Source organism: Haliotis rubra, unplaced genomic scaffold (genome assembly GCF_003918875.1).
Source record: "Haliotis rubra isolate DU_JTF1 unplaced genomic scaffold, ASM391887v1 Scf8, whole genome shotgun sequence".
NCBI lineage: Eukaryota > Metazoa > Mollusca > Gastropoda > Lepetellida > Haliotidae > Haliotis > Haliotis rubra.
The window spans coordinates 2698902-2770990 of NW_025767523.1; the positions used below are offsets into that span (position 1 = coordinate 2698902).

Here is a 72089-nt window from a genome sequence, read left to right on the forward strand (position 1 = left end):
ATAAAACACAAGGGATGGGTATAAAAGGGATATTCTCTATTCTATAAATAATATACAAGCAGAACTTGATAAAACACAAGGGATGGGTATAAAAGGGATATTCTCTATTCTATAAATAATATACAAGCAGAACTTGATAACACCCAAGGGATGGGTATAAAAAGGGATATTCTCTATTCTATAAATAATATAGAAACAGAACTTGATAAAACACAAGGGATGGGTATAAAAGGGATATTCTCTATTCTATAAATAATATACAAGCAGAACTTGATAACACCCAAGGGATGGGTATAAAAAGGGATATTCTCTATTCTATAAATAATATACAAGCAGAACTTGATAACACACAAGGGATGGGTATAAAAAGGGATATTCTCTATTCTATAAATAATATAGAAACAGAACTTGATAAAACACACGGGATGGGTATAAAAGGGATATTCTCTATTCTATAAATAATATACAAAGCAGAACTTGATAACACCCAAAGGGATGGGTATAAAAGGGATATTCTCTATTCTATAAATAATATAATAGCAGAACTCGATAAAACACAAGGGATGGGTATCAAAGGGATATTCTCTATTCTATAAATAATATACAAGCAGAACTTGATAAAACTTGGGTATAAAAGGGATATTCTCTATTCTAAAATAATATACATGGGGATGGGTATAAAAAGGATATTCTCTATTCTATAAATAATATACAAGCAGAACTTGATAAAACACAAGGGATGGGTATAAAAAGGGATATTCTCTATTCTATAAATAATATAGAAACAGAACTTGATAAAACACAAGGGATGGGTATAAAAAGGGATATTCTCTATTCTATAAATAATATACAAGCAGAACTTGATAAAACACAAGGGATGGGTATAAAAAGGGATATTCTCTATTCTATAAATAATATACAAGCAGAACTTGATAACACCCAAGGGATGGGTATAAAAAGGGATATTCTCTATTCTATAAATAATATAGAAACAGAACTTGATAAAACACAAGGGATGGGTATAAAAAGGGATATTCTCTATTCTATAAATAATATACAAGCAGAACTTGATAACACCCAAGGGATGGGTATAAAAAGGGATATTCTCTATTCTATAAATAATATAGAAACAGAACTTGATAAAACACAAGGGATGGGTATAAAAAGGGATATTCTCTATTCTATAAATAATATAATAGCAGAACTTGATAAAACACAAGGGATGGGTATCAAAGGGATATTCTCTATTCTATAAATAATATACAAGCAGAACTTGATAAAACACAAGGGATGGGTATAAAAAGGGATATTCTCTATTCTATAAATAATATACATAAACTTGGGATGGGTATACAAGGGATATTCAGAACTTGATAAAACACAAGGGATGGGTATAAAAGGGATATTCTCTATTCTATAAATAATATACAAGCAGAACTTGATAACACCCAAGGGATGGGTATAAAAGGGATATTCTCTATTCTATAAATAATATACAAGCAGAACTTGATAAAACACAAGGGATGGGTATAAAAGGGATATTCTCTATTCTATAAATAATATACAAGCAGAACTTGATAAAACACAAGGGATGGGTATAAAAGGATATTCTCTATTCTATAAATAATATACAAGCAGAACTTGATAACACCCAAGGGATGGGTATAAAAGGGATATTCTCTATTCTATAAATAATATAGAAACAGAACTTGATAAAACACAAGGGATGGGTATAAAAGGATATTCTCTATTCTATAAATAATATAATAGCAGAACTTGATAATACCCAAAGGGATGGGTATCAAAAGGATATTCTCTATTCTATAAATAATATACAAGCAGAACTTGATAACACCCAAGGGATGGGTATAAAAGGATATTCTCTATTCTATAAATAATATAATAGCAGAACTCGATAAAACACACGGGATGGGTATAAAAGGGATATTCTCTATTCTATAAATAATATACAAAGCAGAACTTGATAACACCCAAGGGATGGGTATAAAAAGGGATATTCTCTATTCTATAAATAATATAATAGCAGAACTCGATAAAACACACAAGGGATGGGTATCAAAGGGATATTCTCTATTCTATAAATAATATACAAGCAGAACTCTGATAAAACACAAAGGGATGGGTATAAAAGGGATATTCTCTTATTCATAAATAATATACAAGAACTTGGGATGGGTATAAAAAGGGATATTCTCTATTCTATAAATAATATACAAGCAGAACTTGATAAAACACAAGGGATGGGTATAAAAGGGATATTCTCTATTCTATAAATAATATAGAAACAGAACTTGATAAAACACAAGGGATGGGTATAAAAGGGATATTCTCTATTCTATAAATAATATAATAGCAGAACTTGATAACACCCAAGGGATGGGTATAAAAGGATATTCTCTATTCTATAAATAATATACAAGCAGAACTTGATAACACCCAAGGGATGGGTATAAAAGGGATATTCTCTATTCTATAAATAATATAGAAACAGAACTTAATAAAACACACGGGATGGGTATAAAAGGGATATTCTCTATTCTATAAATAATATACAAGCAGAACTTGATAACACCCAAAGGGATGGGTATAAAAGGGATATTCTCTATTCTATAAATAATATAGAAACAGAACTTGATAAAACACAAGGGATGGGTATAAAAGGGATATTCTCTATTCTATAAATAATATAATAGCAGAACTTGATAAAACACAAGGGATGGGTATAAAAGGGATATTCTCTATTCTATAAATAATATACAAGCAGAACTTGATAAAACACAAGATGGGTATAAAAGGGATATTCTCTATTCTATAAATAATATACAAGCAGAACTTGAAACTTGGGATGGGTATAAAAGGGATATTCTCTATTCTATAAATAATATAGAAAGCAGAACTTGATAAAACACAAGGGATGGGTATAAAAAGGGATATTCTCTATTCTATAAATAATATACAAGCAGAACTTGATAACACCCAAGGGATGGGTATAAAAAGGGATATTCTCTATTCTATAAATAATATACAAGCAGAACTTGATAAAACACAAGGGATGGGTATAAAAACCCAAGGGATAAAAAGGGATATTCTCTATTCTATAAATAATATACAAGCAGAACTTGATAAAACACAAGGGATGGGTATAAAAGGGATATTCTCTATTCTATAAATAATATAGAAACAGGACCTGAAGACTTGAAAATCAGAAAACCAAAGGTTCTCTTATAAGATCAAAAGCAAAGTGGATTGAACAAGGCGAGAAGCCAAGTAGATACTTCTTACATTTGGCATTTAAAACTTTTCTGACATTCACGGACATTTTTAATGTTGTTATTTTTGGAGTGAGTTAAAATAGATTTGTATTGTTGTTCCTTCAGGGGCTCGTCTCACTCGCCTCTCTTATTTCAACTGAGTAAATATGTGGAAGGGAATTGGCTACATGTATTTGATGACTATTGCACCATCTTGCTAACCGTCACTGCACAATGTTTTCCAAGATCTTTGTACATGTGCCTATGGCCCTCCTCCTTAATAAACCAGTTGAAACCCTCGACATGGTTTGCAGCAGGCAGACTAACGGTGTTTTAGTGCTTCCAAGAGCTACACCAATGGCGGTTACCTTCCGTACAAAGGATAGTGATGTAAACTGTAAATAGTTAGTGAGTGAGTTTAGTTCTATGCCGCTTTAAGCGACATCACGGCGGGGGAGACCAGAAATGGTAAATGTTAATAGGGACGTCTTGTCGAACACTCCTTTTCTTGATTAAAATTAACTCTTTAGGCTTTTAGAACTGTTTGTAGGTCACAGGCTCAAAGAAGACGACGTTGAATTATTTCTGTTCTACAAACGTATTAATAATTTAACTCAGAATTATTTAACAGATCATATTTCTTGTGATAAGAAATATTGTTAATTTGTTTGTTGTTAACGCTGCATTCAGCAATATTCCAGCTATGTGAAGGAGATGTGTAACTAAATGGGTCTGGACCAGACAATTGTCATTATGCGCATTGATCTTCGCTATTGGGATACGATGATATGTCTCAACCAAATCAGCAAACATGACCAACAGATCTGAAGACCAATTCTAACCCGGGTCGTCACGGGTAATAACATTACTGAGATTCTGAGATGGCATCATAAAAAGTTACCCAAAATCGTTCACACCCGTGAGCATGATTTAATGGAATTTGCTGGCGTAAGATATTAAGCTTTATACAGACCAGGCCAACTTTGAATTAAATTCCTTTTTTAAAATTCTCTCAGAAAATGCATTCCCGCCTACGCCTTTGTTGCAGTAAGGAAAACACACCTGAATATGAACAACGTATTTCAGTTAACCTTACCAGTTCCTGTGGGAAGATCTATGGGAAGATCAGCTATACTATTTCTCCACAATGTCCAAAACATAATAATTCTTTATTGACACTTTGCACACAAAAAGACCTGGTTGTGTGAACTTGTGCCCTTAGCTGTTTAGGGATGTTTAGAATTTCTTTTTCCAGCCAATATACGTTTGGTTATATCTCTGAAACTCTGAAGCATTTTATAAAACATTTCACACACACGGCGAAGTTTGGTTGGTTGGTTGGTTGGTTGGTTGTTGTTTAACGCCGCACTCAGCAATATTCCAGCTATATGGCGGCGGTCTGTAAATAATCGAGTCTGGACCAGACAATCCAGTGATCAACAGCAAGAGCATCGATATGCGCAATTGGGAACCGATGACATGTGTCAACCAAGTCAGCGAGCCTGACCACCCGATCCCCTTAGTCGCCTTTTACGACAAGCATGGGTTACTGAAGATCGATATTCTAACCCGGACCTTCACGGGTATATTAATTTAGAGCACTGTGTAAATTTCGAAAATCACTTCACAACTTTCGAGTCAACATTATCCGTAAAAGGTCATCGTTAAATGTACCTCTTACATAATCTGTATGTAAAAACTGTGACCTTTATATGTACGAAATATACACACTTGAGAAATAATTTTATTATCTTGTTACAGAAATATTATAATGGTAGAATTATGTTCGAAAAACTCCTGTGATATTAATGCACTAAACACAATTGCTTGATATCTATGCTTATTATTAAAAATGAGATAGGAATGTATTTATGAATGTACTAAAAGAAAAAGCTATTTTAAAAGGTGGTATCATTTGCACTTACTATAGCTATTTTCAGAAAAGAAAGAACACGTTCATAAACAAACAAGAAACAGGTTCATAAAACACTACATGCTTTAACTGTATTTGAGATACAGGACCAGGTGTGTCATATTGATGTGTGGCAGGAGAGAATACAGGCAGGTTGATGAATGGTGCGCTAACTATGGTTACAATAATACACTTGAAAATAGATCCAACAGATGAGGCTGGTATTAAAATCCAGTAGCAATGTTTAAGTATGGTGGCAAATTTAGAATCAACGTTTCTAATGAATAAAGCCTAACTACTACAGAAATCGTTTTATTCTCTCAGGGTACAGTTTTAGCCAGATGAAATCGGGTGCATTTTGCAACGTGACGCTTTAGGCTGCATCCTTTGTAAAGCGAAAATATTGGGTACTGTAAGAGCTGGTGATTACTACTAATGTTTCCCCTTAAGACTTTAGGACCGCCTCCGTGGTGTAGTGGTTAGAGCGTCCGCCCGGAGAGCGGAAGGTCGCGGGTCCGCGTCATACCAAAAGACGTTAAAATATGGTACTTGTTGGTCCCTGCCTGGCGCTCGGCATTAATGGGTACAACAAGAACTGGTCGGCTCGGAGTCAGTATAATGTGTCTGAGTGGGGTATTCATGCTTCACTGCGGCATGGTATCTCAGTGGGCTAGCACTATAAAACCAGCTTCAGTCTGGGCTAGTACAAGCAGCCGCACCTACACATACACACGCATGCACGTCGTCATATGAGCGAAATATTCTCAAGCACGACGTTAAACCCAATTTCACCTCACCTCACCGTTAAGAGTTTGGTACAGTGAATGTTACTCTGTGCCCCCTGGAAGCAACATATTTGTTTTTCCTGATTACAGGCTACATATTTCTGCGTCGCTAAACATGCACGCAATTTCAGTTGGCTTGCACGTCAACTAAATCAAGCAAGGAAATTATTAACAGTAACAAAGTTTCCTTCAAACTTTCTTCAAACGTTACAAAACGTGACAAAATATGACAATATTACTTACCATAATTAGTTACAGCAATCAAGCTGGGCAGTGTGAAGTGGGAATGGGACACAACTATTATACCATCTTGCTTATGTGTGATTCGTCGATACTTCAAATAGCATTCAACCACCATTTCAGTAAGATGTGTTCTCTCGAACATCTCGATTCCAGCATGCCGAGAAACAGTAGCATCGTCATTGTTGCGCTTATGAAATAGAAGAAACTTAGCTTAACATACGGGAAGTACGCTTAGGACCATAGTGATTGGCGCCATCTTCTTGGCGAGTGAGTGAGTGAGTTTAGTTTTACACCGCACGCAGCAATCTTCCAGCTATAAGGCGGCGGTCTGTAAATAATTGAGTCTGGACCAGACAATCCAGGGATCAACAGCATGAGCATTGATCTACGTAATTGGGATACGATGACATGTGTCAACCAAGTCAGCGAGCCTCACCACCCGATCCCGTTAGTCGCCTCTTACGACAAGCATGGGTTACTGAAGACCAATTCTAACCCGGATCTTCACGAGGGATCTTATTGGCAAGGTGTTAAAGATGATAAAGGAGGGATGTTGATCATCTGATGACAATTCAGATTATTTTAAGAAAACATATTGTTAATGCTGAATCAAAGAAGAGTCTCTGCTGTGGTAAACAACACGAGATATTATCAAGGATCAAACATGTGCTTCACGTTACCATAGATATTGTCCAAACTGATACCAACAGTTTATATAACTGTGCTCCGAGACCAACCATTGGTTAGAGCGAAGTGTAAATTTAGAATATTATCCGTAAAAGGTCATTGTTCTGTATGCCTCATACAGAATCTGTATGTAACCACTGTGACCTTTATATTCGAGTTGCAACAATTCAGTTCGATTCATCGAAAATCGAATCTGACACCTTAGTTTCGATTTTCGATAACCATCTATCACTATTGCGATTCGATATTTGAATATCTATTGAAATTATTTCCACACAGCGAGAACGTAGGTTTGACTCCATCTCGAACAGTTTCGAGCGCTGGAATAAAGCGAAACGTGATTGGCTGACGCCGGGCTAATTATCCGATGAGAGTTTTGTTAGCAGACATCGCCAAGTTGACGATGGATTTCACGCTTAAAAAGCTGACTCACTTGTAGTCGAAAGTTTGAGAGCATTTCGGGTTCAGGGGCATGTCCCGGCGACGTGGAGACAAGCCTAATCTTACCAATATACAAAGGTGGAAACAAAAAACAGAAAAGAACCAGGATCACACAGAGGTATCTCACTTCTGCCAGTGGTTGAAAAACTGTTTGAAATGGCCATACCACCATTCTTATCTGCTTTGGAATTTCCAAAATCCTTCCCACACCGCCAACAGGTACCTAACCAACCCAGTCTGTCTGCACTCCGGCTTCATTCAACCTCCAGAAAGCTATGCACAGCTGTCACAATCATTCTATTTTTATCAAGGAATCCGCCAAGGAGGGGTTCTATCTGCAAGTCTATACATGTATCTCTTACACATTGATCAGTTACTGACAGAACTAACAGCTGCAACGTAGGTACATGCATTCTGGATAGTAACACCTGCTGCCCAACCCAGGCTGAGGACATCGCACTTGCTAGTCCTTCTATGAGTGGTTGCCTTAGAGTCCTAGGAGCCATTGCTGAAAACTACAGCAAAAACTGGAGGTTCACATTCTCATCCTAAAATAGTCAAGTTGTCACATTTAGACACAGAGGCAACACATCTACGAAGCTTGAACCCCCTTGTCTCTATGGAAACAGGTTACATACAGTGCAAACTATAAAACATGTTGGTGTTATCCTCACATACACCATGCATTCAATGGAAAAACCTGTTAAGGCCTGTACTCTTTACGAGCAAGTGCACACATCTTATCTGCAAGTGGTTTTAATATCAAGTTTGCGAGTCCCCTCACATGTTTGAAATTGATGAAGTCTGTGTCGATCCCAAATACATTGCATGGATATGAGTTGTGGTGTTCACTAACTGATACGGAGTATAAGCTTCTTGAAAGAGCCTTTAGACACATTGTTAAGCGCATCCAGGATCTCCCCGGACGAACCAGAACTGATGTATGCCTTGGTTTGCTCTGTCTCCTACCATTGGAAGCTGACATAGACACCAGGAAACTGATATTCTTTGGGAAACTGATAACAATGGACAAACAACTCCTCCCACATAAGATACTTACCTCCAGGGTGCTCCAATACCACCATAGAGTCACCACAAACAACTCCTCCCACATAAGATACTTACCTCCAGGGTGCTCCAATACCACCATAGAGTCACTACAAACAACTCCTCCCACATAAGATACTTACCTCCAGGGTGCTCCAATACCACCATAGAGTCACTACAAACAACTCCTCCCACATAAGATACTTACCTCCAGGGTGCACCAATACCACCATAGAGTCACTACAAACAACTCCTCCCACATAAGATACTTACCTCCAGGGTGCTCCAATACCACCATAGAGTCACTACAAACAACTCCTCCCACATAAGATACTTACCTCCAGGGTGCTCCAATACCACCATAGAGTCACTGCAAACAACTCCTCCCACATAAGATACTTACCTCCAGGGTGCTCCAATACCACCATAGAGTCACTACAAACAACTCCTCCCACATAAGATACTTACCTCCAGGGTGCTCCAATACCACCATAGAGTCACTACAAACAACTCCTCCCACATAAGATACTTACCTCCAGGGTGCTCCAATACCACCATAGAGTCACTACAAACAACTCCTCCAACATAAGATACTTACCTCCAGGGTGCTCCAATACCACCATAGAGTCACTACAAACAACTCCTCCCACATAAGATACTTACCTCCAGGGTGCTCCAATACCACCATAGAGTCACTACAAACAACTCCTCCCACATAAGATACTTACCTCCAGGGTGCTCCAATACCACCATAGAGTCACTACAAACAACTCCTCCAACATAAGATACTTACCTCCAGGGTGCTCCAATACTCCCATAACCATAGAGTCACTACAAACAACTCCTCCCACATAAGATACTTACCTCCAGGGTGCTCCAATACCACCATAGAGTCACTACAAACAACTCCTCCCACATAAGATACTTACCCCCAGGGTGCTCCAATACCACCATAGAGTCACTACAAACAACTCCTCCCACATAAGATACTTACCTCCAGGGTGCTCCAATACCACCATAGAGTCACTACAAACAACTCCTCCCACATAAGATACTTACCTCCAGGGTGCTCCAATACCACCATAGAGTCACTACAAACAACTCCTCCCACATAAGATACTTTACCTCCAGGGTGCTCCAATACCACCATAGAGTCACTACAAACAACTCCTCCCACATAAGATACTTACCTCCAGGGTGCTCCAATACCACCATAGAGTCACTACAAACAACTCCTCCCACATAAGATACTTACCTCCAGGGTGCTCCAATACCACCATAGAGTCACTACAAACAACTCCTCCCACATAAGATACTTACCTCCAGGGTGCTCCAATACCACCATAGAGTCACTACAAACAACTCCTCCCACATAAGATACTTACCTCCAGGGTGCTCCAATACCACCATAGAGTCACTACAAACAACTCCTCCCACATAAGATACTTACCTCCAGGGTGCTCCAATACCACCATAGAGTCACTACAAACAACTCCTCCCACATAAGATACTTACCTCCAGGGTGCTCCAATACCACCATAGAGTCACTACAAACAACTCCTCCCACATAAGATACTTACCTCCAGGGTGCTCCAATACCACCATAGAGTCACTACAAACAACTCCTCCCACATAAGATACTTACCCCCAGGGTGCTCCAATACCACCATAGAGTCACTACAAACAACTCCTCCCACATAAGATACTTACCTCCAGGGTGCTCCAATACCACCATAGAGTCACTACAAACAACTCCTCCCACATAAGATACTTACCTCCAGGGTGCTCCAATACCACCATAGAGTCACTACAAACAACTCCTCCCACATAAGATACTTACCTCCAGGGGTGCTCCAATACCACCATAGAGTCACTACAAACAACTCCTCCCACATAAGATACTTACCTCCAGGGTGCTCCAATACCACCATAGAGTCACTACAAACAACTCCTCCCACATAAGATACTTACCTCCAGGGTGCTCCAATACCACCATAGAGTCACTACAAACAACTCCTCCCACATAAGATACTTACCTCCAGGGTGCTCCAATACCACCATAGAGTCACTACAAACAACTCCTCCCACATAAGATACTTACCTCCAGGGTGCTCCAATACCACCATAGAGTCACTACAAACAACTCCTCCCACATAAGATACTTACCTCCAGGGTGCTCCAATACCACCATAGAGTCACTACAAACAACTCCTCCCACATAAGATACTTACCTCCAGGGTGCTCCAATACCACCATAGAGTCACTACAAACAACTCCTCCCACATAAGATACTTACCTCCAGGGTGCTCCAATACCACCATAGAGTCACTACAAACAACTCCTCCCACATAAGATACTTACCTCCAGGGTGCTCCAATACCACCATAGAGTCACTACAAACAACTCCTCCCACATAAGATACTTACCTCCAGGGTGCTCCAATACCACCATAGAGTCACTACAAACAACTCCTCCCACATAAGATACTTACCTCCAGGGTGCTCCAATACCACCATAGAGTCACTACAAACAACTCCTCCAACATAAGATACTTACCTCCAGGGTGCTCCAATACCACCATAGAGTCACTACAAACAACTCCTCCCACATAAGATACTTACCTCCAGGGTGCTCCAATACCACCATAGAGTCACTACAAACAACTCCTCCCACATAAGATACTTACCTCCCAGGGTGCTCCAATACCACCATAGAGTCACTACAAACAACTCCTCCCACATAAGATACTTACCCCCAGGGTGCTCCAATACCACCATAGAGTCACTACAAACAACTCCTCCCACATAAGATACTTACCTCCAGGTGCTCCAATACCACCATAGAGTCACTACAAACAACTCCTCCCACATAAGATACTTTACACCTCCCAGGGTGCTCCAATACCACCACATAGAGTCACCATAGAGTCACTACAAACAACTCCTCCCACATAAGATACTTACCTCCAGGGTGCTCCAATACCACCATAGAGTCACTACAAACAACTCCTCCCACATAAGATACTTACCTCCAGGGTGCTCCAATACCACCATAGAGTCACTACAAACAACTCCTCCCACATAAGATACTTACCTCCAGGGTGCTCCAATACCACCATAGAGTCACTGCAAACAACTCCTCCCACATAAGATACTTACCTCCAGGGTGCTCCAATACCACCATAGAGTCACTACAAACAACTCCTCCCACATAAGATACTTACCTCCAGGGTGCTCCAATACCACCATAGAGTCACTACAAACAACTCCTCCCACATAAGATACTTACCTCCCAGGGTGCTCCAATACCACCATAGAGTCACTACAAACAACTCCTCCCACATAAGATACTTACCTCCAGGGTGCTCCAATACCACCATAGAGTCACTACAAACAACTCCTCCCACATAAGATACTTACCTCCAGGGTGCTCCAATACCACCATAGAGTCACTACAAACAACTCCTCCCACATAAGATACTTACCTCCAGGGTGCTCCAATACCACCATAGAGTCACTACAAACAACTCCTCCCACATAAGATACTTACCTCCAGGGTGCTCCAATACCACCATAGAGTCACTACAAACAACTCCTCCAACATAAGATACTTTCACCTCCAGGGTGCTCCAATACCACCATAGAGTCACTACAAACAACTCCTCCCACATAAGATACTTACCTCCAGGGTGCTCCAATACCACCATAGAGTCACTACAAACAACTCCTCCCACATAAGATACTTACCCCCAGGGTGCTCCAATACCACCATAGAGTCACTACAAACAACTCCTCCCACATAAGATACTTACCTCCAGGGTGCTCCAATACCACCATAGAGTCACTACAAACAACTCCTCCCACATAAGATACTTACCTCCAGGGTGCTCCAATACCACCATAGAGTCACTACAAACAACTCCTCCCACATAAGATACTTACCTCCAGGGTGCTCCAATACCACCATAGAGTCACTACAAACAACTCCTCCCACATAAGATACTTACCTCCAGGGTGCTCCAATACCACCATAGAGTCACTACAAACAACTCCTCCCACATAAGATACTTACCTCCAGGGTGCTCCAATACCACCATAGAGTCACTACAAACAACTCCTCCCACATAAGATACTTACCTCCAGGGTGCTCCAATACCACCATAGAGTCACTACAAACAACTCCTCCCACATAAGATACTTACCTCCAGGGTGCTCCAATACCACCATAGAGTCACTACAAACAACTCCTCCCACATAAGATACTTACCTCCAGGGTGCTCCAATACCACCATAGAGTCACTACAAACAACTCCTCCCACATAAGATACTTACCTCCAGGGTGCTCCAATACCACCATAGAGTCACTACAAACAACTCCTCCCACATAAGATACTTACCTCCAGGGTGCTCCAATACCACCATAGAGTCACTGCAAACAACTCCTCCCACATAAGATACTTACCTCCAGGGTGCTCCAATACCACCATAGAGTCACTACAAACAACTCCTCCCACATAAGATACTTACCTCCAGGGTGCTCCAATACCACCATAGAGTCACTACAAACAACTCCTCCCACATAAGATACTTACCTCCAGGGTGCTCCAATACCACCATAGAGTCACTACAAACAACTCCTCCCACATAAGATACTTACCTCCAGGGTGCTCCAATACCACCATAGAGTCACTACAAACAACTCCTCCCACATAAGATACTTACCTCCAGGGTGCTCCAATACCACCATAGAGTCACTACAAACAACTCCTCCCACATAAGATACTTACCTCCAGGGTGCTCCAATACCACCATAGAGTCACTACAAACAACTCCTCCCACATAAGATACTTACCTCCAGGGTGCTCCAATACCACCATAGAGTCACTACAAACAACTCCTCCCACATAAGATACAACTTACCTTACCCCAGGGTGCTCCAATACCACCATAGAGTCACTACAAACAACTCCTCCCACATAAGATACTTACCTCCAGGGTGCTCCAATACCACCATAGAGTCACTACAAACAACTCCTCCCACATAAGATACTTACCTCCAGGGTGCTCCAATACCACCATAGAGTCACTACAAACAACTCCTCCCACATAAGATACTTACCTCCAGGGTGCTCCAATACCACCATAGAGTCACTGCAAACAACTCCTCCCACATAAGATACTTACCTCCAGGGTGCTCCAATACCACCATAGAGTCACTACAAACAACTCCTCCCACATAAGATACTTACCTCCAGGGTGCTCCAATACCACCATAGAGTCACTACAAACAACTCCTCCCACATAAGATACTTACCTCCAGGGTGCTCCAATACCACCATAGAGTCACTACAAACAACTCCTCCCACATAAGATACTTACCTCCAGGGTGCTCCAATACCACCATAGAGTCACTACAAACAACTCCTCCCACATAAGATACTTACCTCCAGGGTGCTCCAATACCACCATAGAGTCACTACAAACAACTCCTCCCACATAAGATACTTACCTCCAGGGTGCTCCAATACCACCATAGAGTCACTGCAAACAACTCCTCCCCACATAAGATACTTACCTCCAGGGTGCTCCAATACCACCATAGAGTCACTACAAACAACTCCTCCCACATAAGATACTTACCTCCAGGGTGCTCCAATACCACCATAGAGTCACTGCAAACAACTCCTCCCACATAAGATACTTACCTCCAGGGTGCTCCAATACCACCATAGAGTCACTACAAACAACTCCTCCCACATAAGATACTTACCTCCAGGGTGCTCCAATACCACCATAGAGTCACTACAAACAACTCCTCCCACATAAGATACTTACCTCCAGGGTGCTCCAATACCACCATAGAGTCACTACAAACAACTCCTCCCACATAAGATACTTACCTCCAGGGTGCTCCAATACCACCATAGAGTCACTACAAACAACTCCTCCCACATAAGATACTTTACCTCCAGGGTGCTCCAATACCACCATAGAGTCACTACAAACAACTCCTCCCACATAAGATACTTACCTCCAGGGTGCTCCAATACCACCATAGAGTCACTACAAACAACTCCTCCCACATAAGATACTTACCTCCAGGGTGCTCCAATACCACCATAGAGTCACTACAAACAACTCCTCCCACATAAGATACTTACCTCCAGGGTGCTCCAATACCACCATAGAGTCACTACAAACAACTCCTCCCACATAAGATACTTACCTCCAGGGTGCTCCAATACCACCATAGAGTCACTACAAACAACTCCTCCCACATAAGATACTTACCTCCAGGGTGCTCCAATACCACCATAGAGTCACTACAAACAACTCCTCCCACATAAGATACTTACCTCCAGGGTGCTCCAATACCACCATAGAGTCACTACAAACAACTCCTCCCACATAAGATACTTACCTCCAGGGTGCTCCAATACCACCATAGAGTCACTACAAACAACTCCTCCCACATAAGATACTTACCTCCAGGGTGCTCCAATACCACCATAGAGTCACTACAAACAACTCCTCCCACATAAGATACTTTACCTCCAGGGTGCTCCAATACCACCATAGAGTCACTACAAACAACTCCTCCCACATAAGATACTTACCTCCAGGGTGCTCCAATACCACCATAGAGTCACTACAAACAACTCCTCCCACATAAGATACTTACCTCCAGGGTGCTCCAATACCACCATAGAGTCACTACAAACAACTCCTCCACATAAGATACTTACCTCCAGGGTGCTCCAATACCACCATAGAGTCACTACAAACAACTCCTCCCCACATAAGATACTTACCTCCAGGGTGCTCCAATACCACCATAGAGTCACTACAAACAACTCCTCCCACATAAGATACTTACCTCCAGGGTGCTCCAATACCACCATAGAGTCACTACAAACAACTCCTCCCACATAAGATACTTACCTCCAGGGTGCTCCAATACCACCATAGAGTCACTACAAACAACTCCTCCCACATAAGATACTTCCAGGGTGCTCCAATACCTCCAGGGTGCTCCAATACCACCATATAGAGTCACTACAAACAACTCCTCCCACATAAGATACTTACCTCCAGGGTGCTCCAATACCACCATAGAGTCACTACAAACAACTCCTCCCAACATAAGATACTTACCTCCAGGGTGCTCCAATACCACCATAGAGTCACTACAAACAACTCCTCCCACATAAGATACTTACCTCCAGGGTGCTCCAGGGTGCAATACCACCATAGAGTCACTACAAACAACTCCTCCCACATAAGATACTTACCTCCAGGGTGCTCCAATACCACCATAGAGTCACTACAAACAACTCCTCCCACATAAGATACTTACCTCCAGGGTGCTCCAATACCACCATAGAGTCACTACAAACAACTCCTCCCACATAAGATACTTACCTCCAGGGTGCTCCAATACCACCATAGAGTCACTACAAACAACTCCTCCCACATAAGATACTTACCTCCAGGGTGCTCCAATACCACCATAGAGTCACTACAAACAACTCCTCCCACATAAGATACTTACCTCCAGGGTGCTCCAATACCACCATAGAGTCACTACAAACAACTCCTCCAACATAAGATACTTACCTCCAGGGTGCTCCAATACCACCATAGAGTCACTACAAACAACTCCTCCCACATAAGATACTTACCTCCAGGGTGCTCCAATACCACCATAGAGTCACTACAAACAACTCCTCCCACATAAGATACTTACCTCCAGGGTGCTCCAATACCACCATAGAGTCACTACAAACAACTCCTCCCACATAAGATACTTACCTCCAGGGTGCTCCAATACCACCATAGAGTCACTACAAACAACTCCTCCCACATAAGATACTTACCTCCAGGGTGCTCCAATACCACCATAGAGTCACTACAAACAACTCCTCCCACATAAGATACTTACCTCCAGGGTGCTCCAATACCACCATAGAGTCACTACAAACAACTCCTCCCACATAAGATACTTACCTCCAGGGTGCTCCAATACCACCATAGAGTCACTGTAAACAACTCCTCCCACATAAGATACTTACCTCCAGGGTGCTCCAATACCACCATAGAGTCACTACAAACAACTCCTCCCACATAAGATACTTACCTCCAGGGTGCTCCAATACCACCATAGAGTCACTACAAACAACTCCTCCCACATAAGATACTTACCTCCAGGGTGCTCCAATACCACCATAGAGTCACTACAAACAACTCCTCCCACATAAGATACTTACCTCCAGGGTGCTCCAATACCACCATAGAGTCACTGCAAACAACTCCTCCCACATAAGATACTTACCTCCAGGGTGCTCCAATACCACCATAGACTCACTACAAACAACTCCTCCCACATAAGATACTTACCTCCAGGGTGCTCCAATACCACCATAGAGTCACTACAAACAACTCCTCCCACATAAGATACTTACCTCCAGGGTGCTCCAATACCACCATAGAGTCACTACAAACAACTCCTCCCACATAAGATACTTACCTCCAGGGTGCTCCAATACCACCATAGAGTCACTACAAACAACTCCTCCCACATAAGATACTTACCTCCAGGGTGCTCCAATACCACCATAGAGTCACTACAAACAACTCCTCCCACATAAGATACTTACCTCCAGGGTGCTCCAATACCACCATAGAGTCACTACAAACAACTCCTCCCACATAAGATACTTACCTCCAGGGTGCTCCAATACCACCATAGAGTCACTACAAACAACTCCTCCCACATAAGATACTTACCTCCAGGGTGCTCCAATACCACCATAGACTCACTACAAACAACTCCTCCCACATAAGATACTTACCTCCAGGGTGCTCCAATACCACCATAGAGTCACTGTAAACAACTCCTCCCATATAAGATACTTACCTCCAGGGTGCTCCAATACCACCATAGAGTCACTACAAACAACTCCTCCCACATAAGATACTTACCTCCAGGGTGCTCCAATACCACCATAGAGTCACTACAAACAACTCCTCCCACATAAGATACTTACCTCCAGGGTGCTCCAATATCATCATAGAGTCACTACAAACAACTCCTCCCACATAAGATACTTACCTCCAGGGTGCTCCAATACCACCATAGAGTCACTACAAACAACTCCTCCCACATAAGATACTTACCTCCAGGGTGCTCCAATACCACCATAGAGTCACTACAAACAACTCCTCCCACATAAGATACTTACCTCCAGGGTGCTCCAATACCACCATAGAGTCACTACAAACAACTCCTCCCACATAAGATACTTACCTCCAGGGTGCTCCAATACCACCATAGAGTCACTACAAACAACTCCTCCCACATAAGATACTTACCTCCAGGGTGCTCCAATACCATCATAGAGTCACTGCAAACAACTCCTCCCACATAAGATACTTACCTCCAGGGTGCTCCAATACCACCATAGAGTCACTACAAACAACTCCTCCCACATAAGATACTTACCTCCAGGGTGCTCCAATACCACCATAGAGTCACTACAAACAACTCCTCCAACATAAGATACTTACCTCCAGGGTGCTCCAATACCACCATAGACTCACTACAAACAACTCCTCCCACATAAGATACTTACCTCCAGGGTGCTCCAATACCACCATAGAGTCACTACAAACAACTCCTCCCACATAAGATACTTACCTCCAGGGTGCTCCAATACCACCATAGAGTCACTACAAACAGCTCCTCCCACATAAGATACTTACCTCCAGGGTGCACCAATACCACCATAGAGTCACTACAAACAACTCCTCCCACATAAGATACTTACCTCCAGGGTGCTCCAATACCACCATAGACTCACTACAAACAACTCCTCCCACATAAGATACTTACCTCGAGGGTGCTCCAATACCACCAAAGAGTCACTACAAACAACTCCTCCCACATAAGATACTTACCTCCAGGGTGCTCCAATACCACCATAGAGTCACTACAAACAACTCCTCCCACATAAGATACTTACCACCAGGGTGCTCCAATACCACCATAGAGTCACTACAAACAACTCCTCCCACATAAGATACTTACCTCCAGGGTGCTCCAATACCACCAAAGAGTCACTACAAATGCAAAACGATTTGTACCAGACGTTTACAGATTACTTCAGGAGTATTCACTCCAACAATCTGCTGATAATTACGTCAGTACTGGACAATTTCCAACCTATGATTCCTGGAAGAGGGTCTTCAAGAAAGAAGTACGTTCTTACCATACTGCAGCATGGACACACAGGATATCCAGTTATGGTGAACTTTCACTCTTTGCCAAAATCCACCCGAGCCTAACTGTGCATCCAGCCTGGATAAAAAAATCAACGTCATCTTCAAGGACAGCTGCTTCTGTCCTCATCAAGATGTGTTCAGTCTACAAATATGCACACATTGATGTGACACTGTGTGACAGGTGCGGCCTCTTCTACGTGGATCCACTTATCCACTTCGTGACTGCCCGTGACTACCTCATCGACATCAGAAACAATCTGTGGTGCGCCTTGGCAAACATTGGTCCCATAGACTTCAGCGTCTATCTGCACAATCAGTCAGAACAGGACCTTGTGTTGTGTTTGCTGTCCTGCAGACCAAACTGCAAACTGAACTGCATTCTCTTCCCACAGAGGTTACTCCTGTCATATCTTCCTACGTAACCTCTGTACTAATACGGCCCTTTCATGGTGTGAGCGTTCAAGACTCGTGATTGGAGGCAATCAGATTTAGTTGTGCAATCAGCGACGTTGTTTCAAAAGTGATCATTCGCAAGGCCTCGGTAATTTCCGTATGCTTCGAGAAAACTAAACTTCTTCCCCTGCGCGATGCGCAAAGGTTTCTTCTAGACAGAACTCAGTCATGTTATGGCGGATCAGTGGCGTCTCCATCGCCCTCGTTGACAACGGACAAGCTAGCCATTAAACGTCTTGTGTGTAACATCAACACAAGTACCCGGCAGATGGGGGATATTTGTGGCCCCACATTTGCTTGTGTTAGTCAAGTTGAATCTAAGTCGATGTAACACGTGTTCTGATTGGATAGAAAGAAGGGAGATAATTCGTGTTGCGATCTTTTGCCGCTAGGGGATTTTACGTGAACCGGGAAATATGGCCGTATTAGAACAGAGGCTCGTAGGAAGATATGACAAGTAACCTCTGTGGGAAGAGAATGACTGAACTGCAGAGAGAGGGAGTCCTTTGTTGAAGGGACTGTGACATAAACCCATTCAATGTGTAGACACTTCTACCTCCCCATCTGCGATCAAGCACCGCTGTCAAAAGCCTTGACGTGAAGTATGTACACATGACATTGATATGAATTCCTGCCAAGTTGTAAATAACATCAATGTTGCAATCTTACTACATATTCATTATTTAAGGTATGCAATATATGTCTTTGTTTTTATTGTTTCTCAACTCTCCTGCCTCTGGAGGATAAATAAACAATATAATGTGAGAGATCCGAGTGCCGCAGCATGCTGTATTTGTTTTGTGGACGTGAAATATAAAACAGGATCGACAACACACTTGGCGAAGAAAAATAAAACATAATGTGGACGTCACTGACAGCTCGGTGTCCAAATCTGAAACGGATGCGCTAGTGGACAGCTGAAACTTACCGATGTTGTAAACTAATCTAAACTGAATGACACTCGGAAAATGGTGATAACCAGGGGCGTAGCTACCATTATGATAAAAAGCCCGGTCTTACACGTGATTGTTGCTGAAAAGGTTGGGCAAGCCCTCAATATTATCTAAATAAAAAGCTTTGCAACCTATCGGGCTTACAAAAAAGATGGCTTGCTACGCGCCTGATAACCAAGGCTATTAGTGGTTACCTGGCTCACGATAAGCGCCTATATTCAAGTGTTCAAGATGATGGTTTCAAATTATGATCAGGGTTCTGGAGTGAGTGATAGAGTTAGTTTTACACAGCGGTCAGCAGTATTCCAGCTATATTGCGGCGGTATGTAAATAATTGAGTCTTGACCACACAATCCAGTGATCAACAGCATGAGCATCGATCTGCGGAATTGAGAACCGATGACATGTGTCAACCAAGTCAGCGAGCCTGACCACCCGATCCCGTTAGTCAACTCTTACAACAAGCATGAGTTACTGAAGGTCAGTTCTAACCCGGATCTTCACGGGTAGTGTTCTACCGAGATATAGTGCGAGAGAGTCACTACCCAAAGGGCATGCCTCACAAGTGACCATGTGGATATGCTTGTGTTTCTTTCCAAAAATATGATCATTCCCAATGATCTGACTGACTGAGATTGGTTTTTACGCCGCTTTTAGCAATATTCCAGCAACATCTGATGTTTTTACTTGTATGAAGAATCGAATCGAAAATGATCGAATCGAGGGTCCAATATCGAAAATCGGATCGAATCGAGGTCTGGGTGAATCGTTGCAGCCCTACTTTAAATGGACGAAATATACACACTTGAGAAATAGTTTTCTCACCTCGTAACAGATATATTATAATGATAAAATTATGTTCGAAAATGTAATATTAATCTATCAATATTAATGCACTACGCACAATAGCTTTATATTTATGGGGGCGGTGGGGTAGCCTGGAGGTTAAAGCGTTCGCTCGTCACGCCGAAGACCCAGGTTCGATTCCCCACATGGGTAAAATGTGTGAAGCCTATTTCAGGTGTCCCCCGCCGTGGTATTGCTGGAATATTGCTAAAAGCAGCGTAAAACTAAACTCACTCATATTTATGCAAGTTATTCAAAATGAGATTGACAGAGATGTAACACTCTGGATAAGTTACCTAAATATACTTTATCTTAAACTGTACTATGGGCCATGGGTCCTGAATTACGAGGTGAGGTGAAATTGGGTTTAACGTCGTACTTGAGAATATTTCGCTTATATGACGACGTGAATGCGTGTGTATGTGCGGCTGCTTGTACTAGCCCAGACTGAAGCTGGTTTTATAGTGCTAGCCCACTGAGATACCATGCCGCAGCGAAGCATGAATACCTCACTCAGACACATTATACTGACTCCAAGCCGACCAGTCCTTGTTGTACACATTAATGCCGAGCGCCAGGCAGAGACCAACAAGTACCATATTTTAACGTCTTTTGGTATGACGCGGTCGGGGATCGAACCCGCGACCTTCCGCTCTCCGGGCGGACGCTCTAACCACTACACCACGGAGGCGGTCTCCTGAATTACGAAATAAACTTGATTGATATGTTTTTAAAATAAATATTAAAGTATAGCCGCACGTGACTATTAATTCAGGCTGTTCATAATTGTTCTCGAGTTAACCGTTCCAGTTTTGCTGCTTTGAATTTCTTTCCGATATCATCTTAGTGAACTTACTGTCGGCTTGTGTCAGCTTGTGTCAGCTTGTGTCAACTGTGTCCACTGTTTATCCGGTGTTCCTTGTCAGTTGTCTATCATCTACATCTCAGAAACGACGGTACGAAAGAAAATTAAACGTTACATCTTTTCACAATTATGTTCAGTAACTTCGAATCCGAATTTCAATATTGGCGTCACTGCATTGAATAAAACATTTTTTGCCACTAATCAGCTAAAATATTAGTTACAAATATATTCTTAGTCAGTAGAGATACATCACGGTTGTCCTATTGTTATCAATTTTAACCTTGTTTCGAACTTTATGTAACCATCATGTCGCCCAGCAACCACTAGACCAGTGAAGCTGAAAACAACAGTGATCCACAACTTGTAACGTGGCAGTGTCTACTGACACTGCAGGACAGTGTTGCAAGTAGTAATGGTAGGATTCACCCCTGCACCGGTGCATCGCTGGCAAGTTTTGTACGATACGATACACGATTCATTTGTTTTATTATCCATTCATATTTTGACATATATCCATCATAATTTTGATGTTTCATTAATGTATCATGTAAAAACGTTTACTAAAATCGTTTATAATCTAGTCGGGGGTATGACGAATCCGGGCCATCCTGATATCAATTCTTCCTAGCTTTAAAGGCACTATATCACACCACACTTCAATAAAATAAAAAAAATAATGCGTTTCTCTCAAAAATACTAACTTTCAGCCCTCAGGAAGCTACCAAATAGTTTATTCCAAAAGCAAATACGTATTTAGATTACAACATTAAATTATAAAGTTCGAATGAATTAATGCAACGTTGCATTAAATCGACTCGCGCGTCCTCTACCGGCCGAACATTATTTCAAGAGAACCCCATAGACTTATGCCCCTTGGAGCTGACTTTCCGAATATCCTACGCACAACTTGTGCTTAAAACCACTTCAGCAAACACCGACAATATCGACAGTTTTCGATGTTTTCAATTGTTTACATCACATATATGGCAAGTGTTCTCTGTTTGGAAGCGACCGCCTCCGTGGTGTAGTGGTTAGAGCGTCCGCCCGGGTTCGATCCCCGACTGCGTCATATCAAAAGACGTGAAAATATGGTACTTGTTGGTCCCTGCCTGGCGCTCGGCATTAATGTGTACATCAAGGACTGGTCGGCTTGGAGTCAGTATAATGTGTCTGAGTGGGGCATTCATGCTTCACTGCGGCATGGTATCACAGTGAGCTAGCACTATAAAACCAGCTTCAGTCTGGGCTAGTACAAGCATCCGCACATACACATACACACGCATGCACGTCGTCATATGAGCGAAATATTCTCAAGCACGACGTTAAACCCAATTCCACCACCACCACCACCACCACCACTGTTTGGAAGCTGAGGCAAATCGTAACGGAAAATAAGCTATGGTATTAACATTCCATCCATGTAATGGCTGCTTGTTACGGGCAGGATATCGGAAATGCAGTAACGCGATACGCATCGTATCGTGACCTCACTATCGAGATACGCATCGTAACGTGACCTCAGTATCGAGATACGCATCTTATCGTGATCTCAGTATCGAGATACGTATCGTATCGTGACGTCAGTATCGAAATACGCATCGTATCTTGAGGCGCCTGTATCGTGATATTCCAAGTTCCCTAGTTGGGGCGGTGGGGTAGTCTAGTGGTTAAAGCTTTGGCTCGTCACGCCGAAGACCCGGGTTCGAATCCCCACATGGGTAAAATGTGTGAAGCCCATTTCTGGTGTCCCCCGCCGTGATGTTGCTGGAATATTGCTAAAAGCGGCGTAAAACCAAACTCAGTCAGTCAGTTAGTAGTTCCCTAGTTGCAAGTTTATTACATTGTTAACATGTAATAGAGGGGTTTAACCTCAACTCACTAAATCAACAGGCAGATGCTGATGAATATTGTGGATTGTATTTTGAAAAAAAAGAAAGAAAGAATTTTTACAGTAATAGAAAAAGCTACTGTAAAAGGTTATATCATTTGTACTTTCCATTTTCTTAAACAAACAAGAAACAGGTTTATTCATAGGTCTTTGACGTCAGCTGAGTTATTCTTGTAAATTAATTCTCGCCGGTGTATATAAAAGGTGAAAACAAAAACACGATTGAGTCGAATTCGTCCATAGGCCTGAAGAGTGGTTTTCACAGCCATATCCCAGCGTTCACAGTTTCTCCCCGCATCAACATGTCTTTGCCGACACCTTCATTCAACTCCTCAACTTCTGGATCTGAGAGCTCGTTCAGAATTGCTGTAATGGGTGCATCAGCTGTAGGTAAGAGCGCCATCGTAAGCCAGTTCGTCCTTGGAAAGTTCCCCCGGGGCTACGCGGCCACGATCCAGGAACGTTACATCAGAGACATAGACGTGAACGGATCCCACGTTGTGCTCGACATCTTCGACACCCCCGGGGCCTACTGTTTCGCCAACGTAAGGAGACTGGCCATAGCCAACGCCGAAGCCTTTGTTTTGGTGTATTCTGTTGGAGACGAGTCATCCTTTGAGAACATGGCTAAAATGAGAGATTTGATTGTCCAAGAGAAATCCGACGGAGTTCCAATCCTTGTTGTGGGAAACAAGTCTGATCTGACGACATCTGATCGCTTCATTTCCAAAGATAAAGCTTACTGTATGGTCACTAATGGTTGGAATCACCGATATATGGAAGCCTCTGCCAAAGACAACGAAAACATTTTAGAAATATTTCAGCTGATTGTGAGCCAAACAAAATCCTACTTTTCCGAAAAAAGTCGGCGAATGACCTCACCAACTGCCGCACTGAAGAGATTAAGCTGTAGACTGAGGAGGTCCATGACGTTCAACTAAAATTCTCATCATAGGTGTCATGAACAGTTGAATGGTCTCAAAGTACTTATTGCTGTGCTTGAAATTTATGACATTTTTATGAAAGTAAATATGGAAAGTGTTTTGTCGCTTTTCTTTCATGTTATCATTGATGTCCAAACTAAACTATAAGCATTCTGATACTGGGTGTATTTGACGTTACTATGTGTATATCATTGTATTTCAGAAAAATAAATCTGAATCCTAATTGTTTTCTGTTATTTCCTCGTATGGGATGGCTTCTCACTGCATCTGGTTGTTGGAGAACCTCCCAATGTGGAACACGTCTTAGATGCCTACAGCTTTGATGCATAATCCAAGTACATAGTTCTGTGGCTCTGAAATGTTCATAGTCAAGGGCTGGCAATCAGCCAAAGGTAGGTCTTGTCGGGCTTGTCATTTCAATCGGTGCAATTGCCAAACAGTCGTAATAGTAATGGATCGAATATGACATAATTGATCGCATCTACCCGATGGTTTATCTTGTTTGTTTGATCGCATCTACCCGATGGTTTATCTTGTTTGTTTGATCGCATCTACCCGATGGTTTATCTTGTTTGTTTGATCGCATCTACCCGATGGTTTATCTTGTTTGTTTGATCGCATCTACCCGATGGTTTATCTTGTTTGTTTGATCGCATCTACCCGATGGTTTATCTTGTTTGTTTGATCGCATCTACCCGATGGTTTATCTTGTTTGTTTGATCGCATCTACCCGATGGTTTATCTTGTTTGTTTGTTGTTTAACGCTGCACTCAGCAATATTCCAGCTATATGTCTGGGATCTGTAAATAATCAAGTTTAGACCAGACAATCCAGGGATCAACAGCATGAGCATTGGGATACGATGACATGTGTCAACCAAGTCAGCGGGTCTGACCCCTGACGCCATTAGTCGCCTCTTACGACAAGCATGGGTTGCTGAAGATCAATTCTAACCCGGATCTTCAATGGTAACTGACTTTTGTAAAACGGCAGATGCATATAGTATTATATATTTCAAGTATGGCAAGAGACAAAGGAGTCAAGTAATCTCGAATGTAATTAATGGTAATGACATACGTACCTGCAGACCCGCTTCAAGTCATACCCAATATCAACATTGTCTCGTGGGCGTGTCACCTGGCTAAGGACAGATCTACAGATAGTGAGTGAGTGAGTGAGTATGGTTTTACGCCGCTTTTAGCAATATTCCTTCAATATCAAGGTGGGGGACACCAGAAATGGGCTTCACACACTGTGCCCATGTGGTGATTCGAACCCGGGTCTTCGGCTTGACGAGTGGACGCTTTAACCAACATGCTAGCCCACCGCCCCAGCAACATTCTGAACCTGCAGAAAGATTACTGAAAGGGACTATTGAGGACATTAGGCAAGGCATACACGTGCAAAACAGTTGAGTACTCTCAAGTTTTTAGTGTTTCCAAGACCCGCATCAGTATCGAGATACGCATCATCTTTCTCTTTTGAGTCAGCGGATGATGTAGTTAGGGTGTACTTAGGGTGTATTACAAGAAAGTTACAGTACCACTCGTATGTGTTCCAGAAACGCCCTCAACGCCAATTAGACACTTCTGTCCATTGAAGACTAGGTCCGCAACAGCTCTAACGCTGAACTGAAAGTGTGTTCAAGTCAAAACTGACCCCCGATTTCTACGCCTTTGCTGTGATGTAGCTGTGTTCTCAACGTGTAGTAGTAACGTGTACCCCATTGACCCATAAATGAAGTTTTCCCCTCTGTCGTGTAGCAACGAAACGTGTATATGTTTAAGAAATATAATGTTTTCACATAACTGAACTTGGTTCTTTCCTTGGCTTGTATAAATTCAATGTGATCCTTTGTATGTTTAAAAATCCGAATGATGTTAATGCCACTTGTCTGAGATATGCTCTGTGAGCATTAAGAGAGAAGTCGTTAAGATTTTCTGATTCTGTGACAAAAGAGAAAGGCTATGTCTTCAGGTTTTACGGTCAGGTCAAAATTTGATGCGTGTGTATTTTTCAGATTTCTTCCTCAGTTAAAATGCAAGCATACCAGGATGTCGCATTAATTGACGTGTCACGTTTACCAAGTTCGTGCAAGTTGAATTCCAGCTATAGGGCCTGTAAGTCTCGCGAGACGCTACTTCGGTACTAAGCTGGTTCCCGACTCCTTTTGAGCGCGCCAACTTGGCCTCAGACCACAATTATTTTCCTTCTTTGCTATCTACGGTGACATGCCAGTCCACCATAATTAATATCGGTCGTAGGCTGTTCTCCTGTTGCATGCTGACCAACCTGCCACTTGTCCCTAAACCGGCAAAATATGGGCCTGGATCGACTATGTCAATTTTGCTGTATCCACTGTAAACAATGGTCACCAGAAGTTACGAGCCGAAACACACAAGACAGCTTTGAATCATGGAAGGCTGGTGTCAATGCCATGTGTAGATTTTGGACCAAACAAATTTTGCAATAAAGTACAATGTCTTACCTTTCATTTAAGCTATCACAAGTCACCCTGAAAAATAGCAACACACACAGAACAACCCATTTAAACAAGGCTCTACATTCTCCTATTTTCCTTCCGGGTCATGTAAAAGTTAAGGGGGGTAACTGTGGTCTGAGGCCACTTGCGATATGGGAGACAGGGCCCAGCTTACTTCCGGTACCAGATTTCCGGTGACAAGCCACTCTCCTACCCAGAGTTCCATGCGGCCAGCCAGCATACCTCTGCCACAGGCCAGAAAGATGTGAGGAATCGTCCACACATCTGACACAGTCCATTCAAAATAATGTACATATTTCGTAACTCTTTTAGTTTTGATGAGTCTACACAGCTAATTATAAAACATCATTGTTAGAATGGTTTAGTTTCACCGAGCAAATGTTCTAAAAAGTGTAACACTATAATGTATTTCGATTTGCGTAGCGATCCTTTGTTTACATGGGTTGTACGGCACCACGTGGTGCCAACGAAGCCTTATGGAGAGCAAACGATGAAACCCCTTTGATAAAAAAATATGTATTTTCATAAACCTTACTGTCGCAGTTATAGAAGAATATATATGTAACAATGTAAAACATTACGAAGACCGCGCCGAATCGCTTGCGTTGGGCCAGTCTCTTCTTATTTACGAATATGCGCGTTTGTTTACAAACAAGAGAAAAGTCCGGTCACGTGATATGCAAATTAGCCTGTGGCAGTGATGTTATACTAAGTCATCACTGCGCCGGAGTGTGGTGACAAGCGTATATTCAAACACCAGTTCTGGTTCTAAATTGCGCGACCGCCAAATATTACTTTACTAGACCGGACCAAGTGTACAACTATGCTTGGCTGTCACAGCTGTTGACAGTCGTAATATTTGGCTAATTTGGGGATGGTTAGATCGAAGTTTGGTTAGTCCTGCGGGGAATATCGGTTCCTTACTGTCAAGTGACAGCCATGAGATCAACCGAAAAGGTATGAACGAGGCTGCTTGTCACCGGAGGTACTAAGGCCTATCGAAGTGCCCTCCGTCAGACCAGGGGACATCGCAATAACTGTCTTCTCGTGTCGTTCATTAACACCACAATCTTAGATTCATGGACCACTTCAAAAACAGGAAACTGTGTGAATCATGTCTGAAAAGGTCAAGTCCAAATATGGCCAATCACTCCATGTGAAAAGATTTACTGTAGGTATTTGACGCAATGAAAATAGTTTTTTTGATTGACTGTTTTTGGAATATACGCTTGTCACCGGAAATCTGGTACCGGAAGTAAGCTGGGAGCACATACAAGTTGCCGCGCGCATGGGGAGCAGGGAACCTGCTTAGTACCGGAAGTAGCGCAAGGCTGACAGGCCCTACTCCAGAGTCCTGATCAATTGCATCCGATCCACCATCGAGCTATGAGTTAAGCCAATCAATCCATCCCGTTGATCAACACCAATGCCCAGCTAAAAGATCCATCAGACAGATCAAATCCATCCGCGAGCTATGTGCTATATGGTGGCTCTAAGCAGCTTGTGGTCAACATGTTGTGGGAATTGGGAAGTCAATCTGACAATGCCGGAGGGAAGAAGAATAAGATGACGAAGGTGTTAAAAAATACATAGTAGAAATACCCGAGTGTTAGATTGTTTCATTCAGTTCGAATAAGACTGGATTGGAAACATTAAACGAACTGTGACCATGAAAAGAAAAGGAGACTACTACAACTTCATTTTAAAACGAGAGACACAGAAAACAGAGGGAAAGAAAAGAGGTCTTATCCAGACGCGTAGCAAGCCAATTTTTCGTGTAAGCCTGATAGGTTGCGAAGCTTTATATTTAGATAGTATCGAGGGCAACTTTTTTAGCAATAACAATGTGTATGCCCGGGGTTATTTTATAATAGTAGCTACGCCCCTGTTATCAAACATGGTCTTGCCGGTTTAAAAACTCTCTCGAAGACCAAAAAGAGGAAATAATATACAATAGTTGTTTGTAAATCTTTTCAGATTAAAACAAATGTGAAATATACTGAAGGTATAAAGTTCAGCCACACCCATATTTTTGTCAACTTGTTGAAAACTAAAGTGTGATAGCAATTAAATACATTAAGAATACATATTCTCTTCCAATAGATAACGCAAAACGAGTTGCCAGTGAATGTGGCAAGGTTCTATATTTAAGAATGAAAGGTTAAACAAGCAAAAATCATCACATTGAAATGTGGGTGAAAATGACCACCTATCATTTGATAATGTTTATCTGGTAGCTAAGGAGGTATAGAGACTTTCCACTGGTGTGTCACAAACATTAGTAGTTTGCATAACGTAGAAATCACTTACCGACATCTCTTCTTCATGGAAAACACGACTTTTCTCAAACCCTGCATTGGCAAGTTATTCCAAGGGGTACTTTGCTTACTAATCTCATCCTACACATCCATTGGGTTCAGATCAGGACTTGGTCACATATAAGGGATTCGATCCCGTGTTGTTGTTTGGTTTCCTGGGCAACCAGTGTACGATGGGGACAAGCGCTAACCTCCTGGTAAATGAATGCAGTCTCTGGATGAAGGATATTGGTATCTCCACTGATGTGACATCGATACTCTTCACCAGTTAATCAATTTTTATTTCAGTACTATTGCTGGAATATTGCTAAATGCGGCGTAAAACCATACTCACACATTTATTTCAGTACTGAGGAGGCCACATACCTTTAGTACATTTTCTTATCAACATGGCTTGATAAATGAAAACCGCAACATTTTGAATTACAAATTCATTTGAACAATTCAATGGAGAATAAAATTTATGAATTGATGGATGGACAAAATAGAGTTCTTTAATATATATTTTTACGTACAGTATTATAAGCTGGGCATAGTAGAAGAAAATGATATTCGTCTTCTATAAACATTATTATTACAACATTTACAGATTCTATCCTCTCTTTTTATATTTTATAAACCTACCTTTTTCAATTAATAAATCATGAGATGAACAACGGAAACGAGCTAAAGCTATTCTATGCTTAACATTAAATAACGATAAATAACGTTCAGTATAAATGTGTGTTTTAACGATTGAGTAATAATTACATTTTGTAGCTACTGAAATTGTTTCCAACCATTTTTGCTGGTAAATATCTTTTAATCTTTGCGTGAATGTAATCGGGAGAAGGTGAGGCTGTAATACGTGGTTGATGTAACGTTGGGCTGTCAGGTTCCCTTCAACGATCACCAAGTCTGATTTCTGGTTGTATGAGATGGATCCCCAAACCATAACGCTTTCTCCGCCAAATCTGTCCCCTGTCGGACGCAGATGGGCGCAAAACGTTCATGACGTCTCCTATACACACGTTTCTTCCGTCGTGATGTTGCAAAAGAAAACGGGATTCATCAGAAAACCAGATGCGCCTCCAGTTTTGTAAAGTCCATATCCTTACGTTGTTGCACCACCTGAGTCGTCGGCGGAGATGTAGGGGCGTAGTACAGGTCCAACAACTGGTCTACAGGCACGTAAACCCGCTTCTTTCAGACGGTTCCTAATCGTTTGAGCTGACACTCTCCTCAAACCCTGGTATTTGTGTGGCAGTCACGGTTGGTAGGGCATGCCGATTACGCAGGTGATGGACAAGGATGTACCGATCTTGAAGGGGGGTCGTGATTCTTGGCCTTCCACTTCTCGGGCGATCGTTGGTCAAATTGAAGTTGTTGTAGCGGCTCCAAAGTCGGGATATCGTTGTTTTGTGAACATTTAGGTGCCGTGCAACAGTTCCAAAACTTTCTCCGGCTTGAACACGACCAATGGCGATATTTCGGTCGGCAGCACTCAATCGTGGCATTTTTTCACACAGCTTTTCGGCGACAAATGAATGAATATAATACGAAAGCACATGGGCTTTTATACACCCCTACATTAACTGCCATTTTCATGATTTGCATGTGTTTTTTTTGTGCGAAGTCACCATGAGGGTCATTTCATGCGTTGTGACGGAATAAGCAATAAAATACACTTATGCGTACAAATGCAGTTGTTTGGATGGTAATCTTCATTAATTACGTGTATAATTTCAATACATTCGAATAACATTTAGTTTGGAAGCAATAACTTCATTCAAACGAATTTTTCATATCTGAGGACAGGGGTTGCGTTTCTTTTTTGACAGAGTTTATTTAGAAACAATGACGAAGTCACCAATCATTGTCAGTAGCACAATTTTACTGCCAACTTTGTGAAGTTGCTTTCTCGAGACATGGACCCCCTGCTGGGACCCCCATGGGTCACTGCCGTTTTAAGTACATGTATATAAGAAGCTCAATGAAAAGGATTCTGCCTCGCCGTATTTATCAGAGGACGATCATCTCGCAGAGGTGTCTTCTTTCGAACTCTTACTTTTGTGGTACAAGTTGCTCGATGTCCTTTCAACGGCCAGTACCTGCTGATGTCAAAGCAATGCCTGTGTTGCTCACACATTTACCAGATAAATATACTGAAGAGGTTGATACTATTTCAATGAGTGATGCCACATTTCATCCGACCCCAGCTAAGTGTTATGGAGGCGGTAGCTGTGTTTGGCTTCCTGTGTAAACAATCATGTATGGATTTGAACACAATTTCACCGAGCTGTTGCAGACAATGTCTTCAATGAACAAAAGTATCTAATAATGTGCGTTGGGGGCGTTTCTGGTGCATACTTGAGTAGTACTGTAACCCTCTTGGAATACATCCAAAGTGATTACCCTGACGACACAAAATGTAAGAAATCTCCACTCTTCAATATGCTTTGACTTATTAAGAAATATAACTTGCGTGACCTGCTACAGATCTACATTCTGTCATATCATCAAAACCGGCCATGAATCGCTTCATCACTGAGAGGATAAAGCAAGACAAAATCGTTACAGACAAATCAGTCCGAAAGGATTTGAATAGATATGCCTTGATCAGACAACATGGTACACTGAATAGATGGAATCTAGCTATTCACGCTCCAGGCAGAATTAAAGATTTATCAACAATAGCAAAACTCGGCGTCAGCGAAGTCAAATCCTGTTAATGCGAGTGTGGAAGAGAAGCAAATGACATTGTCAAACACATCCTTATGTTCTGCACTATCACTGAACTGTTTGAAAGTCTATGTTATGTCATTGATGCAAAGCCTACGTGTGGTTTAATGATGATGATTCATTGTCTTTTATGCGTGGATGTGTACCTGACTGTTTCTCGGATGTTCCATTTTAAACGTGGAGAGACTATGTTCCTTAAAACACGCTATTTGTATCATGTTTTGCAACCTCATTTCATTGTATAGAACTTATGTGCATACCTCTTGCGGGAAAATAACAAAATGAAGGCAATCTATCTATCATCCTAACTACATCGTCCGTTGACTCAAATCTGAGATAGATGTAAGAATGAAGTACAGGTAGATAGTCTTGAAAACTACAAAAACATGGAGAGTTATCTCGTTGTGTACATGTAAGCCTTGCCTTATGTCCTTAATACGTCCGATGTTACCATCAACAGATCTGCCCTCAGTCAGGTGACACGCTATCGAGACAATGGTGATACTGGTAAGACATGAAGCCCTTCTTCATTACCATTTCATTTGTGGACCATCTCACAACATAAACAAAACAAGTGTTTGCCACTAACATGGCAATGCCGCCCGCCGCTAAAGAAGAATTAAATAAAACACATTTACTATTTTTTATCTTTTGGTCACACAGATTACCTTTTGTGTGATGTAGTATTTAGTCATTGTTACTCTGAAGATATTTCAGGAAAATAGTAGCCTTGAATGTATAGATGCAGATACACATATCCACTGTTAATATCAGGGCTGGAACGGGTCCAAATTTTCTACCCCGTTTACCCCACCCACTATTACCATACCCTGATACTCGTTTTGTTCATTCCTGGCATCAAATTTGTAAGAAATGGCAATATATACTGCAGCTCGGAGCCTGAGGGTGAACATTTTATGAGATATCACGTTTACATAAGTTTGAAAAGTCATCAAAGTGTCATGGTAACCTTGAAAATAAGGTCAAGATCAACCAAATCGATTGGTGTCTGCGTAATACCTCAATATAGGCCTACACCAAATTTGAAGACATTGGGTACAACAGTGCTTGAGATCACATTAACAAGAGTTTGAAAAGTGGTCAAAGTATCGTGGTGACCATGAAGATAAGGTCAAGGTCACCCAAATAGACTGGTGTCTGTGTAATCCCCCTGTGTTGGCTGTCACCAAATTTGAAGACATTGGGTACAACAGTTCACGAGATACCGCCTTAACAAGAATCGGGACGTACGGACGGACGCTGCTGAATACGAAGTCCCCGGTGGACAACAAAACAAACGTTTGTCAACTCTCAAAACTACTTCAATTAGACTATGATAGAAAGTGGAAACACCAGCTGATAGAAACACTTCCACAATAATTAAACCTTACACTGTTTGATAGCGAATTTCCACTCAAGCTTTCAAAATCTGTACAGAATATTTTCTGGAAAGATACTCTGAATGCTTTTGCCAATGATAGCTACAAAAATAAACCAAATACCTATGAAGATTTTCTTAGGGAACCCCTTTTGTATAACAGAAACATAATTATAGATGGCAAATCCTTTTACAGTAAAACATTTCATGAACATGACATTGTTAATATTCATTGTTTACTGAACGATGATGGTAACTTTATGACACTTGTGCAGTTTTGCCATAAATTTTACTGAATTTCATGGAATTGTAAAAGCAGTTAGTAAGTACCTCAAAGCTACAGGCGTTGAAAAAACTCAACTGTGATGTTAGATAACCTTATAAACATAAATATGAATAATCTTTTTTCATGTAAAAAAGGATCAAAGAGCTATTTGCTGAAGGTGAAGAAAAATTGAAAATCATTGAAAAATGGGAAGATGAAACTGATTAATTTTAACTGGAGCGATTTCCTTATAAAACCCTTTAAAACAACTCTTGATCCTAAATTAAGATGGATGCAATATAGGCAGATTCACAGAATATTTCCAGTAAATACATACTTGATTAAAATGAATATTGTTGATAATAATCTTTGCACATTCTGTGGAAGTGAGCCTGAATCTTTACTTCACCTTTTCTGGAACTGCAGAATAAGTAAACATTTTGGGCAAAAACTTTCTCAGTGGATTGAACAAAACTGCTCACACACAGGTATTATTAATTTCCAGGTTGATCTGATCCTTTTTAGTTGTTCATCCACTTTTCAAACTGATGATATTTTTCATCTCATTTTGCTACTTGCCAAGTATCATATATATAAATGCAAGCAGCAAAAGATATCACCAACCCTCTCCCATTTCAAGAAAGAATTAAGATACTTTTATTTGATTTTAAGCTAGACATTGTAAAAAAGTTATGCTTAATGACTTTGAAAGGAAATGGGCCATGTATTGAAACCTAACTAATGAAGAAACATTATGTATTCAGTAATTGGGTATTATGCTTTGGTGTGAATGAATGAATGAATGAAGTATCATTATTAAGTTACTCTCTTGTAATTTATTCATTTACTACGTTTTTGTTGTTTTTCCTAAAATTTATTTATTTAATTTTACATTATTATTTATTTATTTTTTTATGTGGATAAGATCTTTATTGTTGCGTTTAACAAGCTGTAGGTTCACAAACAGAGGGTTGTTTATAGAAATGATTTTGCATATTTTGATCAGTTCTAGTTCATATTTTGATTCACCAAGCTGGACGTGCCAGACTGTACTGATTGCGAGTGAAAAGGATTCACACTGCGAGTAGTAATTAATGTGGTTCAGCTCACAAGGACGTCACATGTGTAAGCAATCGAGTACTTTATGAGTAGGTGTTTAAGCCGTCGAGCTTCTGTTTCTGCGTCAAACACTAAGGGTTTCCAAACCTCTTCAACCTCCTTAACTCCATGGTGATGACAACGTTGACAGTTAACCTCCTCTGTGTCTCAGGACATTGTGATACCAAAGTGACTCAATTGTAGTGCTGAACATAACTGATTCTTTGTAGTTCTTAATGTGGAAATGTACTATTGCAAAATATGACGAAACAATCATGGATTGTTTTTAAGCTTGGTATTATGATAATAAGGACAAAAAAACCCAAAACAAGCATTGTCACTAAGGTGACATAATCCCCCGCCGCAAATTATCAAATCAAACTTATAAAGTAATGAAAGTTTAAGATGAAGTTGAATGCCAACAAAAACATGACCAATCAACCTTTCTTGATATCTTGCTCTTTAGTTGTTCAAACACACACACATTTTCAACACTGACTTTGACATGAATGTCAGTGTATGAAATATGCAAAACTAGTACTAAAGTAATTGCTTATTGAAAAACATTCAAGGGAGGTCTTGAAAGTCTTTGAAGAAAATCCAGTGAACCGTTCTTAAAATATCTTGAAGACAATTCAGGTTAACATGCTGATATCTTCAAAGTATCCTTGTGACCCTAAAAATTATGTGAAGGTCACCAAAATTGACTGGGCCCTGTGGCCTTCCCTAGATGAAGCTTGGTGTCAAATATGAAGAAAATCCACTGAATATTTTTTTGCGATATCTTGCTGACTATCTTAACATGCAATTTAACATGCTGAAATCTTCAAAGTGTCTCTGTGACCTTGAAAATTAAGTGAAGGTCACCAAAATCGACTGGGCCCTGCGCCTTCCCTGGATGAGGCTTGGTGTCAAATATAAAGAAACTCCAGTGAATGGTTCTTGAGGTATCTCGCTGACAAGCATAACATGTAGGTTAATATGCTGAAATCTTCAAAGTGTCGCCATGACCTTGGAAATTATGTGAAGGTCACCAAAATCGACTTTAATAATTGTTATTAAATATGAAGAAAATCCAGTGAACAGTTCTTGAGATAGCTTAACATGCAGGTAAAACGTTCAAGTCCCCTTTTGACCTTGAAATGAAGGTCAAGGTCGTCAAACCTGACTTCGACCTTTCTTATAGTGTGATGAATCTAGGCACCAAATATGAAAAGAATCTAGTGAACGGTTCTTAAGATATTCAAATTCGTACGGGATGGAGCCTAATTCTATGTTTAGCGCAGCGGGGATAAAAAACAAACAACTCAAAATGGTGGTCAGAAAGTGACGTGCCACTATGGAACTGACATTCATTGCTTTGTGCATTACTATTCCCTATTCATCCTCGATAATCTCCAGGGTATACGTTACGATCACTCTCCACTATACCCTGGATGCATCCACGGCTTGGGGCGATGATTTTATTACCTCCCTTTAAAAAGAATATATGAAAGAACTCCTACTTCTTTCAGAGTACCTCTGCATCAATAATTGTGTTGCCAAGCTTAAACCGTTAGATAATTTAAGACGCGAAAGTGAGTAGTGATTGGTACGCTCAACTTCCCAGCGTAGGCACCTGGCTGGATAAAAAGCCAGCAAAGGGAGGTAATAAAATCATCGCCACCAAGCCGTGGATGCATCCAGGGTATAGTGGGGAGTGATCGTAACGTATACCCTGGAGATTATTGAGGATGTTCCTGATTGAGTAATTTTGCAATTCATCGTTCTCATTTGGGAGACTAACTGATAACATATAACCCCTCCTAAGTCTGGCTGCAAATGTGCACACTAACTATGGGGTTTAACAACTATGCTTTAGGGTCCAATACCCCAGTACTGACTAAATGTTTCATTACAGGCTGTAGTTCTCACTGATAAGACGAGAAGCAGATTTTACTGCCACTTCGTAGACTCTTGCAAGGCATTTGACTAAAAGACTTTTCATCTGATCACGCCAACATAAAATACTTTATCTGCTCGTGTTGGAACCTCTAAACGTACATATAAGTGTTTTACCCGTCACACTGGCAACCGTCAAGTCTGTTACAAGTCCACAATTCTATATTATTCTTATCAAAAGGTTATATAGCCTTACATAAACAGGGTGGTCACCGTTACCCCTTGTATAAATGATCAATGTGTCTGCAATGCCCGCCCGGTTCACAACTGCAGAGAAGGATAACTGCACCGTAAAGTTACGATAAAACTGATCGCAGATGAAACAATATTCTTTCAAGGCATGACAAAAGACCAACACACAACAAGATCACGATTTTTTTTATTTCAAGCATAGCCTTGAAATTTTGCCCTGTTTAGAGCATTGACTGACATTTGTCATTTTCTTGTTTAGTGCATGGCCATTGACACTTGCCACACTCGGATGACTTTGTCACTGTAGCCAGCAAACAGAGTCTGGCCATCAGCAGACCAGGCCAGAGAGAGGCAGTTCGGTGGTTCCCGTCCCTGCTTCTGGGCCAGCACTTCTGGCTTCAGCTCATCCACGATCACCTTGCCTTCAAGATCCTGCAAACAATGTTTAAAAAAGCTGTAAAAGGTGTAGACATTTCATGCACTCATGTTCCTCCAATGTCTATGCATAGAAATATTAAAATAATATTTATACCAAGTGATTCAATTGGCGGGGGCAAAACTGATGTCTTCTGTGTTAATTATATCTGTATTGGTATCTATGTTGACAATTAATATCAGCCTACACACACCTCCTCAGAAATTTCTGTACAAAGAAACTTATCTAACAATATGATGACATACAAATCAAATCTACAACATTGTTGTAACAGTAGTAAAGATGAGACGGCAATCAAAGGATCAGAATCTTGCAACTACCATGAAGCGCAAGAAAATAATGGAAACTGAACAACAAAATATTTCAAGCTCACTGTAAACATCAGTGTACGTACTTTCATGAGATTCTGCCTAGAGCAGAAAATGTGCCAATGAGTGAATACAGTTCAGGTTGATGAGGTTTTACAGACATTAAGCATTTTGGCCATTCACAGTGTTACTTACCCAGATCTTGATGCTGGGTCCTGTGGCAGCACAGAGCCAGTAGCGGTTGGGGCTGAAGCACATAGCATTGATGAGGTCGCCGCGTCCAAGGTGTACAGATGTTTGCCCTCATTCAGGTCCCACAGCATGGCTTGACCGTCCTGGCAACAAAACAGATGCATCAGACAAGACATTTAACAACTATTCACACAATACTTTAACCATGATTGTTGCATACCTATAAGATATTTGTTATAAAACACAAGAATCAAAATGCTCTGATTTGCCTAAAGACACATCTAGATCCATCAGACATCCAGCAGCCATGCCATAATATACCAAGGGAGATAACTCCAGCACAGCAAAATTGTGAAGTGTTTGTCAACAGATTTGACTGATGAATCAGTCACAGAAAGTCTGTTGACATATATTCTGTAGCATCACCGTGAAAGTTGTATACTTAGTGCTGAGTACAAACTGCAGGGAGATGCATAAAGAGGAGTAAGTTAAATAGTAATGGTTTCATTTCCAGATTGTCTAGTGTTAACGCTATATCATTTAACTTAGATTTCAATGTATGGCTGATACAATTTAGTGAAGGCCAGCTAAACACTTTATAGTACAATGACACCCTGAAAAAGAGTTTTAAGACACAAGCTGCCTAAACTCTGACCCATACTTCTACACAACTAAAGGTAAAACTAACGACTTAGGGATAATGAAACACACAAAAAATCAATAACCTGCTTCCATGGTTACAGCATTAAGTGCTAACCATCGACTTACCTTTCCACCGGATGCACAGAGAGAGCCATCAGGAGACACAGTGACAGTGTTCAAGAACTGGTTATGGCCATAGTGGTTGGTCTTCAGCTTGCAGTTTGTCAGATTCCACACCTAAACAAATACTACTTGATTACAACTAGAGCCATATGCTGCATCAGCAAAATCCTATCTATTACTGACCTGAAACACCAACATCTTAGTACAGCTGTAATCTGGTAATAATGGAAGAAGATGCACAAACAACAGTATACAGAAAATGTTATATGCAGAGCAATATTATCTGAAGACTCAACTTCACAAAATCATTAAAATAGAAATTAGAATCAATACTATCTTTTTACAGCCAGATGACTGACTGACTGACTGACTGAGTTTGGTTTTACGCCGCTTTGTAGCAATATTCCAGCAACATCACGCTAGCTCACTGGGGACACCAGAAATGGGCTTCACACATTGTGCCCATGTGGGGATTCGAACCCGGGTCTTCGGCATGACGAGCCAACGCTTTAACCATTAGGCTACCCCACAGCCCCCCACAGCCAGATAAAGAAAGTAAGCAAGGTTTTATGCTGCCTTCAGCAATATTCCAGCAATTTCATGGTGTGGTACACTAAAAATGGGCTTTACACACTGCAGCCATGTGAGGAATCAAACCCTGGACTTCGCATGACACAAGGCTACCTAACTCAAGTTCTGTAGTTCCTTAAACTTAAAAAACTAATCTACTGTTATCCACTGAATACTGTAGTAATCGCTTCATCTGTGGAAAAAAGTGTTGTCCCATACATATTATTTTGCATTAACACATTCAATCTGTGGTGGTTATTTTTAACCTCTCACTTATTTGTGTCGAGTAATGGTGTTTATTAAATCTGCATACCTAACCGAATAATAAGAGTTGAAACCTGTTTACAGTGTCTACCATGAAGGACAAAAAGGACAAAGGAACCCACCTTCACAGATTTGTCCCAGCCACAGGACACAATGATCGGGTTAGTTGAATTGGGAGAGAAACGGACACAAGACACCCAGTCTTTGTGTGAGTCCTCCTGAAGAAAAAAATATAGAGGTGAGTTATCAGCTGAATGTGAGTGGGTTTTACGCCGCTTTCAGCAATATCACAGCAGGGGACACAAGAAATGGGCTTTAAACATTGTACCCATGTCGGGAATCGAACCCGGTCATCAGCATGACGAGCGGATGCCTTAACCATTAGGCTACCTCACCACCCTTATCAGCTAATGCTGTGCAACCGGAATTATGCTGCTCTCTAAACATGGATAACACTTTTTAACAGGTTGGTTGGCTGTGTAACACTGCACTCATCAATATTCCAGCTATATGGCAGTGGTCTGTAAATAATAGAGTCTGGACCAGACAATTCAGTGATCTACACAATTGGGATATGATGATGTATGTCAACCAAGTCAGCAAGCTTGACCACTCGATCCCGTTAGTCATCTCTTACGACTAGCATGGGTTACTGAAGATCAATTCTAACCTGGACTACAACTGACTGACACTGACCAATGATCAAGGAATTGGGTGAGACATGGATACAAGACAAAAAATAGTGCCCCTCCACCTTGTCTCACCTGGTGGCTGTTGTACAAAACAACCTTGAGTCTATGTTGAGGTATGGGAGGTACTTACGGTCACCTTAGCACTAAGATAGCTTTGTACAACGGCACCCTGGATATGTAGCAAAATACCCACAAAAGCTGCTGTATTTACTTACACTATCAGTAAAGTGCAATGCCATCATTCTTGTGATTTCAGGAACAAGAAGCAAAAAGCATTTTCATAGAATATCAAGAGCAAAACCAAAATACAAGGCCAAAACCTTTTAAAAAACGGCCAAAAAAGAAACTTGCATGTAAGTATCCAATTTCCAAGATATTTTTAATATGCCACAACACAGCTCACATGGCTGTCCTTACAGTGATAACAAAATGGCACACAAATTGACCTCTGTCTAACCTTGACTCAGATTTCAAGAAAAAGTGACATTTTAAATTTCTTTCAGATGAATCTTTTCTTCATTTTAAGGCTTGATAAACACATGGAAATCAGTGTACAACTGTACAGAAAGAATTACTCCAGTGTTGATTTAAGTTCTCAAAATGAAAAATAATAAGAGCATAAACAGATTGTCCTCAGCTGTGTAATGTCCGTGACAAAGTCATGAGTTTTCTTGCATTTTATCAGAGACAAATCATGTCACTATCCATTCACAGCAAAATCTTTTCAACTGATTTCAGCAAATATCAGTTCTTTTGCTTAATTTCAAGTATCAAAATTATAAAAAAATATGCAATTTAACTTTCAAGAAATAACTTTCAGCATATGGCAAGATATCTCAGCAATAGTGCATGTTAAAATAAGAAGAGTTTTCTGAGATACATCATTAACTACTTTGTACCTCTAAGCAAGATAGAAGATCTCAGAACACAACCAGGGATAATTCTTAAATGACCTATGTGGTGTTAGCCCCATTAATTTTAAAAATAGCCCACATTTAGACTATGCAGACTTCACCAGTTGCATGAGTAAGTGTGTTAATGTTCATTTTTCAGACAGAAATTGGAAGCTTCAATTGTTTCACTGTTGTTGCCAGTTCCTGGTTTAAATAGAATATCAAAATTTCATGGTAAATTCTGTAACTATATTTTGATAATTGAACACATACTTCTGCTTAATTTTTCATGAATTTCACATTTTTTGGCACCGCGTGCCATATGACAAGAATTTCAAGGGAACATTTATCCGTGGCTAGAAAAGCTTGCACTATTAGGAAGTCAACTGACGCAAACACCAACAAAACAATTGTCCTATCAGAAAGGCATCAGATCAGGAGCAGAAAATCTGACTAATAGTCTGTTTGCAGTGAAAATGTACTGACGAATTTCACTTTACTTCTTTGATAGGCATTTTAGAAGTTGTGTTGATGAAGAATAATGACAATTATTATGGATATACAACTTCTTTTATTCAATAAAGTAACTCGAATAAAGTGAAACAAAGATTGCGAATCCTCATTTTTTCACCTTGCCAATAGGACATTTAAATCTCAGAATGTTATTCAACTTAAGATAAGAGTTGTTTAACAAACGATCATGGTTTCAAATCGCTATTGTTGGTTTGTATTACAAGGGTGTATGCACATTACATGAAACACTGAGAACAAGTAGGGATGGCCTGAGTAACGCTCATCAAGTATCGCACATGTGCTTTTTGACTGTTCCAACTACTGCGCCTACCCCCTTGTAATACAAACGAATAATAGCGATTTGAATCTATGATTGTTTGTTAAACAGCTTTTATCCTAAGTTGAATAAAATTCTGAGATTTAAAAGTTCAATTGGCAAGGTAAAATTATGAGGATTCGCAATCTTAATTTCACTTTATTTGATTTACTTTTTTGTTTAAAGTGAAATTCATCGGTACGTTTTCACTGCAAACACACTATAGATGAGATTCTGTTCCAGAGGTTCTGACATAGGTCCTGGGCCACTCTTCGCAAAGTCATTGTAACACTATGATGGTCATAAGCTGATGTCATAATATATGACTTATGACAACCGCAGCATGAAGAACTAGGTCCTTGTCTGCCCTCTCACCTGAATGGTGTACTTGCAAACCCCCAAAGTGTTCCACAGCTTGACAGTCTTATCCCCGTGAACCAGAAACAATCTGTCTGTTGTCGGCCGAGAAAGCAACACTCATGACATCCTTCTCATGGCCAACAAAGTGACGTGTGGTCTTGCACCTGCAACAGAATTCAAGGCAAAGTTATATTATTTGACTGTAATAACCATAATATCCAAAGTTTTGAGATTTTAACATAAGCATCTGACTAAAAACAAACTTCAGATTACAGCAGTGGCTCCAGAGAAAGTGTCCTGGGCCTAGATTTTCGAAGCTCTCTTAGCGTTAAGATAGTCGTAACTTAATGTTAATGTATGGCATTTACGACTATCTTAGCACTAAGAGAGCTTCGAAAATCTAGGCCCAGGATAATAGGGTGACTTGAAGTAACATTTTGAAGTGCTTGAAGGCAAGATAATAGTCTTGTCATTGAATCAGAAATAGTTGTTATTAATTCTGTTGGTAGTAATTCAAGAAATCAATTAATTTGGAATGTTGTACCGTAGTAGTGAACATTCAGCTTGAAAGGATATGAATATTTTAGGTCTATTTTACACCAGATGAATCACCAAAGTAAGTGTAGTGAATGGATGTGATTTGCACTGACGTCATATCTAATTGGACTGGGTCGATGTTTCTGCTGGTGGACTGAAGTTTTCTTGTTGAAATTAGATTACTTGAAACATTTGTTTTGTTGTTTAAGATAGACTTCTGTTTTGATCCATATAATGTGAATGACAGTGAACAATTCTCATCATTTGGTTGTAGTCACTTTCCAAAGCCACAGGTGTCATTATCCAACCATACTACACAATTCTTTGTATCTAACCCTGGACCATAACTATTCATAACATAAGTTGACGAATGACGCATTTCCCGTTACTGGCAGTGATATGATCCCTATTAACTGTAGCCATTACTACTTTCAACATCTACATCACAGGTACAAGTGGCTAGATTGTATCAAAGCCAAGGAGCCCTACATCGCTGCTATATTTTCATTTTTACATCTAATAAGTGTTTGTTTAGTGCAACAGTTACTAAAGTACTAAAGTACTGTCAGAAATAGAAAAAAAAAACAGTTTTTAGGCTGTTACTCTGTATCCCTAAAATTTACACAATTGCCAATAGCATATGTCGAAATAACCCACATCGGCCTAACTGGGCGTTGAGTGGGATGCGTAATAGGATATCCAGGAAAGCATGTTTACTCGTAAAATCGGGCAAAACTTGGAAAAAATACAAACAACTGCTGAAAACAATAGATCAGACTATAGATGGAAAGTAGGTCGCTCAACCAGGTATGACAGACCGTCAACTCACTTGGCATGAAATGCACGTGCTGCCCACCGACAAGGTGTCATCTCAAATATCTTTTATGCTTTTTCATGTGTATTGAATATGTCGATACTGACTATCTAATCTTAGCTAATATCTCTATCCCCAAGCCCCACCCCAACTACCATCAGCAACACCCGTCTTGGTTTTGGCTTTTGAGACAACCCCTCTTACCTGTTTCTTTTTATAGTGATAGTGAGACTCATGGTATCTACATCCTTAATAGTTCAGTATTAAAGTTGTTATTTTTTATGTTTGCTATCGTTTATTATGAAGCTATGTCTAATTTCAAAATGGACATTCAAAAAGTGTCATTTGTTATACAATATCATCACACACTAATTTGCATAAAGCCATGGTCTGCTCCAAATAAGTCTCTTCGGACTTAGAAAAAACCCGCATTGCTCATTTCTGCACTAATATCTCCTCAGTAAAATCCTTTAACGTTTCCTATTTCCCTACCACTGAGACTGTAGTTAGGCCGAACTTAGTTCAACAGATATTTCACACTTTCACATATTAACTACCTAAATTGTAGATATAAATGTGGGAAAAAAATCAGTTTTTTTCTATTTCCGACAGTACTTTAGTGAACAGTTTTGGCTAGAATAAATATTTATTGATCGACTATCAGGAAGTAAATAATGGCCATCCATAATTCTGTCTCACAAAGGATTTAGAGTGACAACTCACGTCACAAGATCCCATAGCCTCAGGGATCCATCCCAGGATGCAGAAAGAGCGAACTGTCCATCCGAGGACAGCACAACATCAGACACAAAGTGGTTGTGGCCATGGAGCTGCTTGTATGGGATGCCGTAGTTGGTCTCATTACGTGTCAGCTTCCACAGGAGCAGGTGCTTGTCTGAAACCATAATACCCTTTCACTCCCTGGCCTTTCTATTCATCAAAAGTCCACAACAAAAGTGCTTCTCCAATTCTACAATGATTTCTACAGTCTGTTTGGGTTCAAATGAGAACAATGAATGATAAATAACTCGAAATAGCTACAAGTGCACAAAACATAAATAAGACACATGGTCCTGAAACCTCTGTACCTAACAGGTTCTGAAATATGACGTTTTATGATCTATCACGGAAAAAGTGGTTTAAAACACCATCATGTAATACTGTGCTATTTTCACGCTTCACACCGAGGGGGTGACAAACGGCTGGTTGCACAGCGCCGGCACCCACTTCAGGTGCAACTGAGCAGACAGGTGAGATGACCCCTACCAGCTGGTGCTGTTCCACCAGTCGATTGTCACCCCTTGTCTTACAAGCAACAATGACTTGGACAAAGCTGTGACAGCAAAGTTTTTACATAATGCGAAAACAGGAAGATCTCATATCCTTGGTTTAAAAAGGAATCTGAGTTGCAATTATCAAAGTATAAATAAGTTATGTCTTCTGTTGTTTTAAGAGTTAACATACATATTCACTTGTTAGTACATGATCGTCACGACTGTCTACGACCGCATCCTGGCTCTCGGCTTATCAATATCTACCATGTCTATGCAGAAACCTGTTGCCAACACATACTGATACATAGGATGATGATGAATTGGACACCTTCGTCCCCAGTTTTGATACATTTGTAGACATTCTTGCACATTAGATGTGATGGGATTTTAGCCACCCTGGCCATATTCCGTTCTAGCCCATCCCCTTTTCTATAAAAATACATTTCAGATACCGATATCTAAAGTCCTTTATAAAGTTGCAGCGAACCTTAATTTCTAACAACATAATTCAGTTCTTTATGTAAGGCAATCATGTAGAATCATGAAACAAAAAGAACGCAAAAGTTTTAGTTAACAAACGTCTATCTAAACAAGAACAGAATAGTCTATCATCATCAAATGACATAAAGTGTTGTTTATTCAAATAGTGCTTAGCAAAATCCAATATTAACACCATTGTCAAAACACACATATATGACAATGCTTTAGACTAAAACTCGTAAATATTATTTCAGTACTCGTATAGTCACGTTTCTCTCTTATTTACCTCGGGATGCCGACAAAATCGTGTCAGGGTACTGAGGATTTGTGGCAATCTGAGTGACCCAATTGCCATGGCCCTCAAGGGTACCCTTTAAAGTCATCTGTTCTTGCGCCGCCATGGCGTTTTAGTCGCAGCTTTTACTGATAATAATGGATTATCAAAGCCCCCTATGGAATCACGGCCATTGAGGTGTATGGCCGACCGGAAAAAGATCGATCGTACGGCGGAAGTTGCGCACCTAACGTCCACCAGAGGGTGCTGCGATTTGTATCTCCTGTTTCGAAGCCGGGGCGGCAGGTAAACTAATTATCATATTCTGTCTTTATTACAACATGAACAACTTTCTTCCTCTGCAGTTAGATACATAAGAGTTCCAATAACCCACTGGAAATAGTTTGGTCTCAAAAGGCAGCCCTGTTTTATATTTAATAGAAACATTTCTTATGTGCATGTTGTTATGACGTCATTCACGAAAAGGAAAATCAGCGGCCATTTTGTCTGGTCCTGATCGTACTATCGGCGTTCATTTTGTGACCTGGGAGTTTCTTCATATTTCAAATTTTTGTTTTATTTCAGACATTGTTTCCCAAACTGCGGTTTAAATCAAATCTGTCCAGATGATGGTGGAAGATAGGGCTTCGGCCAAAGAACTTGACCAATGGATAGAGCAACTGAACGAGTGCAAGCAACTGTCAGAAAACCAAGTGAAAACACTCTGTGAAAAGGTGTGTTGGTAGCGTAACTATGCAAAGTATTTGTCTATAGTATCATGTGTTTTCATAATATGATGTTGTGTAACATATGTAAATGGTGGTTATTGCACATTCCAAAAATCCATTTACGTGCTAACCTTGCTTTCAAGCGTGACAGCAGTTCAATGCATACAGCAACGGTGTTTCAGAGCGCACTAAACACATGTTGAAGACATTGTTTCAAGTGTGAAGATATTCTGTTGGTCTGGTGGTCGTCTTAGGTAGTAGAATACTATTCTTCAAGAAGTTGAAGCTGAATACTATTATTCTGAAAAATTGAGGCTGTTAAATATTTGCATGACTTCTGTCTTAAAGACTCTTATTCATAAGCAAGCTAACGTTTCACAAGCCTGTAACCATAGCAAGAATTGAACCAAGGTGACAACTGACATAGATATGCTCTGAAGAAAATGTTATCAAGATAATTTTAATTGGGTTTGTCACTGACATACCTGTTATAGTTCATACGAATGTTTGGAAAAAGAAATATAACAATATTTTGATTAGACCTTAAACACTTGTCTCTAGGACCACACTGACAACCTGGTATGATAATGGCATGTAATTCACCAATCTCATTCTCACATTAATAATGGTCTACCAAATTAGGAAATCTGAAAAGTAGTAACTCATATTCATCATTCCAATGAGATTAGTGTGTCAAACATTAACAAAAGACCACTCAAAATACCACATCAGCATCTTAAAACTCCTTGATATACAGGTTTTTGGTTTGGAAACATGGGTAAAATTAACATCAGCTATGCTTTGAAACATACAATAGCTATTTCAAGTATACTAATTAAACTACATGAGGCTGTTATTGGTAGTTATCTGAAGTCTTATATATATAATTCACTGGTGTTCCAGGTATTTAGTATGAAGCTGAACTGAGACACATTTTTGTCCATTCAAGTCCTTATACAAATAACTAAAGCCAACCATCAGACTCTGATGTCATTGTACCCAGGTGGCATGGGTATTTACTCTTACTGTTGGTCATTTCTCCAGATTTGATCATTTACTGGCTGTCATAAAGCTGGAATGTTGTATACCGCTAATGTCGAAATGCTTAGTACATCCCTGTTCACCAGTTCACAACAGCGAATAGGTACCTAATACAGAGATTCCACACACTCCAATTTCGGTGGAGTTACTCCTGATTTTCAAATACAAAATCTGCTCTCCAGCTTGTCTTGAAAAAACTGGTTGTTGAGAAAAATCCTGATGATTTTTTTTACAGCATACCATTTCATAAAATGCCATCAGTGATGTATTTGAGTCAACACCAGTAAAAGCATTCCGAAGCTTAGCGTGTGATCTTTGGGTCACGATAGTGTATATATTGCGTGTTATTGGCAGCAAAGTCTTTTCGAATGCATTTCATAGCCCGTATGTAAGTGAAGCAAAATGGCGAAGCCGACCACGTCATCGAAGAAAAGACAAAGCATGCTAATCTAAAAATGTTCTCGCTCACCCCCAACTCGCAGACTTCACTTCACTTTCATTCGGATGAGGTAACAAGGTTTCTTCTCCTCCTCTTCCCCCCCCTACTGTGTTCAAATAGTGTCTTATAATGCAAGCACAAAGCCCCCTGGACTTCATGGTCTTGACTACAGTGTGATAACGGACTGCATATGTGTATTGTTCCATTTCCTAACCACTGGTGAATACATCTGTATTTTGAAATGTCCTCTTAAAGTATTTATTGTAAACAATATTGGTATATCTTATGATTGTTATGCTGGCCATTAACAGGATTAAACACAGAACTGGATGTGCAGTGTCTACAGTATCTCACTGGTGTAGCAATTTTAATCAGCAGCATGGTATCTAGACTATAATGCCATCAAACATCCACAAGCTCATATTCATGGTGGATTTACAAGATGGGGTATTTGTGCCCTTCTGATAATAAAAATCAGCAGGCTTTCATCAGATTCAGGGGACACAAAACCAAAGTTTGTTTTGTCTATGAAAATCCTTTTTATTCAGTGCCTTGCAGAATAGTATAGAATCAACTATTTTGTTCATCAGTAACATGTGACCAAAAAAAACCCTGTTTTGATCAGTTATGTGTACATAGTCCATACTGTGACCTAGTTATTATCATTACTCATTCTTTATCATGTTCATGACACAAAGTATATAAATAGCATTGTATTCAATTGTGAACAACTGTAGATCAGTTGGGGCAGTACATTAGGATTCTGTTTACAGAGAACTTGATTGAAATGTAATTCTGTCTTTTTACCTTTAGAAATTGTTAGGTATTTTACTGCTTATCATGTACCACCCTCAGTTTATGATGATCCTTTGTGTGTTGAGATCAATATGGGGATTTTTCCCGAGTTTCTTGACGGATCAAACTATTGATGATCAATTTTGGACCAGGCATCAATAGAGTAAACATCTTCACAATGTTCATTCTTATAATCTCCCTTGTAAATACCAGTAAGCTTGCAGTATTGTTTAATATTTTATTATTCTTCAACACAAACATGTCTACTGGTAGCATTGCAATAGCAACGTATGCATAGGCCTTATCAGTTATCACTAATGAAATTAATTAATTTTACATTAACACTTAACTGCTCAGTCCTAGAATGAGTAATAAGCCTTTATATAAATACATGTATTCCTAACAAATTCTGTGCATCATATTTATTGCATGCACTGATCTTTTTGTCACCGGAACCACAATATAAGTGATGCACTGATTATGTTTGGGTTAATGTTAATTGGTATGATATTATCACTGCTCTAAGTATCGAAGTGTAAGCAGCAAGCCATCACACAGGGAGTAATCCACCAGCAGACTGCCCAATATAATATATGCCATTTTTTGTGATGCTGAATTCGTACAGACTTAGGCATTAGTGAAAAGGAATTGGGGTCTAGACTGACATTTGGTCCCAGAAATGAAATAAGTTATTGCATCTAAAATATATATCTACAAAAGAGTTTCTATAGGAGCCCAGAACAAGTGTTTATTATGAAAAACTCAGGCAATGTAAGCTTAACCACTATTCTGCACTTGAGTTGGCCTCCAGTTTGATTTATTCTCAAGAGTCTGGGAGACAGACCAGGTATGTTCAATAAGTTATTGGCAAAATATTTTTTAGAATCAAGGACAAGTGATCTTTCAGAATTAACTATTAAAGCATGACTTAAGACTGCCACGTTCATGGTATTTTGACCTTAATGTATAACTTGTTACAACCTGTTCAGTTGAAGCAATTATCAGTGGTGTTTGCAGCCAGATGTGTTGGGTTTTTTTGCATTCACTTCACTTACTAATTATATATATTGTTTTAGAAAACACGTGGGATGTTGCTGACACAAACCTTATTAGAATTACAAAAAAAAAATAGAATTAGTTTTCCTGACCTCAAGGATGTCACATGCAATATGATGCATGCATTCATTTAGTGGGCAATGAATTTTCAAGGGAATTGTGGAATTAAGTATGTAGATAGATTTTATGTTTATCAATTTTATGATTACTTGTGCCAATATCTGTCCAGTTGGTTCTGTGTCATTGCTATTGTCCGTTTGTGCTATTACAGCCTTATCCTCTTGTCCTTTACAAATCAATACTTAATTATCTATCAGTACTATTTATGCCCGGATTTCCTCCTGGTTTCCAATTTTCCATTCGGTTATCGATCTGTGCCAATTTGCTTTTGTTTTCACGGGTAAGTATACAGCTAATTGCTTCTTAGCATTCATTTATCTGATGAAGGATTAAGAATATACTCTGGAAAGTCGTGATCCTCATGTTACCGTTGACATCCATACATTTTCTACATTTACCTGGTCACTGTATGGGAAACAAATTGGTCAATTGTCATGACCTCAACTTTTTGGATCCGGACTCACACTTCGAACTGTCTTCATTTTTTTATTATTCTATATCTTGGTCTCTATTTATTTGAAAATAAATTTTATTCCCACAATGATAATGTATTTATAAATGTTACACACTATTTTCATGTTTTTATAATGACATTTTTTATTTCCCATGCTTCTATATTACTGGAATATTACTAAAAGTGACATAAATCATATTCACTCGCTCTTTATCGTTAAATGTTTCATCTGTTTTTACTTTGATCTTTTATTGACAAATCTTGTTTTTTTGTTTCAGGCAAAAGAAATTTTGTCTAAAGAGTCGAATGTCCAAGAAGTAAAATGTCCTGTCACAGTTTGTGGAGATGTGCACGGGCAGTTTCATGACCTGATGGAGTTGTTTAGGATAGGTGGCAAGTCCCCAGACACAAATTACCTCTTCATGGGGGATTACGTGGACAGGGGGTACTACTCTGTAGAAACAGTCACACTTCTAGTTGCATTAAAGGTACGGTTTTTCACTCCTATCATGTGCATTTTAAGATGTACTGCTAAGTTATCCAAGTTTTGAACATATGTTACGTGTTGTATTAGAGATATATAGATATTATCTTATATTTTTTACATTCTTTTTGTATGTTTGAAAAAGAGTGTAATTTCTGTCTGAACAGTAATCCTAACACAAAACCCTATTCACATTATGGCTCTCAGAAAAGATCATAATCTGAATTATCGTTGATGGGAAGAACAATAATCAAACTGCAAGTAGTCATCCACAATATCATTCATAAACTATTCTGATGAAGTAAAGTTTTGATGTAGCTAACAGTGCCTGAACAGACTTGAAAGAAAGGTACTGTTAAATATTAGATGTCCTCAGTAATCCAGGGATTTACATGGATTCCAGTATTTGAGGGTCCTTGGGACTCATACTCTTAATTTTCAAGGGTCCTTGACAACAAAATGGGGGTCCCAGACTCTTAAATATTATCATTAATACTGTTATTGTATTGTGTATCATGATCATCACATTGTTACAGTAATTAAATTGCACATAGTACTATAACCCAACTAGCAATCTCAGTGATAACTTATTATCACTTGATTGGAATGTTTACAAAAAAAAGTATTTAGACTTTTTCTGAGTCCCTGTGGACGCTCTATTAAATTTTGTTACGTCCATTGTCAATTTTTATGTGTATAGGACAGGAATTCGCATCCTGTAAATCCCTGGTAATCCATGCATAAATGTGTCAATATTCACCAGTGATGTAATATGTTGTTTTCTTTTGGTTCTGTTTGCATATTTGCTTGAATTTACCTCTCTGGTCTATATAAAGAACTATATTAAAACAATCCGATTTTAAGATTTTGATCATCTATCTGATCTAATATGGATAACCAAGCCTAATTCATGTGATATGCAAAGACAAGCACAATTGAAAGGGACTTTTGTCTTGGTAGAAATGATGGTTGTTTTCATTGGCTACATATTTTCATCATGATGAAATTATGGGAATGCTTTGAAAACTGACAAGCCAAATGTTTTTACTGGAGACAGATGTCCTTATCTTTATCTAGGCAAACTCATTTATAAGTCGTGTAAAATGGCCTGTCTATGACCTTAATGATCATTTTGATTTTTTGTACTGTACATGCTGATACGTCAGCATTAGAGAGTACCTATCAATAGTTTTTAATTCAGTGTGACTGCCAACAAATCTACAACAAAGATTCATCTCTTTACAGGTTAGGTTCAAAGACAGAATAACAATTCTACGAGGAAACCATGAAAGTAGACAAATCACACAGGTTTATGGCTTTTATGATGAGTGTTTGCGCGCAAGTATGGCAATGCCAATGTATGGAAGTATTTCACAGACCTCTTTGACTATCTCCCTCTCACTGCACTTGTCGATAGCCAGGTAAGTAACGTTATTCAACATGCACATTTACAGCTTACACAATTAAATTGCACCAGTTTTGTACCATTAATACCTCGGATATATAGTAACTCTGATTTACTTGTGTGTGTGATTAACTTGCTGGAGTATTGGTTCAGAAAAAAACCACTGAATAGCTTTCCAATTTATTGAAAACAAAATTAATGGAGGGAAAGAATATGGCCAAGTAATTTGTAATCTTAATTAAGAACATTTTGATAAATGCAATGTTTCTAAACTGTTCTGTTTATATAATTTGGTATGTAGTTTTTGAGTGTATATTCTGATAACCATCCATTTTATTTTGCAGATCTTCTGTTTACATGGTGGCCTCTCTCCATCAATAGACACACTAGATCACATCAGGGCATTAGACAGAATACAGGAAGTTCCTCATGAGGTATGTTGCAACCATTCTGTGTTACATTAGCAGCCATGGTACAGATGTACCCATTTACAGTTTTTCTTGAGCACTTGATGATTACAAACAAGACATTACACGCAATTGAACAAAACGTACTGAAACTTATGTCCTGCAATTATGAAAGTGCACTTGAAATGTTAATGTGGATGATCAGTAAATGAACAATGTTATCCTAGCCACAATCTTAGTGGTAATTGATATTGTATTGTATATTTCAGGGCCCAATGTGTGATCTGTTGTGGTCTGACCCTGATGACCGTGGTGGCTGGGGGATCTCTCCTCGTGGAGCTGGCTACACGTTTGGTCAGGACATATCCGAGACATTTAATCACAGCAATGGTCTCACGCTTGTATCAAGAGCTCATCAGCTTGTTATGGAGGTACTAAATTTATGTTTTAACTTTCAAGGTTTTATGCTCGCAGCTGTTAACTGAATTCGGGGCGGTGGGGTAGCCTAGTGGTTAAAGCGTTTGCTCGTCACGCTGAAGACCCGGGTTCAAATCCCCACATGGGTACAATGTGTGAAGCCCATTTCTGGTGTCCCCCGCCGTGATGTTGCTGGAATAGTGCTAAAAGCGGTGTAAAACCAAACTCAGTCAGTTAGCTGAATTCATACAATTGCACATTACCTGTTGTATCAGTTACATTTTGGGAATCCGAATCCTGTTGGATACAGGAGTGTTTTCACATGTCTGCAAATGTGGTCTTTTATAGAGTTGTCATGTATTAAATGTTAAAGTGGTACTTCACAACGATATGTCACTAGTCCTGAATTTTGTTCACCTGACAAGTGCAACCCTAAAGTCACTGCTCTTACAGTACCTGGGTTGAACTAGGAAACTACGATTCCTTAATTTGATTGTCATTCTCTATGAATGGAATTTCATAGAGATTATGTTCCTCATATAATATGCATACCTGACTTACGCTAGCTTGTTGACAGGTAACCAATGCTAAGTTCATTTAAATTATAACTATGACTTTTTTGTCCAACAGGGTTACAATTGGTGTCATGACAGAAATGTAGTAACCATCTTCAGTGCACCCAACTACTGTTACCGATGTGGCAATCAAGCTGCAATTATGGAACTGGACGATTCACTCAAATATTCTTTGTAAGTCTGGTATTTCGTTTTCCCAGGGTTTTAATCTGATAGCAAGTTTTAACTAACTGCTTGGAAAATGTTAATTACCATTTAATAGTATCTAATCTTTATGCACAATATGAAATGGGTTTACAAATATATTGTAAAATATGAATGTAAAGAAAATTACTGGGATGTATTGGTTAAGTCTTTTTGAAATTCCAACCAGCTATTGACTTCTTTGAAGTACTTTTGACTTGTTTTCATTTTTCCAGCTTGCAGTTTGACCCAGCTCCTAGACGAGGTGAACCCCATGTTACCCGCCGGACACCTGACTACTTCCTGTAATGTGTGATGGAAGTGAGACTATAGAGATGGAGTTGAGGAATATTAAATTCTTCAAATACATAGACTTTGACACGAAGGCAGTACAAATTGTGCTTACTTCTTGATACTAATTAACGCAGGAAACTTGTGTTTGTCATTGGTTTCTTCCTTGAAAATCGAACAAATACATCCTCTCATGAATATATAGAGCAATATTGCACCGCTGGCCACATAGCAGAACCTTGTGTGGCCTATGTAGTGCTTTCTCTATCAGATACTTTAAGATATTGTCATCTTTTCTTAATTATTGATTCTAATGTGGGATCTCTTGTAATTAGATGTCAAAAATAGGGAGTATTATAATTATGCCACCAGATTATCTGCCAAGAATTTACAGATTAAATGTGATGTAAAGATAGAACAGTGCATGAAGTTAAACAATTATTTTCTTTTAAGGAAGGGACAAGATACAGATTCATCTCACAATTGTGTAATTATTTCTTGTCAGTTTTTGTTATATTTTTAAAAATGTTTGTTACACAAACACTTTGTTGCTCCGCCAAATTTTTATTCGTCTTGAGTCCATTTACCATCTTTGTTGTGTAGTTAGGTGTGACAATCAGTTGTGACTTGCTTATATCGCTAACAAAATAATTGGTTAACAAGGAGGATAATTACATGTTCATTTCCCTTTTATCATAAGTATTCACCGGCTGTCCTCTGAAACATCCACACTGATTGTGTAATTCATTTGTGTCAAGAACGATAGACACACTGTTGTAAATCTGTGGACAGCAAAGATGACCTGTTCTTTCTGTGGATTTGTGGAAGTATTTATGGGTGGTATACATGTATATAGAAATCTGTAAATGGATTACAATGTAATGGTGTATTTAGCACAAGCAGCAGCAGCCAACTTGTCCTCCCATGTAGCAGTGCTCCCAGATCATCCCAGTTCATTTGATTTTGTCTAGCTGTTCAGAATTGTTTGGTTGCCAACAACTCATGCTATATCTATGTATGTAAAATAAATAATTTTCAAAGACACTTTAATGTTTCATCTTTGAAACTCATTTCCAGCGAAATAATTTAATATTAGATGGATTGTGAGAAGAGATCCAAGGTTAAATGTTTATTTGCAGTGTTGTCAGGCTGTGTTCCATCCAACAAGTACTTGTAAGGCATCAGCATCTACAAATCAAGCAGCTATGCACTCTGAGATTTGTGTGTAATGTCTGATCAAGACAGTCAATTGGAACCTAATTGTGACTAAAAATCAGGGTCCCGATCAACAAAGCAGTCGTAGCTCTATTTACCATAGGCTTACAAATGTTGTTGCCCAACAAATGTTTTGTGGATCAGTTCATAGATGTTTTTACAACTGTTCCTCGTCAAGATGTATGAATATTTAAAGTTTCCTCTCAAAAATTCAATCCTATCTTATATGCCATCAAATTCAGACACAAAATCATCTATATATACATTTGACTTTATTCACAAAATCAACATACAAAAATAGCTCAGACAAAAAAAAGTGCAGTATAGCACACCCATGCAGGTTAACCATCTTTTTTCTGCCTGGTACTTCCATTGGTTGGAAAAAAATACAGTATTATATTGGAGATTATCCTTCAAATTAAGTGACACATAGTTATTCTAAGGGACAAAATGAAACCGCCAAATTGTCATCTTGACTGGAATTTCACAAAATGAATCATCTGGCGTTGGTTTTTATTCTGCCCCAGGTATACAAAAGAATCACAGCATGAAGGCTTCCAACCATTGTGAAGTTCCTTTCCTGACACACAGGAAACCAAAGTACTGCACACTTTTCAGAACTAGCTGTCATGATCAAGGGTTTTGTACTACCCTCTTCAGTCTATCAAAGATTCCTGATCAGGAATATCGACAATATCCCTAAAATTGTGATGGAAATATTTACAGACGATTGTCAAAGCCCCACATAGCTGGTCCAGTTATGTGAGTTAAAAACAAAGGATCACATTAAGTTCTTATCAATTATGCATAATGAAGGCAAAACAGTCAAGACGATAGCATTATTTATGAGGTGATACACAGTGGAGGGGAAGTCATAATTCACTAGTTATGTTAATTACTTGAAACAATTTTGTGGGAATAGACATATTAGTTGGTGGGTGACCGTTTCTTCATTAAATGGTTGGATCTGATAAATTTGCAGATCAATAGTTTTGTAATAGCATTTTATGCCCCTATGAAAAGTTAAGCAGCATTAGAAGAGGTTATATCAAACCAGCATATTCTGAATAAATTTCTTGACTATATATCTGGGACATAAGTAACAAAGATCAAACAGACCGTCTCATTGCTTGGTTCGTGGCACGAGCCTGGTGGTTGAAGCTGGTAAAACCCAAAGCATAACTTCACACAGAACCCCCACCAACCTTTACAATGTGTGAAGCCTTTATCCATTGCTTAATATATACCTATATACATGTATTCATGTCTGAAAATTTATGATTGACCAAAAGTAGTGCATCATTGAACACAAAAAAATATATCCTATGTGACTTCTTGCAGCAAATGAATATTAAGGATCAGTGGTAATTTTTCTGTAAAAGTATCAATCTATATCAAAACTAAACTACTGGAATTTGTTATCGAAAGGCACAACTAGAAAATGTTTGCATTATTTTAAATGTGGTTGTTGGGAAAACCCTTTCAAGTTGCACTGTTGCCGGATATGATTTGTTTTTTGGTGCTGATGCCGCACTCCAGCTAAATGGCAGCGGTCTGTAAAATAACCAAGTCTGGGCCAGACAACTATCTAGCCAATTGAGATAGGATGACGTGTGAACCAAGTCACCGAGTCTGACCACACCCGATCCTGTTAATCGCCTCTTACGACAAGCATGGGTTGCTGAAGTTCTAACTTAGATCTTCATGGATTGCGTGGATGTAAAAGAAATTTATACTTGAATTTCAGGTAACTGCATCTATCTATTTTAAACTAATTTTATCACACTTGTGTAAGTAGTTCAGAGTGAGTGAGTGAGTTTAGTTTTATGCAGCATTCAGCAATATTCCAGCTATATGCCGTCGGTCTGTAAATAATAGTCTGGACCAGACAATCCAGTGATCAACAGCATGAGCATCGATCTGCGCAATTGGGAACCGATGATGTGTCAACCAAGCCAGCGAGTCTGACCACCTGATCACGCATGGGTTACTGAAGGCCAATTCTAACCCGGACCTTCATGGGGCAGTAGTTCAGAAGTAATCTTGACCACCTGATATACATTAAGGCCATGGGTGTTTTTAAAATGCTGCAAAACAATTATTCATCAGCACTTCATGGACATGAAGCATATCTAGAGTACAAATTTACAACAATGTTCAGAAAACTCTGCTTACAATATATACAGCTAAATACAGATAAATGGGAGTACCAGTACATCAAGCCAGTGAAACACCTGTAAGCAAAAGAAACATAGGGAAACCTGTTTCATCATGTTGCTATGATATACTATGGGTTACAGACACATCTAGATTTCACCAGGATTTAGCAAGCCCCATTAAAGTATTTAATATGCAATCAACAGAGGGACAAATCAATACAGTATGGAATGTTAATGCATTTCACAATCAGTTGTCTTATCATAACCATAAAATTGGACCTTGCCCAATGTGGAAGGATCAGGTATGATAGACCTGTTTAGACCACTGGAAATATCAAAAGTTTTAAATTCTGTTTTCAAAGAAATTTAACATGCAGACAAAAAGTTTAGTGTTTCATCACTTGCATGCTGGCGTGATATTTAAAAAGGCAGTCACCTATAAAGGGAAAAAACTTTCCTAACTTCAATAAAATGGCAAACTTAGAGCTGTTCCATGATTGAGAATGAACTTTTAACCACGCTGCCTTTACCCATAACAAGAAAATCTGTGTGATTCAAATACTTGAAAATGCTTGCAATGCATTCCCAAACCCTCATATAAGCTTTTATAAGATCTATTGGCTTTAACCTATGCAAGTGATGTAAAGAGGTTCATTCTCATTCAAACGTAAACGTCGTAAACAATTTGCTGAGGTAGAACTCATGTTGGATTCAGTGGAATAGAAAGGTCTTCATACCTTCACCCACCGAAGATAGGTCTCACAAAGCTGAACCATTGGTTATGGACATCTTGTCAATCAAAGTGTTTCTGTGAGTCTGACAGATTCACAGTAAAAACAAGTTACAGGGTATAATGTGACAATACGCCTACCTCGCATATCGATACCTGGTACATATCATACAGACACTACCCAGAGACGTTATCACGGAAGGTTATTGCAGCACACAGTACGTGTAACGCTATAAAAATAGATTCAAAACATGAATACATCATTGGGTAGGCGTATTGTGAGTTAGAACGTCCGGTGTAAAGTGGTGATGCACCAGTAGACTGAGACGTCCCCAGTTTCAGTCATGATGTTTCATGATGAATCGAAGCTGAGAAATCCTACGGGACATATGCAGGCGGTTTCTGAAACACAAACACAAGAATGAAATATGTTGGAGGGAGTGACTTAGGTTGTATGCTGTTTTCAATATGGATTCTTATATTGGCAAACACCACACCAAAGTGTGCTCAAAGTGCCAACAGAGTTCATAGATATAACATGTTTGCAATCCACTGATTATTATTATCCCAGATAACCCAAGGCACTAGAAGATTAATAGTCACATGACTTATCCCACCGGGTACCCATTTTCTGCTGGGTGAACAGATGCAATTTTGAACAAACTCGCTTGCCTAAGGTGACAATCTACAGTAGTCTACTGAATAGTCTACTGATCTACACAATCACAATATAGTATGACCAGAAATTATTGAGAATTTTAGGAATATGTTTAATTGGATTTCTAGTATAAACAACCTTGACCAGCTATCAAGTGCTTGGTTTTATTCGAGAGAGACAACTCCGTTAATCCTTTTTCATTAGTTTGTGAAGAGTTATCCCCCTTTGTTTACTTGCTAGCAGACGAGATTTTCAGTGATCCTCAGTATGGATGATTTAGAGAAGACTGACTGACTGAGTTTAGTTTTACGACGCTTTTAGCAATATTCCAGCAATATCACGGCGGGGGACACCAGAAATGGGCTTAACACATTGTGCCCATGTGGGGAATCGAACCCGGGTCTTCGGCGTGATGAGCCAACGCTTTAACCACTAGGCTACCCCACCGCCCCTGATTTAGAGAAGAGGAAGTTGATTTGAGAGTATTATAACAAGGACATCAGATCAGCTAAAGTGATTTCAAGTAGAACAGGCATCCCTTTGTCCACTGTTTATCGTGTTTTGAAAAATATTGCAAATGGATATGGCATTGAGCACCAGGGAGGCGCAGGTAGGCCCAGACTATTGACTGTCGGTGACAGGAGGCGGCTTGGTATTCTAGTTTCTAAAAACAAACGATGGAGTTTAGAAAACTTGAGGCTGGATATGATTGATAGAGGAACTGTGGCTGTCTGTAAGGAGACAATTAGAACTGAGCTGCATGCAATGGGTTGGCAGAAAAGTCGAGGTATTCCATCACCGATCATGAAACCTGTACAAAAGGAGCAAAGGTTGAACTGGTGCTTACAGCATAGAAATTTTAACTGGGACAATGTGATTTTCTCAGATGAAAGTTCTGTGTGGCTGTTTCCTAATACACTGAAATTCTGGACCAAACAAACTGAAAAACCTTTGTATCAGCGCCCAAAGTACAGTCCGAAATTTAACGTGTGGGTGGCATATCTGTGTTAGGGGCAACGCCCCTCTGTGTATTTGAAGGGAATATGAACAGTGAGGGGTACACATATATTCTCGAGGGACATTTTCTTCCATCTGCTCACGTGTTCTATGGAAATTTTTGGATTTTCCCCAAAACATCGTTCAAAGCATTCACAGGCCTGGTTTCGGACCCAAAATATGACATTATTAGATTGGCCAAGCTATAGCCCTGATCTAAATCCAATAGAAAATGTTTGGGAACTTATGAAGGAAAGTGTCAATAAGAAAAATCTGACAAATATTGCTGAAATGAAAGACTGACTGACTGACTGAGTTTAGTTTTATGCTGCTTTTAGCAATATTCCAGCAATATCACGGCGGGGGACACAAGAAATGGGCTTAACACATTGTGCCCATGTGGGGAATCGAACCCGGATCTTCGGCATGACGAGCCAACGCTTTAACCACTAGGCTACCCCACAGCCCCACTGAAATGAAAGAAGAGTTGGTCCGATATTGGGACAGCATAGACCACGACTTTCTAACTTCTTTGATCAGTAGTATGCCCCACCGCATTGAAGCCTGCATTGCTGCCCATGGTGACTTGACAAAATACTAACTGTTCACCTGTCTTTGAATCTGGAGTTATGTTCTGCTAATATTCACATTTAATACGTGAGTAATGAGTGAAAAAAACATAAAAAATACAATCTTTAAATTCTCAATAATGTCTGGTTGTACTGTACAATAACATCCATTAACACTGACCGACCAAACTGTTTTAAGTTGATAATATTTCAGCTATATGTCAGGAACATAATACAATAGTCTGCATAGCAGCCCACTTCATTTTGTCTCTTATGACAAGCAGGGTTCATGATGACCCAATTCTAATATAGATCTTCATGGGGAGTTTAGAACAGTATTCAGTTATTGGTTAATCACATGACTGTAAGCTTACAGTAGGAGGAGAAAAGCCTGTGACACGGGTTGAAGACGCATCTAATGCTCATTGGCACAGGTGTGGTAATAGCTAACCAATTACTAGCCAAATCGAGAATTTAAGCAGATAATTTGCTAAAGTGGACCATGTATCACTGGAACAGTATTAGCATTGTAGCACTAATTAGCTTCCACATCCAACATGCTTTCTCTTTGAAAAATCCCCAATGACATAACAACCAGTTTTAATTAAAATAAACATCCACTCCAAAAATTTGAAATGTGGAATCCTCAATGTTATAATAAAAGGTACTTCTGGAATATGTTAAGAAAATGATGACTTACTTGCTCCGGCTGGTATGGGGGCGGGGCAGTGGCTGCTTGGTGCTGAACAGCTGGGTAGGGAGGAGGGGCCACAGATACAGACACAGTCCCATACGCTGGAGGGTGGTGGTCAGGGACCATAACGTAGGAGGTTTGATATCGGCGTCGACGGTAACAGCAGATCGAGCAGCAGGCGAACAGAAGGAAGATGATCACCCAGATAAACCAGAACCCTGGATGATGTTGAAAGAGAAAATGTCAGGTTTGTTTATAATCTTATGGCATAAAAACATATGTCTCATACCCCACAGACGTTGAAGTCAAAGGTAAATATCTGAAATTATATCTGAGGTATAATCAAATGACACAGAAACATTGTTGTTACTGTTATTAAAGTTTCAATTATTCTGCTCTGTTCAAGCATCTAATATTAATATTCCGATTCATTTTCGTAGAATGAATCTGCCAAAAGGAATGAACACACTGAACAGATTGTTTATTTTGGTCCACAAAGCAATTGAAAACATGTATCTCTGCATACAATATATACTGAAGATATCAACAAGTTTCTTTTGTTAAATAATACACAATTACTTCTTCAAAAGGTAAAGTGAAATGATAAACAAATACTACGGTATATCGTTACAGCTCTATGACTTTTATGAACAAATTTAAAGTCTGGTATTAAGACACAAAATTGAGGAAGTGCTTACATGTAAAGTTGTTCCAAGTTGTATTTGAAATGTTATGTAATTATGGCAGCATAATATATTAATTACTGACAATTAAGACATGATTTCTTACTGTTAATGAAAGAGATTACAAAGGCACAATGATGTAATGGTGTCGGATGGAACAGAGGTACAAAACACCTGGTAACCTGCGTATGCCACACACAATTAAATACATACACCAAAAACTGTAGACTGAATGGTAGCAGCAGGATGCCCTATCAAAGGCACAGCAGTATGCGCTGTAAGCTGTGAACAAGAAAACAAAAATACACGAATCAAGAAACTCAAAAACTTCATTACGAACTTGGAAGTTTTCATACTTCATCTTACAAATCTACAAAACTATTTCAAAAGAAAGATAGCACATGTTATACTCCTGGTATTTTTAAAATATCTTCAGTTCAAATATTGAAATCACTTTCAGTACACTGTTAATTTGTATAAACCTTAAAATAGACTCAAATTTAGTTATGGCATGTTATCAGAATGGCGAGTTTGTATTTTCAGTTGTTTAAAATCATGTTTCTGTAAAAGTATAATGAGAAACATCACACAAACCTGTACAGAAAGTAGCTCCACACTGTGCATAACACTGGAAGCAAAAACAAACATTTGTAATATCACTGTTAACATGATTAGATTACTAGTCATAAAACTTAGGAGACAAGCATACGATGTTTTTAATGGAGTGGTAAATGTGTCTCCACTGTACAGCTCTGATTTAGCTCTGTAATAAGGCCAAAACCATGTGTTAGTGAGTGAGTGGGTGAGTTTAGTTATACGCTGCTTTAAGCAATATTCCAGCAATATCACCGCAAGGAACACCAAAAAATGGGCTTCATGCATTGCATTCATGTGGGGAATCGAACCCAGGTCTTGGGCGTGATGAACACTTTAACCACTAGCCCCAACAATGTGTTGCCAATAAAGAGACCAATCTACCATATTTCAGATGGGATGATACAGAAAACACTCAAATATTCCCTTATGAATAGCAAAAAAACGAACTTGACATTTTTCAACATCAATCATGGCAATGGGACAATGATCAATTCTGCCTTCAGCTATGTGATTACCAGTTAATGATCCAAGCAAATTAAGACTGAGAAATATCTTTGTGATTCCTGTTTTAGGCATATTGAACATGCCTGCTTGTGTTAAGTGTGTGTTTGATAAACTTCATAGAATCTAGGGCCAAGACACTGAAGGAAAACATTCTTTGTTGCAAAATATATCTTTGCTTACATTCAGTTTCCTGGCTGCAGCTCAGCCCCAAGATATTTCTACCTGATCTTTTCTGCTTACATTTCACAAGGTCACCTTTTTCTAATCATTTGATTATCACTTCGTCCTTGTTGTTACAATGTTCATGGTAATAAACAGATGTGTCATGATTAATGTTAATAAAATTGGCATTGTCTAGAACTTATACGGAAGAAAACATTTTTACAAATTATTGCGACAGTTGCAACATTGGACTGATGAAAGGTATGTTTTGACTACTGGACCCATAGCAGAGACCCGCGATGCAGGGTCATGCATCACGGCTCTCGGCTAGACCAGAGACCATATGATATTATATGGGCCTTATGGTCTCTGCTAGACCGATAGACTAGTACGTTTATGTATATGTTAAAACATGTTGTTACATATATGACAACTGATTTGATTTACTTCTCTGAAGATGTCAGACGAACTGATGTATAACGTTGTTTCGCCGACCTGACACTATCAGTCTATTTATGAAGACCTTAGAGTTAGACCTTGTTTTGTAGCTGAAAATATTTCATGACATTACCTAACACTTCATTTTAGTTTCAGTCCTGACGGTAATAACATGGTATTTCGTCATTGTCACTCACCCAGGCCGTTTCAAAAAGACTGACAGACAGCAAAGCTGAAAGAAGCCCCTTCGAAACACTCATATTTTCTTCAACAATGTGGCAACACGGATTTTTTTCTGAACATCAACTGTTTCCTTATCTCGTTATTACAAAACGTCACGTGATAAACCAAGGGAGGCAATTTGGAGCTTGTAACTCCTTACAGGGTTTTTTGGGCAATGAAAATGTCAAAGAAGATTCGGTTTGAGACACGCGTTGTGATGGAGCTTGCACAAAACTTATCTGGTTGCAGCGTTGGTACGCGCCGCAAACCTGGCGCCGCAAACCCATTATATTTTCTCTTTTTGTCAGACAGGAGCCCAGTCAATACATCGGTCCCAACGTATTTTATGAGATGGTATATAAGGACGTATATTATCTGATGAAACGTAAGAAAGACTGACACTTGTGTATTTGAGTATCTAAGATCTAAGATATCGTATAAGCCATGTATTGGAAAGTAGATGAGTGGTGTTTAGCCTTTATATTATATTTATCTTCATTCTAATAAGGAAATTTGTTTGACATAAATGGTATGCAAACAAACTAAGAGGAAATAAGAACTTTATTTTTTAGTGCGGTGTTTTAACATTAAAGTATGAAACGAATAATATTCAACGAAAAGATCAATGTCCATATGTATGATACCTTCGTATGTACTATATATGTTTGTTTGGTTTTAGGGTTTATTTCAGTTATAACAGAGACCATATATCGGTATATGATCTCATGTTATAAGTATCTTTCAACAACCGCGACCACTGCTTTCACCTCTGTTAATATTCCTCCGACAAGATAAGACACTTATGTGGCAACAGTTCACTCAGTATTTTTCACTGTTACGCTTGCAGTGTTCTGGTGACTGTTTCAGCGTGGCATTCTCGTCACTTGAAACACAGTCACGAAACATCGTGACAGCTGCATGCGTGGCTCAACACTCGCTAAGTAAGTCTGTCTCAGAGTCTCTGAACCGCATTGTTTTCCCTTCTGCCTAGTCCTTTCTACAATGCTACAGCCCAAAATGAAGCAAGTCTAGATTTCATTAGGTTCACAATCTAACTCCTCACTGGGGCTCCTTTTCAATTTAAAAGGAATTGTTTGTTTCTATCAAAACTACATCTATTCAGAGGCTAAGCGTTAATAAATCGTTGAGTGAACATATGCCCTTCCGGCGAAAATGAATAAATTACTCATGATAACGGGAAAATGCAAAGTGGTTTTTTTTCCAGAAATATCCATTTTGCTAGTGATGAACAATATCAATAGATATTGATCACGAAGTGCCCATAGACACGTTTTGATAACGTTTGTAACCCTATTTTTAAGTGTGTACTCATTTTTCCAACCCGGCACATTACATTCAGTTTCGTAGATTTTAAGTGACATTGTAAAAAAATATTTCCTGTTCCTATATGAATGTAGGTCAGATTATAACGACAGCGACAACTAAGTTTCATAAACTAAACTAAACTGCATTCCCAAAACTTTCCATTCAACGTTACCGCTTTATTATTTATTGATTGGTTGGTTGGTTGGTTGGTTGGTTGGCTGGTTGGTTGGTTGGTTGGTTGGCTGGCTGGCTGGCTGGTTGGTTGGTTGGTTGGTTGGCTGGCTGGCTGGTTGAGTTGTTGGTTGGTTAGTTGGCTGGCTGGCTGATTGGCTGGTTGGTTGGTTGGCTGGCTGGCTGGCTGGCTGGTTGGTTGGTTGGTTGGCTGGCTGGCTGGCTGGCTGGTTGGTTGGTTGGCTGGCTGGCTGGCTGGCTGGTTGGTTGGTTGAGTTGTTGGTTAGTTGGCTGGCTGGCTGGTTGGTTACAATATTTTTTTAAACAATATATCACATCGCCATAAACCATTATGCTGAGCATTTATTGCTCCCATATAGGGCTCACATTTGAGGTATGTTCCCATTATGGCTACTCCCGTCTTGTCTACTCATGAACATAAATACATAATGGAGCACCCCTACACTTAATAATGCACTGTACCTGTATAGGTGATTACTCCCAGTTTGTCTACTCTTTGAAATAAACCAATCAGGTAGACTCCCAGGGACCACCCGTATTTGAATCATTAACAGCCAAGTGAATCAGGGGTCTTGTGATCATTCGTTGTTTGTTTTGAGACCGCCTCCGTGGTGTAGTGGTTAGATAGTCCGCCCGGGGTGCGGAAGGTCGCGGAGTTCGATCCCCGACCGCGTCATACCAAAAGACGTAAAATATGGTACTTGTTGGTCCCTGCCTGGCGCTCGGCATTAATGGGTACAACAAGGACTGGTCGGCTCAGAGTCAGTATAATGTGTCTGAGTACGTCGGGTATTCATGCTTCACTGCGGCATGGTATCTCAGTGGGCTAGCACTATAAAACCAGTTTCAGTCTGGGCTAGTACAAGCAGCCGCACATACACATACATGCACGTCGTCATATGAGCGAAATATTCTCAAGCACGACGTTAAACCCAATTTCACCTCACCTCACCTCACCTCCTCCCTTGTTTTGATTGTTGGAGATAGCTCCTCTACTCTGATTAAAAATGTGTTGTTTGTTTTGAAAATTAGAAGCCTTCTCGACACACAAGGAAGGAAGCTACTGCTTTGCCTGAACATCGTAGAGATGTCACCCTAGAAGGAAGGTGGACTACTACAGCCGATGGGTGATGGGAAAGAGAGTCACAGGAAAATTTTGGCTACGAAAAAGTCCAAGGAAAAAAGTGACAATAACCAATTTTATTAAATTCATGGCGTACTGGACCACTTTGTACGTTTCCACCAGATTTTGTTCTTAAGATTTGCATGCTTGTCTTTCCAATTCTGTTTTGATGCCGCCTTTATTGCTCTTAAAGGTCACATGCAACCAAAAAATCAAACCGCCTTAAAACACAATTATCACTATTTCATGCCTATAATAGCTTATATGAAAAAACAAATAAACATTATAAGCGTAAATCCCAATCAACCCTGTTCAGGGAACCTCCCTCAAAATGGCCCTATTCCAACCCAGTAGCGGGTTTCATCGAATGCAACTTCAAATGGGAGAGAAGACTCATTGAGAAGTTACTATTGATTTGTACACATGATTTTTGTTTAACATTTTGCATACAGACATCAAGGATATTAGTGAAGGGGTTATGCTTATTTCCCTGGGTGAGATAATCCCATTGTTTCTGATTTCAGGGAATTAATACTTTCAAAAGATTTCATCTTATAAAAACTAAAAAGATTATAATTAGGTCTGATTGTTTTAAGTATGTGAAGGATGAGGGGTCATCTCAACATAATTTTTTGATTAAAGTATATCTTACAGTAAAAAGCCACTGATCTTTAGTCGGTATCAAAATGGCAAATCTCATGCCAGAGAGCTGAGTTCGTGACTTCACAGAGAGAGGTGGACTTCACAGCAGTTACTGTATGCAGGCTACCGGTACAGGCTCAATGTCAAGCGACAGGTTGCTACACACTGGAAGTGTGTCCTCACAGGATGCAATGGTCGCAGCAGCACCATCGGAGACCACGTAGTGTCCTCCACTATTCACAGCCACCCACCCTTTGAGAATGGAGAACACATCCGACTCGTCGCCCGTGTAAAAGAGCGTGTAAAGACTGACATCTCACCGGTGCTGCAGATCTACAACAACGAGCTCGACCTCCTTGATGAAGATGATGCCGCAACTGCACCCACGTACTCTAATATTCAGGCCGCACTGTACAGACACAGAGCCAAGTCCATCCCACCACTGCCTGAGAGCAGGGCTGGCGTCACTCTAGAAGGAATATGGACCCAGACCGATGATGGCCGAGAGTTCCTCTGTGTAGACGACGGTGAAGATGACAGACTTTTGCTGTTTGCTACAACCGAGATGCTGGAATTATTGAGCGACGCTGACATTCTCTTTATGGATGGTACATTCTTTGTGTGTCCTAACCTGTGGCTTACAAGTGTACATCATTCATTGTCTGGTGAATGGTAAAATGTATCAGTGCTATTAGTGAAGTCTTCCCCGACAGTTCCGTCCGAGGTTGCCTATTCCATTATTCTCAAGCTTTGTGGCGTCAAGTTTTGGAGAGGGGACTGTCTCGCGACTACATGAACAACCCAGCAGTCCAAGCCCACGTTCGACGAGCAGCTGCTTTGCCACTCCTTCCCCTGAACCAGGTCCAAGATGCTTGGTTTGAAGTCATCGAGCAGTCTCCCGACGGCGACAGAGTAGCAGCCTTCAACGACTACGTCACCAGCACCTGGGTTGAAGATGATGCCAAGTTCCCAGCACACATCTGGAACCAGCACGAAAACACAGGCCCGCGCTCAAACAACCATCTTGAGGGATTCCACTCTGGCTTGAAGAAACGCATACCCCGATCACACCCCAACATCTACCAATTCGTAAAGGAGCTCAAGAAGATCGAGAAGGCAGACAGGCGCACAAGACGACAGTTTGGACTTGGGAGGAGCAAGGAGACCACGAGCACGTGTAGACCGTGATCGAGATCAGAGGATCGAGAGACTCAAGGTGCAGCTTTCCACCGGTGTGAAGTCTGTGATGCAGTTCCTTGATGCTGTTGGCCACATCCTCAAGCTAAACTGAGAACTCAATTCAATCAAACTCATAACTCTGTGTGCTCCTGATGACAATGAAGTGCTTTATTTATTTTAATTTAAAATCAAAGTTATTAATGTATTAAAGTAATGTGAATCACATACATTTGTTTGTTTTTCTTATCCCTTAACATAGGCTGGTCCATTATTCCATGGGTAACATAGGCAGGAAATGGTGTGCAATGGTGCATAAAGTTGTTTTGATAAGACTGTAGGCGAAACGGTGATGTATTATTAGGCGATATGAGGACATTGACAGGTATAATTCACGATAAAAAGGTTATGGTAGTGGTTTGAAAACATTTGAAAGATCACTATATTAACAATACATGGTGTACTCGCCCTAACACTCAGTCAGAATCAGAAGTCAAGTCTCACAAAAAACTCAAAAGTAATTGTTGTCATAGTGTTTTGAAAACCTTTGACGGTGACCTTTTTCTCCTGTGACTTTCTCTCCTACACTGACGTCGTTTCCTTGCTGTTGAAGACGGAACTCTTCCACATCAATGACCTAACATAACCGGACATGTTATTGTCATGAGGACATGAATACCTCGTGTTGCAACCACATTCATATGTTTAGCAGTTGAAGTCAGGTGAGGTGAAATTGGGTTTTTCGTCGTGCTTGAGAATATTTCGCTCATATGACGACCTGCATGCGTGTGTATGTGTATGTGCGGCTGCTTGTACTAGCCCAGACTAAGCTGGTTTTATAGTGCTAGCCCACTGAGATACCATGCCGCAGTGAAGCATGAATACCCCACTCAGACACGTTATACTGACTCCGAGTCGACCAGTCCTTGTTGTACCCATTAATGCCGAGCGCCAGGCAAGAACAAACAAGCACCATATTTTAACGTCTTTTGGTATGACGCGGTCGGGGATCGAACCCGCGACCTTCCGCTCTCCGGGCGGACGCTCTAACCACTACACCACGGAGGCGGTCGTTTAGCCGTTGAAGTACACATAGTTATGTAATTAACTTAATAGATATTGTATGAACATGGTACAGCTGTAATTGTTTCATATATATATATAATATCATTATGGTGGAACAGTCTACCTGATGGAGGGGAGATATCTAGTAATTAAAACCATTTGACTGGAACAAATTGTGTATTGGACAAGTAGTCAAATTGGGAGTAGTTATAATAGGAGTGAACCACATTTGAACGGAGACTACGGACAGAAGCGAGCGTTCGTTATATGAATAAATATCCTATCACAGAAAGACAATTGTTCACTAGTGAAACGCCTGCCATTTTGTTGGTATACTGCATTTTCTCCATGGTGCTCGCTGTCTTTGTAGGCCTTGACGAATCATTTCCCTTGTTTCTGCGAACAAACAAAAGCATGAAATATGGGACAATAGAATTAACCTAGCCGAGAGCCGCGATGCGGTTAGAATTAACCCAACCAAATATATATAATACACAAATGTCACCCAAATGTGAACATATTCATTATAATTTAGCAGCTGTGCCACGTAATATCTGGAGTGCATCTAACCTCGCCTAAAGTAAAATATTCACTCGTGGTTAAACACCATCTCTCTCTCTCACACACACACACGCACGCACGCACGCACGCACTTTTTCACAGTCAGCTATTTTGAGTATTGCTTTGTTAGAATACAGGGCCTCCCCTATCAGACGAGACAAATAATATTAGTGTCACGTTTATTTCTGGAACGCACGCAGGTGTCACTACTGCCCATTCCTACGTCATGAAGGTCAAAGTAGGAACAGAGTTATCTTCCCTTGACTCATAAACGTCACAATCAGAAATACCCTGGTTTGTTTACATCTGGAAGTCTGTCAGAGAGCAGGGTTTTTGGCTATGTCGAGCTGAATTAGGAACAGTAAGTTGTGTTACTGACATATAATGTCTCAGTTACAACACAGATAACGTCCTCCTGGCGAAAAGTGACCTTCAATAATGAATTTAGTGGCCAAATGAAATATATTATACGAAGCTATGTATGGAGTACATCAGCTGGCCCCGGAGCTGGGCGGGCTATAAATAGCTCGCTGGGCTCGCGACTAGCTGAGCTTAACTGCGGTTTGTATACAGTTTATGGTAACGTACGGTGAATGTTAGTGTTGTTGCCAGTGTGTTAGTGTGTTCCGCCTGACCTTTGCTCGACTGACATTGACAGTGCTGGAGTGTATTGATTAAGTTCAATGACAAATGACTATATCGACGTCTCATAACATTGGAAACCACGCCCATTTTTTCATCTGACCATTCAAACTGGTGCACTTTCACGATTGAGGCCTTTGTGTATAAATAGATGTGTTCAGTGTTGACATATTTGTTGTATGTTGGAGTATGCGCATGACCTCCTTAATGTCATTAATTTTGAATGAAACTACCTATATCATTCAAAATGCTACGAATATAATTAAAGGAAAGGAAAGATTTTACACATAGAATTCTGTCATTCAACATGGTGTTTCAGAAATACCTATACTTTAACTATTGTGCATTTTTCTTTGTCATTTCCCTTTAGAGTTACATTTGTGATGTATCAAACATTTGGTAAATATTGATTTGATATAGAACCTGGGGTGAGAAAAAAAATTATTTTTGGGATCTCAACACAAATCAATGGCAGCTCAACCACTTTTTACATTTAAGATACCTTCGGTCTCTAGAACTAAACCTTTGGACATTTTCGATTGCATTATATCCTGTTACAATTTATGCTGATAGGCTTTCCACGTAATGTCTGTTAGTGAATCAAACATTCATGCATTCAGTATATTAAACTAAATAATCATATTTGTGTTTCTGAATCTCTTCCTCATTAATTATGTATGTCTGGCATATATATCTAAAACAGATGCAAAGTAAATGTTGAATGTAAGGATTTATGTGTCTGTCTATGTAGCATCAATCACCATCACTGTCTCTGGCCATTTAAGAATTTTGTTTTTGTCATTTTGACATATTTTTACATAACATGGACTTAAGTAATAAAACCTTGAATATATGACTATGTGACAAGATATAATGCACATACTGTCATCCCTCGCTTAATGCAGGTTGCAGGAGTCCACTGATGAGCCCCACATTATCAGATATCAGCTTTGTTCCTTACACGCAACATAGGTTGTATAATATCATATTTTCTTGCACATAATGCACATAATTGGGTAAATTGCTATTTTGTGTATTGTGAAAGTCAAAGAGTGCATCATATCGGGCCAGGTGACTTTGTCAATGAAAATGTGAAATTTGAGATACAAATTTACTACGCATGATGATTTACCATTGTAACTGTATTTCCTGTTACGCTAAACACGACTTTATATAAAGATATTAAGACTACTGTGTGCATTTGTATTGTAGACTAAACCAGATTAGTAAATTCAGGATCCACCGTTATGCAAATATTATATTTTGCATATGGAAATTTGGTCGAATATAAATTCCACTGTTTCATTCTGAACTTGTATGTTATGTAAACTTGTTTCTCATTGCCGAGGAAAATAATTAGCTCTTACACAAAATGGAAGAAATTGCAAAATTGGAGTAAAACAGGAAAGAGTTACATGTAAAACAAACAAGCTTTAGAAAACAATTGCATCTTTATTCTGTCACATTTAATGCATTGTTTCCAAATAGTGTTCATGATTTTCATATGAAATCCTAAATAAACTGTGGTTTTGTTTTATCTTGCAGATGAATGATGTATGTAGATAACGACTACAAATGATGAATGGTATTCCTGTGTCAGTGTTATGTAAGGCTGTTAAT

At 39.7% G+C, this 72089-nt stretch overlaps 5 protein-coding genes and 1 long non-coding RNA gene across 7 annotated transcripts in view; 3 read left to right on the plus strand and 3 right to left on the minus strand.

The window, feature by feature from the left end:
- Nucleotides 1-23974: 23974 nt before the first annotated feature.
- LOC124261491 (ras-related protein Rap-1b-like) lies at nucleotides 23975-24613 on the plus strand. The gene has a single exon (XM_046695812.1). The coding sequence runs from the start codon at nucleotides 23975-23977 to the stop codon at nucleotides 24611-24613; it is 639 nt and encodes a 212-aa protein (XP_046551768.1).
- Nucleotides 24614-37203: 12590 nt separating this feature from the next.
- LOC124261431 (receptor of activated protein C kinase 1-like) lies at nucleotides 37204-45963 on the minus strand. Its single transcript, XM_046695750.1, is given in 9 exon segments — nucleotides 37204-37464; nucleotides 37972-38054; nucleotides 38057-38111; nucleotides 38737-38847; nucleotides 39690-39785; nucleotides 42357-42410; nucleotides 42412-42505; nucleotides 44416-44587; nucleotides 45733-45963. Coding segments are annotated over 9 exon segments (957 nt in total). The 5' UTR covers nucleotides 45848-45963; the 3' UTR covers nucleotides 37204-37287.
- Nucleotides 45934-55159, plus strand: LOC124261432 (serine/threonine-protein phosphatase 2A catalytic subunit beta isoform-like). Its single transcript, XM_046695751.1, is given in 9 exon segments — nucleotides 45934-46026; nucleotides 46306-46454; nucleotides 50632-50841; nucleotides 52083-52172; nucleotides 52175-52258; nucleotides 52587-52676; nucleotides 52919-53080; nucleotides 53697-53815; nucleotides 54061-55159. Coding segments are annotated over 8 exon segments (936 nt in total). The 5' UTR covers nucleotides 45934-46026; nucleotides 46306-46346; the 3' UTR covers nucleotides 54134-55159.
- A 426-nt stretch (nucleotides 55160-55585) lies between these two features.
- On the minus strand, nucleotides 55586-56429 carry LOC124261435. Its single transcript, XR_006894321.1, has 2 exons — nucleotides 55918-56429; nucleotides 55586-55801 (listed from the first exon to the last, which is right to left on the minus strand). It is a non-coding gene; the product is annotated as an uncharacterized LOC124261435 (long non-coding RNA).
- Nucleotides 56430-58030: 1601 nt separating this feature from the next.
- On the minus strand, nucleotides 58031-63876 carry LOC124261434 (WW domain binding protein 1-like). Its single transcript, XM_046695752.1, has 5 exons — nucleotides 63718-63876; nucleotides 62414-62447; nucleotides 62033-62101; nucleotides 61143-61354; nucleotides 58031-58621 (listed from the first exon to the last, which is right to left on the minus strand). The coding sequence occupies exons 1-5, from the start codon at nucleotides 63778-63780 to the stop codon at nucleotides 58598-58600; spliced, it is 402 nt and encodes a 133-aa protein (XP_046551708.1). The 5' UTR covers nucleotides 63781-63876; the 3' UTR covers nucleotides 58031-58597.
- A 6226-nt stretch (nucleotides 63877-70102) lies between these two features.
- Nucleotides 70103-72089, plus strand: part of LOC124261454 (kelch-like protein 24) — a 7433-nt gene continuing 5446 nt past the window's right edge. The window contains exons 1-2 of one of the 2 annotated variants that reach the window (XM_046695768.1): nucleotides 70113-70188; nucleotides 72015-72089. The exon at nucleotides 72015-72089 is cut by the window's right edge and continues 10 nt beyond it. The gene's annotated coding sequence lies outside the window, so the exon portion shown is untranslated. Of the gene's footprint in view, nucleotides 70189-72014 lie in introns of both variants that reach the window. The other variant, XM_046695769.1, reaches the window with a different exon arrangement.

Coding starts and splice junctions, on each gene's coding strand:
- LOC124261491 (XM_046695812.1), top strand. CDS start 23,975: ATGTCTTTGCCGACACCTTCATTCAACTCCTCAACTTCTGGATCTGAG.
- LOC124261434 (XM_046695752.1), bottom strand. CDS start 63,780: ATGAGTGTTTCGAAGGGGCTTCTTTCAGCTTTGCTGTCTGTCAGTCTT. Junction 62,448..63,717: donor GTCTTTTTGAAACGGCCTGG/GTGAGTGACAAT, acceptor TTTTGCTTCCAG/TGTTATGCACAGTGTGGAGC. Junction 58,622..61,142: donor CCCCATACCAGCCGGAGCAA/GTAAGTCATCAT, acceptor TTTGTGTTTCAG/AAACCGCCTGCATATGTCCC.